A 72,089-nucleotide genomic window follows, 5' to 3' on the forward strand; every position below is an offset into this window, starting at 1 on the left:
ATAAACTATTCAACACTGGTGGGACGCGAACAAGGGGACACAGGTGGAAACTGAGTACCCACATGAGCCACAGAGACGTTAGAAGGAACTTTTTCAGTGTCAGAGTAGTTAACGGATAGAATGCATTAGGCAGTGATGTGGTGGAGGCTGACTCCATACACAGTTTTAAATATAGATATGATAGAGCCCAGTAGGCTCAGGAATCTGTACACCAGTTGATTGACAGTTGAGAGGCGGGACCAAAGAGCCAAAGCTCAACCCCCGCAAGCACAAATAGGTGAGTACACACACACACACACACACACACACACACACACACACACACAACCCACACAACACACACAACACACACACACATATATATATATATACATATACCTTGTTGAGAAGTTTCCTCAGATTGCCGGTAGCTTTATATTTAGTTAGAATGTTTATTTCAATTGCCAATAAATAAATGAGAATCAAAAACAAACTTTATACTTCATTCTTTGGTGATTTCTTTATTAATAAGATAGATATAATAAACTAAATCTCAGTTAGATATCCAAAATTACCCCCCCCCCCCACGTCCCATGATTCAAATACCTACATAAAGGGTATATATATTTTCCCTTTTACCAAAATACCTATATAAAGGGTAAATAAATAAAGGGGGGTAGAAATAGCCTAAGTTACTTTATCCCTTTGAGATGTATTTTTTCTTATCTCAATAAACATACTTGAACTTGAATACCTACAACTAGCTTCAGAAGCTTGTCACTTGTTTAGCTGGACGAACTATGGGGTCCAGATCCTGACCCCCATTATGTGCCTCTGTAACCCTTTCCACCACCGCCCCTGACCCCATTATGTGCCTCTGTAACCCTTTCCACCACCGCCCACGGGATGGGTATGAGGTGCATAGTAAAGAAAGAACTGAATTTGGCGCTGGACCGAACACTGGTGTAGGCTGCAGCTCTCACGATGAGTATTGGTGTGAACAATAAACTAGTCGTCTCCGGCTGCATCATTCAATCGTTCCCAATCCTTATGTAGTCGTCCTGGACCCTTATCAAGTCGTCCTGGAACCTTATCAAGTCGTCCTGGACCCTTATCAAGTCCTGGACCCTTATCAAGTCGTCCTGTACCCTTATCAAGTCGTCCTGGACCCTTATTAAGTCGTTCTGGACCCTTATCAAGTCGTCCTGGACCCTTATCAAGTCGTCCTGGACCCTTATCAAGTCCTGGACCCTTATCAAGTCGTCCTGTACCATTATCAAGTCGTCCTGGACCCTTATTAAGTCGTTCTGGACCCTTATCAAGTCGTCCTGGACCCTTATCAAGTCCTGGACCCTTATCAAGTCGTCCTGGACCCTTATCAAGTCCTGGACCCTTATTAAGTCGTTCTGGACCCTTATCAAGTCGTCCTGGACCCTTATCAAGTCGTCCTGGACCCTTATCAAGTCGTCCTGGACCCTTATCAAGTCCTGGACCCTTATCAAGTCGTCCTGTTACCCTTATCAAGTCGTCCTGGACCCTTATCAAGTCGTCCTGGACCCTTATCAAGTCGTCCTGGACCCTTATCAAGTCCTGGACCCTTATCAAGTCGTCCTGGACCCCTTATCAAGTCGTCCTGGACCCCTTATTAAGTCGATCTGGATCCTTATCAAGTCGTCCTGGACCCTTATCAAGTCCTGGACCCTTATCAAGTCGTCCTGGACCCCTTATCAAGTCATCCTGGACCCTTATTAAGGACGTCCTGGACCCTTATCAAGTCGTCCTGGACTCTTATCAAGTCCTGGACCCTTATCAAGTCGTCCTGGACCCTTATCAAGTCCCGGACCCTTATCAAGTGGTCCCGGACCCTTATCAAGTCGTCCTGGACCCTTATTAAGACGTCCTGGACCCTTATCAAGTCGTCCTGGACCCTTATTCAAGTCCTGGACCCTTATCAAGTCGTCCTGGACCCTTATCAAGTCCTGGACCCTTATCAAGTCGTCCTGGACCCTTATCAAGTCGTCCTGAACCCTTATTAAGACGTCCTGGACCGTTATCAAGTCGTCCTGGACCCTTATTAAGACGTCCTGGACCCTTATGAAGTCGTCCTGGACCATTATCAAGTCCTGGACCCTTATTAAGACGTCCTGGACCCTTATTCAAGTCGTCCTGGACCCCTTTATTAAGACGTCCGGACCCTTATCAAGTCGTCCTGGACCCTTATTAAGACGTCCTGGACCCTTATCAAGTCGTCCTGGACCCTTATAAGACGTCCTGGACCCTTATCAAGTCGTCCTGGACCCTTATCAAGTCCTGGACCCTTATCAAGTCGTCCTGGACCCTTATCAAGTCGTCCTGGACCCTCTTATTAAGACGTCCTGGACCCTTATCAAGTCGTCCTGGACCCTTATCAAGTCCTGGACCTTTATCAAGTCGTCTGGACCCTTATCAAGTCCTGGACCCTTATCAAGTCGTCCTGGACCCTTATCAAGTCGTCCTGAACCCTTATTAAGACGTCCTGGACCTCTTATCAAGTCGTCCTGGACCCTTATTAAGACGTCCTGGACTCTTATCAAGTCGTCCTGGACCATTATCAAGTCCTGGACCCTTATTAAGACGTCCTGGACCCTTATCAAGTCGTCCTGGACCCTTATTAAGACGTTCCTGGACCCTTATCAAGTCGTCCTGGACCCTTATTAAGACGTCCTGGACCCTTATCAAGTCGTCCTGGACCATTATCAAGTCCAGGAAGAACCGAGACGTCGTTACTCTCTTCTCGTGAGTCTATTGAGAATAACATATTACTTAATTATTTTCTGGAATTGCTGCAGTATTACTGGGAGACTTGACGATGTGCGGCAGCAGCGTCTTAGCATTCGCACTGTAGACGTCTGCCTCTTGAAGGAATGATCGTGCCTTGGCGTGAGAGACTTTGGTATTCATAACAGGATAAGAGATTCGTCTACATGATAAGACGTACCTGTATTAGTTTTCCCTGGAGTACAGTTCCCCCAATCGGTTTACAACCACATTACCTAATTACTGCTTGGGATTACAGGGACGAGCGGTTTAAAGGTCAGGTGCCCAGTCGATCCTCCCCTGGCCAGGACTCGAAACCCAAACGAAAATGCTGGTAATTATTATTCAGTAATCTTGCCTTTCGCTGATGGTGTCCATACACCTGGACCGGCTTGGTACCTCGATGGCCATGTGTCCTACAAGGGTCGGCGTTTCGATCCCTAATGGTCCAAGTGATTGGGCACAGTTCCTTCACCCGTCCTCGGAACTCCCTTGCAGACACACTAAACACTCATTGCCAAACGATCCCTGAAGGTGTGATCGAGGTGACGGTGTCCCGCGGCGCCAGCGCTCCCAGTCCTTCACTGTGCCCGCCAGGACCTCTCATCCCTCGGGGAAGCGTCTGTGTTTTAAATCCGCGATGGATCTCTTTATTTGTTTGTGTTGTGGGCGTATGCGACAGGTGTCGGTGTCTGGAACAGCACCTGTCCCCCGCGAGTGTCTCGCAGGCACATCTGTCATCATCTGGGTGCCGCTCTCTCGCGAATAATGATCCATCCCGCCCGGACCCATCTCTGCTTGCCAGTATGGTCCTGTAGAGTTACGGCATGGCGACTGCTTTCTGCCCTCACTTCCTGAGATACTTGCGACTGTGGCACAGCAACATGCAAAGTTGATGAACAAATCCACAAGGGCCGTGACGAGGATTCGAACCTTCGTCCGGGAGCATCCCAGACACTGCCTTAATCGACTGAGCTACGACAGGGTTCGGACGCAGGTTCGAATCCTCGTCACGGCCCTTGTGGATTTGTTCATTTGATGCATCACGTTAGTGTGATCTCTGTGTGTGATGCAAAGTTGATGTTGTCAATGCTGCATCAGGCCGCACCACCGCTGTACTGGCCTCCAATGGTACCTAGGCAGAATATGGTCTTATTCGTATATACGTCTTGTTTCAACAGCAAACTGTGCAGATGAGAATGGAGCCGAGCTATCAGAAATATCTCAAATGGTCAATTCGCATCATGATGCGACCTCGTGGAGGTAGGGGACTTTAACGACCATTTTTCTCGATAAGACGCCTACTTAAATCTGCTTAATGCGTTCAAGGAGGTTGAAATTTAGTAAATAATATATAAATTTAATTTTATATTGACTTTAGCTTTTTGTCTTGGGATGGGAGACGAAGGCCTCCTGCTGATCATTTTCTCCTTGATGGTGATCTAACTTGTCACATGTGTGGGAACACCTCCCCTGGTGTACCCAAGCCAGCCCCTGGTGTAACAAGCTAGCCCCTGTTGTAACAAGCCCACCCCTGGTGTAACAAGCCCACCCCTGGTGTAACAAGCCCACCCTTGGTGTAACAAGCCCACCCCTGGTGTAACAAGCCCACCCCTGGTGTAACAAGCCCACCCCTGGTGTAACAAGCCCACCCCTGGTGTAACAAGCCAGCCCCTGGTGAACCGAAGCCAGCCCCTGGTGTAACAAGCCCACCCCTGGTGTAACAAGCCAGCCACTGGTGTAACAAGCCAGCCCCTGTGTAACAAGCCAGCCCCTGGTTGTTACAAGGCCCACCCCTGGTGTAACAAGCCAGCCCCTGGTGTAACAAGCCCACCCCTGGTGTAACAAGCCCACCCCTGGTGTAACAAGCCAGCCCCCTGGTGTAACAAGCCCACCCCTGGTTGTAACCAAGCCCACCCCTGGTGTAACACAAGCCAGCCCCTGGTGAACCGAAGCCAGGCCCCTGGTGTAACAAGCCCCACCCCTGGTGTAACAAGCCAGCCACTGGTGTAACAAGCCAGCCCTGGTGTAACAAGCCAGCCCCTGGTGTTACAAGCCCACCCCTGGTGTAACAAGCCAGCCCCTGGTGTAACAAGCCAGCCCCTGGTGTAACAAGCCCACCCCTGGTGTAACAAGCCAGCCCCTGGTGTAACAAGCCAGCCCCTGGTGTAACAAGCCCACCCCTGGTGTAACAAGCCCACCCCTGGTGTAACAAGCCCACCCCTGGTGTAACAAGCCCACCCCTGGTGAACCGAAGCCAGCCCCTGGTGTAACAAGCCCACCCCTGGTGTAACAAGCCAGCCACTGGTGTAACAAGCCAGCCCCTGGTGTTACAAGCCCACCCCTGGTGTAACAAGCCAGCCCCTGGTGTAACAAGCCCACCCCTGGTGTAACAAGCCCACCCCTGGTGTAACAAGCCAGCCCCTGGTGTAACAAGCCCACCCCTGGTGTAACAAGCCCACCCCTGGTGTAACAAGCCAGCCCCTGGTGAACCGAAGCCAGCCCCTGGTGTAACAAGCCCACCCCTGGTGTAACAAGCCAGCCACTGGTGTAACAAGCCAGCCCCTGTGTAACAAGCAGCCCCTGGTGTTACAAGCCCACCCCTGGGGTAACAAGCCAGCCCTGGTGTAACAAGCCCAGCCCCTGGTGTAACAAGCCCATCCCTGGTGTAACAAGCAGCCCCTGGTGTAACAAGCCAGCCCCTGGTGTAAACAAGCCCACCCCTGGTGTAAAAACAAAGCCCACCCCTGGTGGTAACAAAGCCAGCCCCCTGGTGAACCCGAAAGCCCAGCCCCTGGGTAACAAGCCCACCCCTGGGTGTAACAAGCCAGCCCACTGGTGTAAACAAAGCCAGCCCCCTGGTGTAAAACAAGCCAGGCCCCCTGGTGTTTGTACAAGCCCACCCCTGGGTGTAAAAGAAGCCAGCCCCCTGGTGGAAACAAGCCAGCCCCCTGGTTGTAACAAAGGCCCACCTCTGGTGTAAAAAAGCCAGCCCCCTGGTTGTTAACAAGCCAGCCCCTGGGGTACAAAGCCAGCCCCTGGTGTAACAAGCCAGCCCCTGGTGTAACAAGCCCACCCCTGGTGAACCTAAGCCAGCCCCTGGTGTAACAAGCCCACCCCTGGTGTAACAAGCCCACCCCTGGTGTAACAAGCCCACCCCTGGTGTAACAAGCCAGCCCCTGGTGTAACAAGCCCACCCCTGGTGTAACAAGCCCACCCCTGGTGTACTAACGAGGCGTTTTTGTCCATGCCGTCGTGTTTCTTATGCCCTTCTTCCCCTGCACACCCAGGTTCCTTTTCAAGTCGCCGCCCGAGGGCCCCGCCCACCAAGCCTTGTCTAGCAGCCCGTGTTTCCCAGCCCTGCACTCCCCAGCCCTGCACCCCAGCCCTGCACTCCCCAGCCCTGCACTCCCCAGCCCTGCACTCCCCAGCCCTGCACTCCCCAGCCCTGCCGAGCCCTCCCGTCCCTGTCTATCCTGCCTATTCAGTCGATCTTTAAATTTCTAGGTTATTTTGGATTTCAATAGCAATAGATTTTCAATAGTTGAAGATATCCTCACAGTGTACCCAAAATTTGCCAGTGCCGGCTACTAAACACATGACTCTGTATGACTAACCATCCTGCGAGATGGGGACTTGTATTACCACTGCTACCTTATTCACTCTTGTGTTAATGATATCCTCAAAAGGCTTCCGGAGTCTGCCAGTGCAGACTGCCCATCACATGCCTCTGTATGACTAACCATCCTGTGTGATGGGGATTTTTTAGCATCACCTAGTTAGCTTTTTTGACACACTGTACTCCACTTCATATAGTCTAGGGCAGCTGCACTAATGCAGATGTACCTAATGTATTAATAAAAAAAAATCAATATTTTTGATTTTCAAAATCCAAAGAAGCCTCTTCGTAGGCTACTCTCACCTCCTAAGACAACTTTGCCGAGCGGAGCTACTTTGAAAATCTGGATTACTTTGATCTTAACAGCTTTGAGAGGTCCACGGTTCTTCACTCTCGTCTCAACAAATATAAGAATTATTGCTGGACCAAAAGATGGGTGACTGGGCTTGCGGGCCGCTCCAAGCAACAACAGCCTTGTTGGTCAAGTTACCACAAGATAAGCCTGGCCCCAGGCCGGGCTTGGGGGAGAAAAACTACTCTCGGAATCGACCACAGGTAAACTCCAGGTAAAGCTCCGTCCCAAGACGTGTTATTAAGCACACAGGGTCGGACCCCTCCTCCCCCACCACCACCACCCTTCCCTACACCCTTGTGTTCCTCTAATTTACCCGGACCAAATGACTTCCCAGAACCCGATGAGGTCGGCAGATGAGGCGGGTGAGGGCTTGGAGGAGGGGGTGAGGGCTTGGAGGGGGGGGTGAGGGCTCGGGGAGGGGTGGTGAGGGCTTGGAGGAAGGGGGTGAGGGCTTGGAGCAGGGGGTGATGAGGGCTTGGAGGAGCAGTGAGGGCTTGGAGGAGCAGTGAGGGCTTGGAGGAGGGGGTGAGGGTTTGGAGGCGGGAGGTGAGGGCCATCAACGTCATCATGCACATAACAGTGTCAGCGGAGGTCACTCGCAACACTGCAGGAAAGTTGTCATCTTAAACTGAGGGGGGAAACAGGAGGGAGATGTCTTCGCTCACCTCCCCCCTGGTCACAGCAGCTTGGCAAGTGCTGACGGCTGAGTACCGGCGTCAGCGTGATTGTCAGCTTCTTCCTCAGCTGCTGACCCTCCTGCCTCTCCCTCCCACAGATTCATCAGCAGCGGTCACTCCTCCCATAGCACCTACACTTGCCAGCTGACACTAGCAGTATATCACTGCCTGTAGTGGGCCCACGCTAGCCTGTCCCTCTGGTCAGGCGGGGAACTATTGGTCGCTCGGCCCTGCTAGCACATCTAGCTGACACACACACACACACACACACACACACACACACACACACACACACACACACACACACACACACACACACACACACACACACACACACACACACGCACACACACACACACACACACACACACACACACACACACACACCACACACCAACACACACACACACACACACACACACACACACACACCACACACCAACACACACACACACACACACACACACACACACACACACACACACACACACACACACACACACACACACACACACACACACACACACTACACACACACACACACACACACACACACACACACACCACACACACACACACACACACACACACACACCACACACACACACACACACACACACACACACACCACACACACACACACACACACATTTTGAGATACATTAGGGCCGCTAGAGCAGGAAACGTGTTGCAACTCAGCCGCCCCAAAGCAAATGTCGTATTTTCAAGAAAGGAGATAGGGAGGAGGCACTTAACTACAGACCCGTATCACTGACAAGCATCCCCTGCAAAATACTTGAAAGAATAATTAGTCTATGGCTGGTTACACGCCTGGAGAACATTAGGCTTGTAAACAAACACCAACATGGGTTCTGGACAGGGAAATCATGACAAACCTTTTGGAATTCTATGACAAAATGACAAGGATAAGGCAGGACAGAGAAGGCTGGGCAGACTGCATATTTCTGGACTGCCAAAAAACCTTTGATACAGTACCGCTCATGAGACTGTTATTCAAACTTGAGAGGCAGGCAAGAGTAAGCGGATAGGCCCAAGCATGGGTAAGGAACTACCTAACAGGAAGGAGTCAGAAAGTAACGATAAGGGGCGAGAAGTCGGACTGGCCAACAGTAACGAGTGGAGTACCTCAAGGATCGTTGCTGGGACCAATTCTATTTCTAACATACGTAAATGACATGTTTACAGAAGTAGAATCCTTCACGTCGATGTTCGCGGATGACGCAAAATTAATAAGGAGTAGTGACAGATGAGGATTGTAGGATCCTCAAAGAGAACTTGAACGGGTTGCAGAGATGGTCAGAGAAATGGCTACTGGAGTTGAACACGAGAAAATGTAAAGTTATGGAAATTGGATCAAGTGATAGGAGACCAAAGAGACAGTACACATTGAAGGGGAACAGCCTACCTGTGACGATTCGAGAAAGAGACCTGGGAGTGGACGTAACACCTAATCTATCTCCTGAGGCACATATAAATAGGTTAACGACAGCAGCGTACTCTACACTGGCAAAAGTTAGAACATCATTCAGAAACGTAAGTGAGGAGGCTTTTATGGCGCTTTACACTGCCGACGTGAGGCCAGTCTTAGAGTTTTGATTGTTGCCGCCGAAGGCGGCTAGTTTATTGTGCACCCCATACTCATCCTGTGAGCGGTAGCGCAAAAGCATTACAGAGGGCACAAAAGGTCTTTATCAGACCCTCATCTTAGATTATTACATAAACAATATCTTCTGTCTTAGAGTATGCCGCGCCATCCTGGAGTCCCCACCTGAAGAAATAGATAAAGAAACTGGAAAAGGTTCAGGAGTTTGCGACGAGGCTCGTCCCAGAGTTACGAGAGATGGAATATGAAGAGCGCCTGAAGGAACTGAATCTAACGACCCTAGAAAAAGAAGGGAGAGGGGGGGATATGATAGGGACATATAAAATACTCAGGGGAATTGACAAAGTGAAAATAGATGAAATGTTCACACGTAATATTAACAGAACGAGGGGACATGGGTGGAAGCTGGAAACTCAGATGAGTCACAGAGATGTTAGGAAGTTTTCTTTTAGCGTGAGAGTAGTGGAAAAATGGAATGCACTGAAGAGACAGGTTGTGGAAGCAAACTCTATTCATAATTTTAAAACTAGATATGATAGGGAAATGGAACAGGAGTCATTGCTGTAAACAACCGATGGCTAGAAAGGCGGGATCCAAGAATCAATGCTCGATCCTGCAGGCACAAATAGGTGAGTTCAAATAGGTGAGTACACACACACTCACAAGCTGGAGAGTGTATTTCGAATTCACTCTCACTCATACTCTCACTCACACTCTCATACTCTCACTCACACTCACTCTGGAAGCTCATAATCTGTGTACTGTGTAACAGCCGAAGACCGAGTAACAGCCTGCCGATCCTAGATGGTTCAAAGCAAGTACCAGTCACACTCGCAACTGTGGACTGGTGATTGGCCAGGAGAGTAACACTCATACGTTTTCCACAATGACCTACAATTATGGGGTCGAGAGAGGTTCCCAACCAGGTATTGGTGGCCATCAGAGGGCGCGGTGGTCAGCTCTAAGCAACCAATTACACAGACGGCGAGGCTATTTTTTTGTTGTTGGTCAGGAATGCCACTCACTTATGGGGTAATATACTGAGATATGATCCAGCACTGTGAGATACCGACCGGTGCGTCGGGAGGCAGCCGTCCTCATAAACAATGGGCGAATGCGCGTTAATCCAGCCGCCAAACCCTCTGTTTATGAAAGAGAAACAAAGTTATACCCCACGACTCACAGCTTGATGACGTTCGAACACTTCTCGATTAGTGCTTCGATTACATCCTCTGTTCGAAATCGCGTCTCTATAAATGCGTCACCCTAGTTCTGTAAACACAAATAATTACCAACTGAAGCTAAACATCTAACCTAAGCCTAACTAAACACCAAATTCCAATATATAACTGATAATTCAATTTAAATGATAATAAAATGCCGATTTCGAGCACACCAGTGATTGTTGGGGGGTCGGCCGCTGGATGGACCAGCACAGCCTGAAGACGGGGTCCAGACGCTGGAGGAGAGGTTCAGACACCTATAAGCTGTGTCTCCGCCGATTGGTAACACTTCCCCCGCCACTTTAAGGTCAGCTGAGACGACCACTGTAACGCTTGAAGGAATACATTGTACTCACCAGATGGTATCACCCGCCTCCGACGGCCCGTGATGCCAGGCACTCTCTCACCGGGCACTCTCACCAAGCACTCTTTCACCAGGCACTCTCTCACTTGCACTCTCTCACTGGGCACTCTCTCACCAGGCACTCTCTCACCGGGCACTCTCACCGGGCACTCTCTCACCAGGCACTCTCTCACCGGGCACTCTCTCACTGGGCACTCTCTCACCGGGCACTCTCATTGGGTACTCTCTCACCGGGCACTCTCTCACCAGGCACTCTCTCACCAGGCACTCTCTCACCGGGCACTCTCACTGGGTACTCTCTCACCGGGCACTCTCTCACCAGGCACTCTCTCACCAGGCACTCTCTCACCAGGCACTCTCACTGGGCACTCTCTCACCGGGCACTTTCTCACCGGGCACTCTCTCATCGGGCACTCTCTCACCGGGCACTCTCTCACCAAGCACTCTCACCGGGCACTCTCTCACCGGGCACTCACTCACCGGGCACTCTCTCACCGGGCACTCTCTCACCGGGCACTCTCTCTCACCGGGCACTCTCTCACCGGGCACTCTCTCACCGGGCACTCTCTCTCACCGGGCACTCTCTCACCGGGCACTCTCTCACCGGGCACTCTCTCTCACCGGGCACTCTCTCACCGGGCACTCTCTCACCGGGCACTCTCTCTCACCGGGCACTCTCTCACCGGGCACTCTCTCATCAGGCACTCTCTCACCGGGCACTCTCTCACCGGGCACTCTCTCTTACCGGGCACTCTCTCACCGGGCACTCTCTCACCAGGCACTCTCACCAGGCACTCTCTCACCGGGCACTCTCTCACCGGGCACTCATTCACCGGGCACTCTCTCACCGGGCACTCTCTCACCGGGCACTCTCTCTCACCGGGCACTCTCTCACCGGGCACTCTCTCACCAGGCACTCTCTCACCAGGCACTCTCTCATCAGGCACTCTCTCACCGGGCACTCTCTCTCACCGGGCACTCTCTCACCAGGCACTCTCTCACCAGGCACTCTCTCATCAGGCACTCTCTCACCGGGCACTCTCTCTCACCGGGCACTCTCTCACCAGGCACTCTCTCATCAGGCACTCTCTCACCGGGCACTCTCTCTCGCCGGGCACTCTCTCATCAGGCACTCTCACCACTCCGTCTCCAGAAACACAGTTGACTCTAAACAAGTTTTTTGTTAATACTTTATTTTCTTCCATAGAGGTGGCAGTGTATTAATACAATGCTAAACAATATGTATACATTTCCTTGTGTTCTACGTAGACAGGGTTAGAGAGCTGCTACAGTACACAGACAGGGTTAGAGAGCTGCTACAGTACACAGACAGGGTTAGAGAGCTGCTACTGTACACAGACAGGGTTAGAGAGCTGCTACAGTACACAGACAGGGTTAGAGAGCTGCTACAGTACACAGACAGGGTTAGAGAGCTGCTACAGTACACAGACAGGGTTAGAGAGCTGCTACTGTACACAGACAGGGTTAGAGAGCTGCTACAGTACACAGACAGGGTTAGAGAGCTGCTACAGTACACAGACAGGGTTAGAGAGCTGCTACAGTACACAGACAGGGTTAGAGAGCTGCTACAGTACACAGACAGGGTTAGAGAGCTGCTACAGTACACAGACAGGGTTAGAGAGCTGCTACAGTACACAGACAAGGTTAGAGAGCTGCTACAGTACACAGACAGGGTTAGAGAGCTGCTACAGTACACAGACAGGGTTAGAGAGCTGCTACAGTACACAGACAGGGTTAGAGAGCTGCTACAGTACACAGACAGGGTTAGAGAGCTGCTACTGTACACAGACAGGGTTAGAGAGCTGCTACTGTACACAGACAGGGTTAGAGAGCTGCTACAGTACACAGACAGGGTTAGAGAGCTGCTACTGTACACAGACAGGGTTAGAGAGCTGCTACTGTACACAGACAGGGTTAGAGAGCTGCTACTGTACACAGACAGGGTTAGAGAGCTGCTACAGTACACAGACAGGGTTAGAGAGCTGCTACTGTACACAGACAGGGTTAGAGAGCTGCTACAGTACACAGACAGGGTTAGAGAGCTGCTACTGTACACAGACAGGGTTAGAGAGCTGCTACTGTACACAGACAGGGTTAGAGAGCTGCTACAGTACACAGACAGGGTTAGAGAGCTGCTACAGTACACAGACAGGGTTAGAGAGCTGCTACTGTACACAGACAGGGTTAGAGAGCTGCTACTGTACACAGACAGGGTTAGAGAGCTGCTACTGTACACAGACAGGGTTAGAGAGCTGCTACAGTACACAGACAGGGTTAGAGAGCTGCTACAGTACACAGACAGGGTTAGAGAGCTGCTACTGTACACAGACAGGGTTAGAGAGCTGCTACAGTACACAGACAGGGTTAGAGAGCTGCTACTGTACACAGACAGGGTTAGAGAGCTGCTACTGTACACAGACAGGGTACTATGAGAGAGCTGCTACAGTACACAGACAGGGTTAGAGAGCTGCTACTGTACACAGACAGGGTTAGAGAGCTGCTACTGTACACAGACAGGGTTAGAGAGCTGCTACTGTACACAGACAGGGTTAGAGAGCTGCTACAGTACACAGACAGGGTTAGAGAGCTGCTACTGTACACAGACAGGGTTAGAGAGCTGCTACTGTACACAGACAGGGTTAGAGAGCTGCTACAGTACACAGACAGGGTACTATGAGAGAGCTGCTACAGTACACAGACAGGGTACTATGAGAGAGCTGCTACAGTACACAGACAGGGTACTATGAGAGAGCTGCTACAGTACACAGACAAGGTACTACGAGAGAGCTGCTACAGTACACAGACAGGGTTAGAGAGCTGCTACAGTAAACAGACAGGGTACTATGAGAGAGCTGCTACAGTACACAGACAGGGTACTATGAGAGAGCTGCTACAGTACACAGACAAGGTACTATGAGAGAGCTGCTACTGTACACAGACAGGGTACTATGAGAGAGCTGCTACAGTACACAGACAGGGTACTATGAGAGAGCTGCTACAGTACACAGACAGGGTACTATGAGAGAGCTGCTACAGTAAACAGACAGGGTACTATGAGAGAGCTGCTACAGTAAACAGACAGGGTACTATGAGAGAGCTGCTACAGTAAACAGACAGGGTACTATGAGAGAGCTGCTACAGTACACAGACAAGGTACTACGAGAGAGCTGCTACAGTACACAGACAGGGTACTATGAGAGAGCTGCTACAGTACACAGACAGGGTACTATGAGAGAGCTGCTACAGTACACAGACAGGGTACTATGAGAGAGCTGCTACAGTACACAGACAAGGTACTATGAGAGAGCTGCTACAGTACACAGACAGGGTTAGAGAGCTGCTACAGTACACAGACAGGGTTAGAGAGCTGCTACAGTACACAGACAGGGTACTATGAGAGAGCTGCTACAGTACACAGACAGGGTACTATGAGAGAGCTGCTACAGTACACAGACAGGGTACTATGAGAGAGCTGCTACAGTACACAGACAAGGTACTACGAGAGAGCTGCTACAGTATACAGACAGGGTACTATAAGAGAGCTGCTACAGTACACAGACAGGTACTATGAGAGAGCTGCTACAGTACACAGACAGGGTTAGAGAGCTGCTACAGTACACAGACAGGGTTAGAGAGCTGCTACAGTACACAGACAGGGTACTATGAGAGAGCTACTACAGTACACAGACAGGGTACTATGAGAGAGCTGCTACAGTACACAAACAGGGTACTATGAGAGAGCTGTTACCAACCTGAAGGTGTAGCTGAAAATGACACATTAGCTTTTACAATGCTAACAAGCATATAATGAAAGCTTTACTCGAGCGCTCATGAGCATCACCTCTCATTATGCTCTGAAACACATGGGGAAGGTCTCTCGTGTCATGCTGAGCAGGACAGCATTCTCCAGCCCATCTTGGGGTCTCTCTAATGTATAATAAATTTCGTTATCCGTAATAAATTCTATACATTGGGGTTTTTATAAAGGTGATGCTGTATTTTTTTCCTTAACACACACACCCATTGCTCTTACCAACGAGTCTCTAATACACACACACACACACAAGGGGTGTGTGTGTGTGTGCTATTTAACACAAGGGGCACACGCACAAGGGGACACAGGTGGAAACTGAGTGCCCAAATGAGCCACAGAGATATTAGAAAGAACTTTTTTAGTGTCAGAGTGGTTGACAAATGGAATGCACTAGGAAGTGATGTGGTGGAGGCTGACTCCATACACAATTTCAAGTGTAAATATGATAGAGCCCAATAGGCTCAGGAATCTGTACACCTGTTGATTGACGGTTGAGAGGCGGGACCAAAGAGCCAGAGCTCATCCCCCGCAAACACAACTAGGTGAGTACACACACACACACCCACACACACACACACACACACACACACACACACACACACACACATGAGCCCAAATGAGTGGTTGACAAATGGAATGCATTAGGCAGTGATGTGGTGGAGGCTGACTCCATACACAGTTTCAAGTGTAGTGTTCAAGATAGAGCCCAGTAGGTTCAGGAACCTGTACAGCAGTTGATTGACAGTTGAGAGGCGTGACCAAAGAGCCAGAGCTCAACCCCCGCAAACACAGGATAGGAGAGCTCGGGGAGACATGATCACTACCTACAAAGTTCTAAGAGGAATCGACACGGTAGATAGAGATAAATTGTTTAACAAGGGGACACAGGTGGAAACTAAGTACCCAAATAAGAAACAGAGACATTAAAAAGAACTGTTTAGTGTCAGGGGAGTTAATAGATGGAATGCATTAAGCAGTCATGTGGTGGAGGCTGACTCCATACACATTTTCAAATGTAAATATGATAAAGCATAATAGGATCAGGAATCTGTACACCAGTTGATTGACCATTGAAAGGTGGGACCAAAGAGCCGAAGCTCAACCCTCGCAAGCACAACTAGGTGAGTACATAAGGGCAGAAAAACAGACGCAGTAAATAAAGAAAATTACCAATAGTAATTATGTATCAACCAAAGCAGAAATATATTTTCTATCTCCATAATAGTCAATAAAACCAAACTGTTTGAATTTGGCGAAGGTTGTACAGAAATAAACCAGGTAGAATATTTTAAACCCCAGCCATGGTGTCGTGACAATGGAGGCCGGGTTTAATAAACTTGCCTCTTGTCTGGATTTGCCACGCAATGGATTTTATTTTATATATGCACAAAATTCAAAATCAAATAACAAAAAACCATATACAAAATCCATAAATATATACAATGTATATTGAATGTTTCAAGTGATATATACAACTTACCTGTGTGTGTGTGGAGTGACTATGTGTGTATGTATGTATGTATGTATGTATGTATGTATGTATGTATGTATGTATGTATGTATGTATGTATGTATGTATGTATGAATTATACAGGGATTCGAAGCTGTGAATTTTTATTGCGTACACTTACTGTAAACTTCTACCTTCAGCCCGTCCTCCAAACAAAGATCCAAAAGTGATTCCATCCACCCGCCAAACCCCCTGTTTATGAATGAAAAGCGGTTTACACACGACTCACAACTGCTGATGTTCGAACATATCCGGAACAAGTGCTTCACTGAGGAATTTTGTTCGAATCACAACGCTATAAATGCTTCACCCACGTACTACAAATTCAAATAATCGCCAACAGAACCTAAACACCTAACCTAACCTAACCATGTCTATTTATGCACAATATGCTAATATATTATAATATTAATTTATATTTAAGAAAATTTCCGTTTTGAGTAAACAGCATGTAAAAATTTATGAATGCGTCTGTGGGGTCAACCGCTGGATGTAATGGACTTGAGTCGAGGACGGGTTGCCCACTTAACAAGGCGTTCAACCCATCCTCGACTCAAGTCCATTACGTCCAGCGGTCAACCCCACAGACGCATTCATAAATTTTAACATGCTGTTCATTCAAAACGGGAATTTTCTCAAGTATAAATTAATATTATAATATATTAGCATATTGTGTATTAATAGGCATAGGTTAGGTTAGGTGTTTAGATTCTGTTGGCGATTATTTGTATTTGTAGTACGTGGGTGAAGCATTTACAACGTTGTGGTTCGAACAAAATTCGTCAGTGAAGCACTTGTTCCGGATATGTTCGAATGTCAGCAGTTGTGAGTCGTGTGTAAACCGCTTTTCATTCATAAACAGGGGGTTTGGCGGGTGAATGGAATCACTTTTGGATCTTTGTTTGGAGGATGGGCTGAACAAGGCGTCCGCCAGCCTTCCCTGCATCGAGCATAATCTTGTGACTCGAAGCTTCATTAATGTCGCATGTGGAAATGCTGTCTAATTACCAGCCCGCCCACGTAAACAATGGTCAAATTACTAGTTAATAATTCAGCTGCCTCACCCAAGTTTTGGCTTATTGTGCACAAGACATATAAGCCAATGCTCAGGGGTATATGTGCTCATGCAGGCGGCGGCCGACACCAGTCAGTCCTCAGGCCATATGCTCACTGCTCAGTCCTAGCGCTGGACTGCGTCCCCAAAGACGCATCCGTCAAATTTGACGCACTGGGTAACCCTAAACTAGCTTCTCGAACATAGATACATATATAAGTCATGTGTGTATATCACGAAAATAAACACGTGATTAAGAATGTGACAATGTCAGACCACGGAGGAAAAATGAAACAGGAAATTTCCTTAAGTACTTTCGTATATTAAATACATCTTCAGAAGGTCACCTTCTGAAGATGTATTTAATATACGAAAGTACTTAAGGAAATTTCCTGTTTCATTTTTCCTCCGTGGTCTGACATTGTCATATATAAGTCATGAGTTTGGGTATAATTAGACCTATTTTAGTTTTGGGGTCAGGTGTATTGGTTCTGTTGGCAATTACTCGTATTTGCAGTACGTGGGGGAGAGTACGTGAGTGACGCATTGTCATACGTGAGTGACGCATTGTCATACGTGAGTGACGCATTGACATACGTGAGTGACGCATTGACATACGTGAGTGACGCATTGTCAAACGTGAGTGACGCATTGACATACGTGAGTGACGCATTGACATACGTGAGTGACGCATTGACATACGTGAGTGGCAGACGAAGACTGGAAGATTTACCCGCGTTCAAGAAAAGTTTGAACGAATGTTCAGTTTGGAGAATAGTTTCCTCACTGAGAACTTATGGTTCAACTTACAGTTAGGCCATTGTTCATGCAGCCCGTCCTCCAAAGGTTTCCCAACGTCAGGAAACTGTCGTACTAAAATGCGACGTTGTAGTAATAATTATACCACCGCAATATTGACGTTAGCCACGCATTGGTCTCGATAGGTTAGGTGGGTTGCTTGGGTCTGTACGTATCTGTCTGGGGGAAACAGTTGCATTTGTTACGGAGTGAGAGGAAGGTATATTGTACCTGCCTCAGGTGTTCCTCCCTTCCTTTAAATGTGCAGCCCGTCCTCGCCCAACGTCAAGGAAACTGTTGTACTAAAGTGCCCTTCTCCTAACCTACCAGAGGATCCAAAACAGAAAACGGAACAATTTCACGAGCTGCATCTATTTTCTAGTACGACAATTTTGTGGCCTTAGGTAGAGTATACGTCAAAATTCGACGCTCTATTATGAGGACAGGCAACTCACAACTGATTACGTTCAAACGTTCGAACTTTTCTCCAACAGTGCTTCACTCGTTTCCTGTGTTCGAATTGCCCGTTCCTAAATGCCTTCCCTCCCCCCTTTCCCCCCCCCCCCCCTTCCACGTGTGGTTCGCCAAAAGAGCCAAAACGCTTAACTTAACCTAACCTATACTTGGCCTAATTAAGTATAGTTTATCACACAATTTTATTAAATTACATTTGAGAAAATGTGGTCTTTTCATTATAGTTAAAAATATATAAATGCATCTTTTGGGCGGAGCGCCGCTCGGACAAGCATAGGAGGGTTGGACTGTGGCTTGACCGAGCCTTGCCTGAGGCTCCTAATTAGAGCTGGTAAAATCTTCCTGGCCATTTTACACTAATTTTGTTATCTTTAGCCTTGCAACACACTGAAAATTAAGTTTGTACCAAAAAATACAGAAAAATTGTGTTCTCTGCAACCTGCACATGTTGCAATAACCGGGTTTAATTAAAAAACTTTGAGACATTGACCGAGGAGAGTATTGGCAGCGTGCCAGCCTGTCCCGTAAGAAAAGTCAGCGACAAACACAACAACCACACTGTCTTTGTCACTTGGGCTGGACGGTAGAGCGACGGTCTCGCTTCATGCAGGTCGGCGTTCAATCCCCGACCGTCCAAGTGGTTGGGCCACCATTCCTCCCCCTCCTCCCCCCCCACCGTCCCATCGTAAATCCTTATCCTTCCAAACGCTATATAGTCATTGTGGCTTGGCGACTTTCCCTGATAGTTCCCTCCTCTTGCCTGTCTGTCAGAGCAGTGATAAGAAAAACCGCTGTTCTACACACGTATTGCACCGCTTAATGCACATTTAGCTAAATGAATTGTGGTGTTCAGTCCCTGAGCCCATTATGTGCCTCTGTAACAATCTCCACTACCGCCCACAAGATGGGTATGGGGTGCATAATAAATGAACTAAACTAAAACTAACTAATGCACCGCTATTTTTACGCTATCAAGTAACGCTTCAAAATCCCGGTATTTCAGAGACTTGCTGATGGCGGCCAAGGGCGGCGGCTGGCGGCCAGGGGCGGCGGCTGGAGGCCAGGGGCGGCGGCTGGAGGCCAGGGGCGGCGGCTGGAGGCCAGGGGCGGCGGCTGGCGGCCAGGGGCGGCGGCTGGCGGCCAGGGGCGGCGGCTGGCGGCCAGGGGCGGCGGCTGGCGGCCAGGGGCGGCGGCTGGCGGCCAGGGGCGGCGGCTGGCGGCCAGGGGCGGAGGCTGGCGGCCAGGGGCGGTGGCTGGCGGCCAGGGGCGGCGGCTGGTGGCCAGGGGCGGCGGCTGGCGGCCAGGGGCGGCGGCTGGCGGCCAGGGGCGGCGGCTGGCGGCCAGGGGCGGCAGCTGGCGGCCAGGGGCGGCGGCTGGCGGCCAGGGGCGGCGGCTGGCGGTCAGGGGCGGAGGCTGGCGGCCAGGGGCGGCGGCTGGCGGTCAGGGGCGGTGGCTGGCGGCCAGGGGCGGCGGCTGGCGGCCAGGGGCGGCGGCTGGCGGCCAGGGGCGGCGGCTGGCGGGGGCTGGCGGCCAGGGGCGGCGGCTGGCGGCCAGGGGCGGTGGCTGGCGGCCAGGGGCGGCGGCTGGTGGCCAGGGGCGGCGGCTGGCGGCCAGGGGCGGCGGCTGGCGGCCAGGGGCGGCGGCTGGCGGCCAGGGGCGGCAGCTGGCGGCCAGGGGCGGCGGCTGGCGGTCAGGGGCGGAGGCTGGCGGCCAGGGGCGGCGGCTGGCGGTCAGGGGCGGTGGCTGGCGGCCAGGGGCGGCGGCTGGCGGCCAGGGGCGGCGGCTGGCGGCCAGGGGCGGCGGCTGGCGGGGGCTGGCGGCCAGGGGCGGCGGCTGGCGGCCAGGGGCGGCGGCTGGCGGCCAGGGGCGGCGGCTGGCGGCCAGGGGCGGCGGCTGGCGGCCAGGCACGGCGGCTGGCGGCCAGGGGCGGCGGCTGGCGGCCAGGGGCGGCGGCTGGCGGCCAGGGGCTGTGGCTGGCGGCCAGGGGCGGCGGCTGGCGGCCAGGGGCGGCGGCTGGCGGCCAGGGGCGGCGGCTGGCGGCCAGGGGCGGTGGCTGGCGGCCAGGGGCGGCGGCTGGCGGCCAGGGGCGGCGGCTGGCGGCCAGGGGCGGCGGCTGGCGGCCAGGGGCGGCGGCTGGCGGCCAGGGGCGGCGGCTGGCGGCCAGGGGCGGCGGCTGGCGGCCAGGGGCGGCGGCTGGCGGCCAGGGGCGGCGGCTGGCGGCCAGGGGCGGCGGCTGGCGGCCAGGGGCGGCGGCTGGCGGCCAGGGGCGGCGGCCAGGGGCGGCGGCTGGCGGCCAGGGGCGGTGGCTGGCGGCCAGGGGCGGCGGCTGGTGGCCAGGGGCGGCGGCTGGCGGCCAGGGGCGGCGGCTGGCGGCCAGGGCGGCGGCTGGCGGCCAGGGGCGGCAGCTGGCGGCCAGGGGCGGCGGCTGGCGGCCAGGGGCGGCGGCTGGCGGTCAGGGGCGGAGGCTGGCGGCCAGGGGCGGCGGCTGGCGGTCAGGGGCGGTGGCTGGCGGCCAGGGGCGGCGGCTGGCGGCCAGGGGCGGCGGCTGGCGGCTGGCGGCCAGGGGCGGCGGCTGGCGGCCAGGGGCGGTGGCTGGCGGCCAGGGGCGGCGGCTGGCGGCCAGGGGCGGCGGCTGGCGGCCAGGGGCGGCGGCTGGCGGCCAGGGGCGGCGGCTGGCGGCCAGGGGCGGCGGCTGGCGGCCAGGGGCGGCGGCTGGCGGCCAGGGGCGGCGGCTGGCGGCCAGGGGCGGCGGCCAGGGGCGGCGGCCAGGGGCGGCGGCCAGGGGCGGCGGCTGGCGGCGGCTGGCGGCCAGGGGCGGTGGCTGGCGGCCAGGGGCGGCGGCTGGTGGCCAGGGGCGGCGGCTGGCGGCCAGGGGCGGCGGCTGGCGGCCAGGGGCGGCGGCTGGCGGCCAGGGGCGGCAGCTGGCGGCCAGGGGCGGCGGCTGGCGGCCAGGGGCGGCGGCTGGCGGTCAGGGGCGGAGGCTGGCGGCCAGGGGCGGCGGCTGGCGGTCAGGGGCGGTGGCTGGCGGCCAGGGGCGGCGGCTGGCGGCCAGGGGCGGCGGCTGGCGGCTGGCGGCCAGGGGCGGCGGCTGGCGGCCAGGGGCGGTGGCTGGCGGCCAGGGGCGGCGGCTGGCGGCCAGGGGCGGCGGCTGGCGGCCAGGGGCGGCGGCTGGCGGCCAGGGGCGGCGGCTGGCGGCCAGGGGCGGCGGCTGGCGGCCAGGGGCGGCGGCTGGCGGCCAGGGGCGGCGGCTGGCGGCCAGGGGCGGCGGCTGGCGGCCAGGGGCTGTGGCTGGCGGCCAGGGGCGGCGGCTGGCGGCCAGGGGCGGCGGCTGGCGGCCAGGGGCGGCGGCTGGCGGCCAGGGGCGGCGGCTGGCGGCCAGGGGCGGTGGCTGGCGGCCAGGGGCGGCGGCTGGCGGCCAGGGGCGGCGGCTGGCGGCCAGGGGCGGCGGCTGGCGGCCAGGGGCGGCGGCTGGCGGCCAGGGGCGGCGGCTGGCGGCCAGGGGCGGCGGCTGGCGGCCAGGGGCGGTGGCTGGCGGCCAGGGGCGGCGGCTGGCGGCCAGGGGCGGCGGCTGGCGGCCAGGGGCGGCGGCTGGCGGCCAGGGGCGGCGGCTGGTGGCCAGGGGCGGCGGCTGGCGGCCAGGGGCGGCGGCTGGCGGCCAGGGGCGGCGGCTGGCGGCCAGGGGCGGTGGCTGGCGGCCAGGGGCGGCGGCTGGCGGCCAGGGGCGGCGGCTGGCGGCCAGGGGCGGCGGCTGGCGGCCAGGGGCGGCGGCTGGCGGCCAGGGGCGGTGGCTGGCGGCCAGGGGCGGCGGCTGGCGGCCAGGGGCGGCGGCTGGCAGCCAGGGGCGGCGGCTGGCGGCCAGGGGCGGCGGCGGGCGGCCAGGGGCGGCCAAGGGCGGCCAAGGGCGGCGGCGGGCGGCCAGGGGCGGCGGCGGGTGGCCAAGGGCGGCGGCTGGCGGCCAGGGGCGGCGGCGGACGGCCAGGGGCGGTGGCTGGCGGCCAGGGGCGGCGGCGGGCGGCCAGGGGCGGCGGCTGGCGGCCAAGGGCGGCGGCTGGCGGCCAGGGGCGGCGGCGGGCGGCCAAGGGCGGCGGCTGGCGGCCAGGGGCGGCGGCGGGCGGCCAAGGGCGGCTGCTGGCGGCCAGGGGCGGCCAGGGGCGGCGACTGGCAGCTAGGGGTGGCGGCTGGCGGCCAGGAGTGGCGGCTGGAGGCGACGGGCGGCGGCTGGCGGCCATGGGCGGCGGCTGGCGGCCAGGGGCAGCGGCTGGCGGCCAGGGGCGGCGGCTGGCGGCCAGGGGCGGCGGCTGGCGGCCAGGGGCGGCGGCTGGCGGCCAGGGGCGGCGGCTGGCGGCCAGGGGCGGCGGCTGGCGGCCAGGGGCGGCGGCTGGCGGCCAGGGGCGGCGGCCAGGGGCGGCGGCTGGCGGCCAGGGGCGGCGGCTGGCGGCCAGGGCAGCGGCTGGTGGCCAGGGGCGGCGGCTGGCGGCCAGGGGCGGCGGCTGGCGGCCAGGGGCGGCGGCTGGCCGCCAGGGGCGGCGGCTGGCGGCCAGGGGCAGCGGCTGGCGGCCAGGGACGGCGGCTGGCAGCCAGGGGCGGCGGCTGGCGGTCAGGGGCGGCGACTGGCAGCCAGGGGCGGCGGCGGGCGGTCAGGGGCGGCGGCTGGCGGCCAGGGGCGGCAGCGGCTGGCTGTCAGGGGCTGCGGCTGGCGTCCAGGGGCGGCGGCTGACGGCCAGGGGCGGCGGCTGGCGGCGGCCAGGGGTGGCGGCTGGCGGCCAGGGCGTGGTTCAAGGCTGTCAAGCGATGGGTTTACTGCAAGTAAATTATAATTTGCCAGTCAATGGCGCGGGTGCTGGACCCAATTTTACCACAAGGAAAAAATTACATTTGCATATACCTCTGCAGGCGTGAAGGTGAGGAGGGGGAGGTGTGGAGGGGAGAGGGGTGAGGGAGGGGGGGGAGGTGAGGAGGGGTGAGGGAGGGAGAGGTTGTTGTTGTTTAAGATTAGGCTACTGGGAACAAAACGTTCCAAATAACACGGGCTATGGTGAGCCCGTAGTGGACTTACCTGGCACAGGAGCGGGGCTGTAACTCCTGGCTGAGGGAGAGGTGAGGGAGGGAGAGGTGAGGGAGGGAGAGAGAGGTGAGGGAGGGGAGAGGTGAGGGAGGGAGAGGTGAGGGAGGGAGAGGTGAGGGAGAGAGAGGTGAGGGAGGGAGAGGTGAGGGAGGAGAGGTGTGGGAAGGGAATCCAGGTGAGAGATGAGGAAGAAGCGAGAGGCGAGAGAACAGGAGAGGGGGGCAAGGCACGCGACAGATAAAGAAGACACAGAGACCTGAGGTAGATGGGACGGAGAAGGTAGAAAGTAGATGGGGTAGAAAGTAGATGAGGGTAGTGAGGAGAAAAGAAAATAAGGTGTGGGAGAGAGGTACAGTTACAGATATATTAAGAGTGGAAGCTAACTGGTGGAGGCTGAGTAGGTGTGGGCGGTGGGTGGGGGGGGGGGACGGTTGTGTGGGGGGAGGCGGACAGTTGTTGAGGGGGGGATATGGGCAGGCAAAGACGAGTCCCACAAATCAGCTTAGCTTAGCTGCCAACACCCACACATCGGGTCAGCAAGGCGGACAGCCCGCCTGCTTTCATACCTCTCACTGTATTTCCCACTTCTATACTTCCCTTCACCTATGCCTCTCCTTCCTCTTTACTCCAAAAAAATAAAAATCAGATGGAACCACCACCACCACCAGGCCCCTGAGGGGACCCACCACCACCAGGCCCCTGAGGGGACCCACCACCCCCACCAGGCCCCTGAGGGGACCCACCACCACCACCAGGCCCCTGAGGGGACCCACCCCCACCAGGCCCCTGAGGGGACCCACCACCCCCACCAGGCCCCTGAGGGGACCCACCCCCACCAGGCCCCTGAGGGGACCCACCACCATCAGGCCCCTGAGGGGACCCACCACCACCACCAGGCCCCTGAGGGGACCCACCACCACCAGGCCCCTGAGGGGACCCACCACCACCACCAGGCCCCTGAGGGGACTCACCACCACCAGGCCCCTGAGGGGACCCACCACCACCACCTGGCCCCTGAAGGGACCCACCACCACCAGGCCCCTGAGGGGACCCACCACCACCACCAGGCCCCTGTGGGGACCCACCACCACCAGGCCCCTGAGGGGACCCATCCCCACCAGGCCCCTGAGGGGACCCACCACCCCCACCAGGCCCCTGAGGGGACCCAACCCCACCAGGCCCCTGAGGGGACCCACCACCATCAGGCCCCTGAGGGGACCCACCACCACCACCAGGCCCCTGAGGGGACCCACCACCACCAGGCCCCTGAGGGGACCCACCACCACCACCAGGCCCCTGAGGGGACTCACCACCACCAGGCCCCTGAGGGGACCCACCACCACCAGGCCCCTGAGGGGACCCACCACCACCACCAGGCCCCTGAAGGGACCCACCACCACCAGGCCCCTGAGGGGACCCACCACCACCACCAGGCCCCTGTGGGGACCCACCACCACCAAGCCCCTGAGGGGACCCACCCCCACCAGGCCCCTGAGGGGACCCACCACCACCACCAGGCCCCTGAGGGAACCCACCCCCACCAGGCCCCTGAGGGGACCCACCACCCCCACCAGGCCCCTGAGGGGACCCACCCCCACCAGGCCCCTGAGGGGACCCACCGCGACCAGGCCCCTGAGGGGACCCACCACCACCACCAGGCCCCTGAGGGGACCCACCACCCCCACCAGGCAACTGAGGGGACCCACTACCACCACCAGGCCCCTGAGGGGACCCACCACCCCCACCAGGCCCCTGAGGGGACCCACCACCACCAGGCCCCTGAGGGGACCCACCACCAGGACCCTGAAGGGACCCACCACCACCACCAGGCCCCTGAGGGGACCCACCACCACCACCAGGCCCCTGAGGGGACCCACCCCCACCAGGCTCCTGAGGGGACCCACCACCACCAGGCCCCTGACGGGACCCACCACCACCACCAGGCCCCTGAGGGGACCCACCACCACCAGGCCCCTGACGGGACCCACCACCACCACCAGGCCCCTGAGGGGACCCACCACCACCAGGCCCCTGACGGGACCCACCACCACCACCAGGCCCCTGAGGGGACCCACCACCACCAGGCCCCTGACGGGACCCACCACCACCACCAGGCCCCTGAGGGGACCCACCACCACCAGGCCCCTGAGGGGACCCACCACCACCAGGCCCCTGACGGGACCCACCACCACCACCAGGCCCCTGAGGGGACCCACCACCACCACCAGGCCCCTGACGGGACCCACCACCACCACCAGGCCCCTGAGGGGACCCACCACCACCAGGCCCCTGACGGGACCCACCACCACCACCAGGCCCCTGAGGGGACCCACCACCACCAGGCCCCTGAGGGGACCCACCACCACCAGGCCCCTGACGGGACCCACCACCACCACCAGGCCCCTGACGGGACCCACCACCACCACCAGGCCCCTGAGGGGACCCACCACCACCACCAGGCCCCTGACGGGACCCACCACCACCACCAGGCCCCTGACGGGACCCACCACCACCACCAGGCCCCTGAGGGGACCCACCACCACCAGGCCCCTGAGGGGACCCACCACCACCACCAGGCCCCTGAGGGGACCCACCACCACCAGGCCCCTGAGGGGACCCACCACCACCAGGCCCCTGAGGGGACCCACCACCACCACCAGGCCCCTGAGGGGACCCACCACCACCACCAGGCCCCTGAGGGGACCCACCACCACCAGGCCCCTGACGGGACCCACCACCACCACCAGGCCCCTGACGGGACCCACCACCACCACCAGGCCCCTGAGGGGACCCACCACCACCAGGCCCCTGACGGGACCCACCACATCAGTTTAAATGATTTTTTTTACATTTTCATTTTCAGAAATTGTATAACATATTCCCACAAACACTTTCGTTATATGCAGAATAGATAATTATATCTTTGTCGCTAAATAAAAGATATATGCAAAGTATCTGCGAGGCATACATTATCATAGCCAATCAGAATCATTATTTTGGCTCTTCTCCTATTGGCTCTTCTCCTATTGGCTCTTCTCCTATTGGCTCTTCTCCTATTGGCTCTTCTGCCTGTTCTTACGATTTACCACTGCGTAAAAAATGCAACGGTTTCGCCCAACCAGAAACGCCAGAAATCTAACGGTTTTACCTACTCAGAAACGTAATAACCCAAGCAACCCCACCTAACCCATCAAGACCGATACATAGAAAACGGCAACAATGGCCGATTCCGTTAAAAATGCGACGTAGGAGCACCAAATTTTAGCAAACGTTCAACAATCGTAAACATTAATATGAAAAATAAATTCCATATTAAAAAAAAAATGAATAACTTGCTTCAGTGTGAATGACAATCTAATAATTTATGCAAAAAAGAAAAACGGCAATTAAAATTATCAGATCAACCCTTAACAAGCTGGTTTGGCTCGGTGGAAGGGTGAAGAAATATATGAATTAGAGGAAAGCTTTATATTTATGCTTGACGAAGCTGATAGGAAGCTTAATTGGTGAGAGGGGAAGAACAATTTATTTTAGTGAAGTGATGTGCTTGATGAATAAAGTGATGATTGATGAATGCAACCAACCACGGTTGGCTAACTCCCACTTGGTGCCTAATTCATTGGACTGGACTCATGTTCAGTCCGGGACTTTGGGACTGGACTCATGTTCAGTCCGGGACTTTGGGACTGGACTCATGTTCAGTCCGGGACTTTGGGACTGGACTCATGTTCAGTCCGGGACTTTGGGACTGGACTCATGTTCCTCGATTGTGAGCCGAGGACGTCAATATCTGTGCCAAAGGAACTATCCCAGGACCCAAATCATTATATATATATATATATATATATATATATATATATATATATATATATATATATATATATATATATATATATATATATATATATATATATATATAATATATATATTTAGCAACGACTTATTAAAATGGGATAATGCACATTAACAAATATATTTGTGTAATGTAATTAAGTTAAGGGGGTTTTTCAGTCATATTTCGTTCTCTACACTTGCTTCACAAACAGAAAGAGCAGGAGAGGGGGGCGGAGCTGACAGTTCGGGCCAAGAATATGTAAATGTTTTCGTGAATGCAGATGATCTACAGCCTCTGTGTCCACCAAAGGGCCGGGAAATTAATGTTTCACAAGTGGGATGAATGTGGAGCTAAATATAATTAAAATTTTGACTCTAGTATATATCATTAATATTTTTTTTTATCTCAGCTGTCAGTCAAGGAGCTCTTCAAAGTTCACTTAATACTCATAATAGGCACTTCCAGGTACCTATTTACTGCTTGGTAGAGGCATCAAGTTAACGTGTCTAACTTTGTTCTTTTCTCCCGGCTGGGGATCGAATTTGGAATCTTCGGTTGTGAGTCGAGGACGTAGACCACTATCATAGGACCCAATGTGCGTACTGGTGCTGTTCGGTCCACCTTGGTCCAGGCACCGAGGCCCCGGTTCGCCTTGGTCCAGGCACCGAGGCCCCGGTTCGCCTTGGTCCAGGCACCGAGGCCCCGGTTCGCCTTGGTCCAGGCACCGAGGCCCCGGTCCACCTTGGTCCAGGCATCGAGGCCCCGGTCCACCTTGGTAGAGGCACCGAGGCCCCTGTCCACCTTGGTCCAGGCACCGAGGGCCCCGGTCCAGCTTGATCCAGACACCGAGGGCCCCGGTCCACCTTGGTCCAGGCACCGAGGCCCCGGTCCACCTTGGTCCAGGCACCGAGGCCCCGGTCCACCTTGGTCCAGGCACCGAGGCCCCGGTCCACCTTGGTTCAGGCACCGAGGCCCCGGTCCACCTTGGTCCAGGCACCGAGGCCCCGGTCAGAGAGAAAGGCTCGACCCCTCACACTTGACCTTCCGCGCCCTGATGCTTGTCTGCCAACATGTATGATACGTGGAGCCACATTATCGTGTATCAGGGAGGATATATCGCTCAAAGTGACCGCCTGGCAGATGACCTCATGCACATTCCAGGTTCACTGACCCTTAATTATAATAACTGAATATATAAGATTGACAAACTTAAATTAATTAAAAATTGTAAATAATAATAATAATAATAATAATAATAATAATAATAATAATAATAATAATAATAATAATAATAATAATAATAATAATAATAATAAAAAGAATCGCAATAAATTCACAATGACGTGATAATAAAATCACAATCTGGCGAATCGCAGACGCCAACCTTAATAACAGGCGTTATTAAGGCAGGCGTTATTAATTGCCTTAATAACAAGCGTCTGAGAATCAGCAGATCGCGAGGTCAAGTCATTCCATTGCCTCAAAATGTTTTTCAATAATAATATCAGTTACTGTTATCTGCTTAGGATAGAGGATTGGTCTATGCATGGGATAGGATGAGGGGGGATTGGTCTGTGTTTAAGATAGGGGGACTGGTTTATGTATGGAATGGGGGAACAGATCCGTGTGAAACTGGCGACTGGTCAACCAGAGAATGGGCATATTTATCCTAACTATAATTGACCAATTTTTCATTCCCATAACACGCAGGCGGTGAAAGGTTTACTCAAGGCTTGAGGAGCCGAGGACGCCGGATGGAGGAGCCTCGTCCCGTTAACTCCTTATCAAAGCTTTGTTTTTACCAGCTTAGAAGAACGTGAAGTTTTTTTTTGCAGGAAACCAGATTGCTTTGTGTTGTCTATCTTAAGGTGCCGCGCGTCTCTCTCAAGGAACTGAATTTTCTTGGCGATAATCCTGTCGCCTGTCGAACAACCACAGTAAATGGAAATAGATTTAATATGAAATACATTGTGAGCTGAGATAGGAGGACAAGGAACTGGGATATGAGGAGAAGGAGCTAGGATATGAGGACAAGGAGCTAGGAAATGAGGACAAGGAGCTAGGATATGAGGACAAAGAGAAGGTACGTGAGGACAAGGGGGGCTGGAATATGAGGACAAGAAACCGGAATATGATAACCAAGAGCTGGGATATGAGGCCAAGGAACTTGGATATAAGGAACGTGTTTTTTTTTCTACCACAGACGTGGCCACACATTTACAATGCTAACCAGCATATATACATTTTCTTCTGTCCTCCATGGACAGGGTTAGAGATGTGTTAAACATATAGTTCAGGGATTTATTGAACAATCAACCACAGAAGGTGATTCGGTGCTTTTAAAATGCTAAGCTAACCTACATACGTAAATACATAGATACACAGATTTACGTATGCCCTACATAAAGTGTTCGATGTGTCTTTTACATAGTGTCATTAATGTGCATTTACAAATGTGAAATGTAATTCTGATCAGCTTCCATATATACTTTATACACATTACATACACACACACATATACATATATACATACGTATATACACACACATGCATTCACATTTGTCTCTTTTACTCTGACAGGGTGAGATAGCTGATAGAGAAACTAGAGTGCAATTAAGCACTTAATCACTGAAGGTGATTAAGGTGCTTTTACAAGCTCAGGTTATATAGTTACATCACATACATACATCGTATAATTGATACATTACATGGTTAACCTTAGGTACAAGTCCAATATATCATCAAGTGTTCCAGTACTCATATAGTAATTACACAGTTCAGCATACCTTAGCCCAGGAGGACGAAAGTCAGTCAATATAGGACATTCTACAATATAATGTTCAAGAGAGTGCATGTTTTCTCTTTCACAAAGTTGACACATTGTGTACTCGACATTTGGGTTTTGAGAAAGCTACCAGATACATCTATATCCCAGGCGTATTCTGGCCACTATAACATCACATTGCCAGGTTCTTGTTCTATTAGTCCCATATGTGAATGTCTCCTCACGATATCTATCATAATATTTAATGCTACAACTTTCAGGTCTTTGAGAATTTGTTAGGTCGGTGAGATCTTCATTAGATATTTGTTTAAGTATGCTCTTTGTCACTGCTAATGAAACACCCATATCAATTTCTGCCACTGGTTTTCTGCAGGCTGACTTAGCAAGCATATCAACAGTGTCATGCCTTCAGATGCCAACATGTGATGGTATCCATAGGAATTTAATTTCAAATCTGTTTTCTTTAGCAGCTAAAACATTCATTCGAATATCACTGACTATTTTCTGGGTGTCACTATTATGTGCGTTCAATACCAGGAGTGCATTCTGCGAGTCACAGTATATAAGTCCCCTGCCTTTGTCTTTTAAAAATTCAGTGGCAAGGTATATACCTTGCAAGTTCGGTTTGAGTTGTACTTGCCCAGTCATTGACGCGCTTCATTGCTGTATGTACGAGAGAAGATTGTTCAAATATATTACATGCACATCCGGTACATCGTCCACCTTTTTCTACAGAGCCGTCGGTATAGCACTGATACACATCATTACCCATACTCTGAGTACTTTCAGTGATGCTTTTCAGTGTTAACTGTTTTAATAATGTAGCGTGCACACTATCTTTCTTGGGCGCTTTTACAAAATCAACTGATAGATCCCAGTTATCCCATAACTGGTTGATTGATTGGAACGTGGTAAAAGGTTGAATGGGATTAGGACAAGAAGCTTGCATAATGTTCATCTTGGAGGTCCACCTTGGAGTTGACCTCCACCCAGTGCAGTGATGTTATCAACGCGAGAAGTATAACATTACCCAATGGTTGCGAAGTGACTCCCTTGGATTAGTCACGGCCTAGCCACATACCAAACCATTATACAGATGGATAATTCGAACCATAACCTCATTAAGTCCAACCATTTACAGCTTCACAAGCAAATATTATTTGGTAATGTTTGATGGCCGTGTACATTTAATTAAACTTTATTTACCGTGCAGGAATACGCATCGTTAATTAAAATGTAAATGAACTGTAAATGGTTATGAAGGCAATATTCTTAATGAATAGCAGTAATACATTACGGTGAACTGTGAAGGCTCAGTGTTGCACTCTACCTCATGCCAGTTGTTCTTGATTAGAATAACTTTACAAAGCACATTTCTTTTAACGCTGCTACTTTTGTCATTACTAGGCCTACCACTGTTACTCTTGCTGCTAATGTTGTCATTACTAGGCCTACCACTGTTACTCTTGCTGCTAATGTTGTCATTACTAGGCCTACCACTGTTACTCTTGCTGCTAATGTTGTCATTACTAGGCCTACCACTGTTACTCTTGCTGCTAATGTTGTCATTACTAGGCCTACCACTGTTACTATTGCTGCTAATGTTGTCATTACTAGGCCTACCACTGTTACTATTGCTGCTAATGTTGTCATTACTAGTTACACGCAAGTTCACTACGGGCTCACCATAGCCCGTGCTACTAGGAACTTTTTGTTCCAAGTAGCTGTATCTAAACAACATAGTTACGTAGAATTTCACCAATACACACTATCACTCGAACTATAAGTAATTTTTTTTAATGTTTAAAAATGTAAGGCGCATGTACACTGCTGTAACGATTAGAACAAGTTGTCACGAGAGAGGTTGCTAATTCTAACTAGAACATTAACCAAGATGTTCATCAACACATTCCATTGATTCTAAAGCCGCAAAATCTTTCCATATGATGTCGGGTGCCGAATGTGTTCAGTCTTTTCTAAGGTGATTATCAAAAGAAATCCCAAAGGCTAACATGACTACATATAGCAATTGGAAGGGATATGAAACAGACTAATAACTGGGACATGTGGACAAGTAGCCGGGATATAGAGAGAAAGAAGTAAAGGAAGATATCTAGAGGTCTGCATAAAACGTTGGAAGCGGATCTTGGCCTGATATGGAATGTTTACAAGTCCCATAACGTTTATTAACTAAATATTAATTAAACGTTTCTCTGTTACAAAACAAAAATTGTTAAGAACGTTGTGGTGCCTGTGGTGGCGGTTTATGTGACGTGTGGTGTTATATGATGCTGAAAGTGAGAGGGGAGATCTTGCGTGCGTGCTGGCTATTATGTTCTCTCTCTCGCTGGCTCACTGTCTCTGTGTCTTTATCTGTGGCTCACTGCGTGGTACAATGCGTCTCTCTGTATTACTATGAATCATTCTCACTGTATAAATCTGTGTCTGTCTCACTCTTTGTCTCTCTGGCCTGTAAATAATGCATTAGATCATCTCCGTCAACTTCTAACTCAAGATATATATCAGCCCGTCCTCCAAAAATGGGGTGGTAAATGTAAGAAGACAATTAAGTGCAATTATGTACTATTCATAGCAGTTAGGAATTGTACTTATTTTCACTTAGTATTAAATCGTACTGTCAAATATATTGTGAATATTTGAGTTTACCTGAAAAACTGAATAGAAAACCACAACCTCACCTAACCGTCTTAGTTTTTGAAGATAATAATTTTATTGCTTCCTAATTACAATTAGTACTTAACTTATAGCTATATTGATATTACAGTTTTATAAAACTAATAAAACAAAACTAAAATATATCAATAAATTGTAAATTAACTCAGGATATTTTAAAATTTTGCATAAAATCTATGTTGTTTAATAAACCTGAAAAAGAAATTCCTGATATTTAAAACTTGTGTATTGCAAATCGAAATTGAAAACGTCATCCTAAAATTCTGAGTCACTTAACAGAAAACGAGAATAATTAAAGCGGGGGAGGGAGTTGGGTCAATGTAACAGCCCCGTAAGTGCAATTATGCACTGCTTATTACAGTAAGAAAGTGTACTTATTACACTTAGTATTAAATCGTACTGTCAATTCGGAGGATGGGTTGCATATATATATATATATATATATATATATATATATATATATATATATATATATATATATATATGTCGTACCTAGTAGCCAGAACGCACTTCTCAGCCTACTATGCAAGGCCCGATTTGCCTAATAAGCCAAGTTTTCCTGAATTAATATATTTTCTCTAATTTTTTTCTTATGAAATGATAAAGCTACCCATTTCATTATGTATGAGATCAATTTTTTTTATTGGAGTTAAAATTAACGTAGATATATGACTGAACCTAACCAACCCTACCTAACCTAACCTATCTTTATAGGTTAGGTTAGGTTAGGTACCCGAAAAAGTTTGGTTAGGTTAGGTTAGGTAGGTTAGGTTAGGTTAGGTTAGGTTAGGTTAGGTTAGGTTAGGTAGGTTAGGTTAGGTAGGTTAGGTTAGGTTAGGTTAGGTAGTCGAAAAACAATTAATTCATGTGTTCCTCACATGTGCTGAAGGAGAGACCGAGCGAGTCGTAGAGACGCTGCAAGTACAATTTATTATTATTAATTATTATTTTCGACAAGCACAATTAAGAGACCACTTTATGATCACTAGAGATACATTGTTTTCAATATCCAACCAACAATAGCTAGAAAGATTCCCCGGAACAAGTGGTGGACGTGTTCAAGAAGAACTTGGCCCAAGTTCCTGCAAGACTTGCCAAAACCTTCCTGGTTGTCTCTACCCACGGCGGGCCCTTGAGGTGTTGAAGAACTCCCAGAACCTGATTCAGGTATACTCCAGATATTTATTTATTTATTTATTTATTTCTACCACAGATGTGGCCACACATTTACACTGCTAACCATTATATATATATATATTTTCTTCTGTCCTCCATGGACAGGGTTAGAGATCTGTTAAACATATAGTACCGTGTTTTATTGAACAGTCAAGCACAGAAGGTGATTGCAGTGCTTATCAAATGCTAATCTAACCTGCATACAGAAATACACAGATCTACGTCTGTCCTACATAAACAATGTTCGATGTGTCTTTTTACATAGTCATTAATGTTCGTTTACAAAGGTGAAATGCATTTCTGACCAGCTTCCACATATCCTGTATACACATTTATATATACAAATATACACACATATACATTTATGTCTCTCCTACTGTGACAGGGTAAGGTAGCTGCTATATAAACTAGTGTGTTATTAAGCACCTAACCAGTGAAGGTGATTAGGGTGCTTTTACAAGCTCACGTTACAGTTACATCACAAACATTGTATAACTGATGCATTAAATAGTCAATCTTGGGTACAAGTCCAATATATCATCAAGTGTTCCAGTATTCATATTGTATTTACAGAGTTCAGTATACCTCAGCCCAAGAGGGCGAAAGTCAGTTAATATGGGACATTCTACAATATAATGTTCAAGGGAGTGTATGTTTTCTCTTCCACAAAGTTGACACATGGTGTATTCGACACTTTAAAGTTGACACATTGTGTATTCGACACTTTCACGAAGTTGACACATGGTGTATTCGACACTTCCACAAAGTTGACACAAGATGCATTCGACACTTTCACAAAAGTTGACACATGGTGTATTCGACACTTTCACGGAGTTGACATATGGTGTATTCGAGACTGTCACAAAAATTGACACATAGTGTATTCGACACTTTCACAAAAGTTGACACATCGTATATTCGACACTTTCACAAAAGTTGACACATGGTATATTCGACACTTTCACAAAAGTTGACACATGGTGTATACGACAATTAGGTTTTGAGAGAGCTGCCAGATACGTCTATATCCCAGGTATACCAGTGGCAAACTTGGCCAGTACACCTGAGGGGACAGAAAGCAAAGGTAAGACGGTCTCGGTCATAAATCACCACCCACACTATAACGCCGCTTTTACACACCTTCATAAAACTGCGTTACACCCCTCAACCCACAGCTTCGACCTAAACAGGTGTTAAACCACTTACAGCTCCCCTCATAAACCGTTGTTGTACCACCTGCACCTCATAAACTTGGTGTTGTACCACCTACACCTCATAAACCCGTGTTGTTCCACCTCATAAACCGGTGTTGTACCACCTACACCTCATAAACCCGTGTTGTACCACCTACACCTCATAAACCCGTGTTGTACCACCTCATAAACCCGTGTTGTACCACCTCATAAACCCGTGTTGTACCACCTACCCCTCATAAACTTGATGTTATACCACCTACACCTCATAAACTTGGTGTTATACCACCTACACCTCATAAACTTGGTGTTGTGCCACCTACACCTAATAAACCCATGTTGAACCACCTCATAAACCCGTGTTACACCACCTACGCCCCATAAACTTGCCTTAACCCCTCCCCCCTCAACACCTGCACTTAAATGAGGCACTCTGCTCCCTCACCACTCACACAATCCACCGTGAAAGTGTATGGGCAAAGTTGCAATAAGTGGATGAGCCGCAAGGGTTAATCTTAGTTTGATTAAGTTGCTGAAAAGATATCGATAGCAAGTTCTACTGTTCAGTATCACATCAATACCAAGTTATGTTCTAGAATACAAGATCGATAACAATTTATGATTTTCAATATCATATCGATAACAGCTTATAATATTTAGTATGATATTGGAAACGAGTTATAATGTGGAAGAATTTATCAAGTTCTCTTTTGAACACTCGCGAAGATACCGTAAATTTGTGTATGTTCAGCACGTGTTATTAGTGAATGTTCAATAGGAATTATGAACAGTTTATTAAAGCTAAGTGAAGAACATTACGCTCGACGTCGTTCACGAGAGAATGAAATGACTTAACAGAAACTAAACTATAAAAGATGAAACACAAATTCCTCGTGAATTACTAATTCTTCATGAAAACCCACTTCCTCATGAAACTAATTCCTCATAAACATCAATTCCTCATGAGAGTAATTCCTCACGAAACACTAGACATTTAAAAAAAAGTAATGGAAATTTTGAATGGAAAAGCGCTATGTCAGGATGACTATATAGTACATGGAAAGAACATGAGGATAGGATAGGTTCCGTCCCTTAACGGTGCCTAACTATATGGACCGTAGGGGCTCGAACGCCGACCTGCAGGAAGTGGGGCCGCCGCAATACCGACCTGTCCAAGTGGAACCTGTTTGAATATCTTCCCGGGAAATGCGATACAAAAAATGATAAAAAAAACTCCAACTATGAATTTAAAAGATATGCAAATGACGTCGATCTTTTGGAGCAGCACGGTGGACTTCAACACGTGTGCCGGGTCACCGTAGACGCCCGCACCACCCAGCGGTAACTGGGCACCTGGTTGTAAGCCGACTGGCGGGTCGTGTTCCAGGGGAAGCTAATAAGATAAGTCTTACCATGAGCTGTGGAAAGGGAAAGATCTAAGCCTGTTATTAACAGGACTCTGAGGTCGTCTGCTCCAATACCATCCTGTGAAACAAAAAAACAAGTAAAGAAAAAGAGAAACACAGCCTGAAGATTGCCCAAACGTACAACAAGTTTGGAGGCACCGAGCTATTGTGATTTTCATTGTGCATATGTAAATGGACATCGCCGTATTAGTCAGACCTGGAAACCTTCCCCCCATCTGAACAAGAACATCCTTGTGCTCCTCACAATGGGTAGACGATGAGGCAGATAAGTGTAGACTCTCCCTGCGTCCGCTAGATCACCCCTCCAGCCCCCTCACAAATTTTTTTTTTAAATTTTGCCCCGAGGGGCGAGTTTATTGGGCAGCGCCACTCATCTTGTGAGTGAACATACCGCCATAGCAGAATGTACAACACTCCCCAATAGGAAGAAAACCCGCTGGGTTGTTCATCCTGTCACTTGTACCCAGACACAGCTGGGACTTGCTTAACTGTCTCAAGTGAACAGCTCCTCAAACAAGAAGATTAACATTTATCAACCCTTAAAAGCTTACGTTATCTTGCGGGTGCAAAATGGGGGAATCTTTTAAGAACAGTATCAATATTTGACAAATAGTGTTTTCCTAACTCAAACAATGTGGGGTTTATTATTCTACAGTTCCCCCTCACAAGTACCCCGGCGACCCGATACCATTGGTACTTCCGGGTCTGAAAATATTCGGTACTTCGAGATTCGATATTACAGGCCTATCGGAGACCGATATTACTGGTACTTCGAGATTTGATTGACGCACTACGTCAAATTTACGTGGTATTGACTGACCAGAAGCGTACGAAAAATCGTCAGCGTTACACGTTAGGCGGGACCAAAGAGTCAAAGCTCAACCCCCGCAATCACAATTAGGTGAGTACAGCTTCTAATGTCTCGAAAAAAATTGACGCTGTGATCCATAGTGTAAAAGAATTGTAGTGCATAAAGTGTGAGGACAGGTTGGTGTCTCCCCCCCCCCTCCCCCCAATCCAGACGCCGTTGTAACGGCCTCGATCAATCCGTTAAAAAATCCGACGCAATAGTTCAAATTAAAACACCGTAATATTGACGTTTTCTATGCATTGGCCTCGATAGGTTTGGTGGGTTGCTTGGGTTCGTGCGTTTTAGGCTAGGCAAAACGACTATTTGTTATGGTTCAAGTTGGCAAAACAGTTACATTTTTTACGCAGTGGCAAGTCCAAAAGAACAGTTTGGAGTTACACATACTCTGACGTCAGTGACGTCACACACTATTAAACCTATTATTTGAATTAGGGTTGGTTAGGATCGGTTAGGTTAGGTTAGGCTCGGTCATGCAGGGTTACGTTGGGATAGGTTAGGATGGGATAGTCTTGGTTAAGCTAAGCTGGGTTAGCTTCTCTGTAGAGCAGCAATGACGTCAACAGGTCTACCTTTTGTCAAGTCTCGGACCCTGAAGACGTATCCGGTTGGTACGTCTTCCCCTGCGGCCTCTCCCCACTTCCCGCGCCCCTCCCGGCCTCGCCTGGCCTCGCCTCGCCTGGCCTGGCCTCGCCTCGCCTGGCCTGGCCTCGCCTCGCCTGGCCTGGCCTCGCCTCGCCTCGCCTCGCCTGGCCTCGCCTCGCCTCGCCTCGCCTCGCCTCGCCTCGAGGCAAACCTCCAATTAGATGTAGATCAGGTCTTTCTGTGGGTTACAGAAAAGAATATGGTGTTTAACGAAGATAAGTTCCAGCTCTTGTGCTGCGGAAAAGATGAAAATATAACAAGAGAAACCACGTACAAAGCGCAGGCAAATCATAACATAAAATGAAATAGCAAAGTAAAGGACCTGGGTGTGCTCATGTGGGAAGACCTTACCTTTAAAGAACACAATAAAGTAGCCGTCACAACTGCAAGAAAATGACAGGTTGGATAACAAGAACTTTTCAAACTAGAAATGCTATACCGATGATGATACTTTTCAAAACGCTAGTGCTCTCTAGAGTGGAGTACTGCTGCACAATGACAGCCCCTTTCAAAGTTAGAGAAATTGCTGACCTGGAGAGCGTGCAGAGATCCTTTACTGCTAGAATCCACTCAGTAAAACATCTAAACTACTGGGACCGACTAAAATGCATAAATCTGTATTCTCTTCAGCGCAGGCGGGAAGATACATAATAATTTACACGTGGAAAATAGTAGAGGGGCTGGTCCCAAACCTGCACACAGAAATACCATCACATGAGACCAGAAGACATGGCAGGATGTGCAGAATACCCCCCATTGAAAAGCAGAGGTGCAACAGGTACTCTGAGAGAGAACTCCATCAACATCAGAGGCCCGAGACTGTTCAACCCGCTTCCACTACACATAAGGGGCACAACTGGCCGACCCCTCACAGTGTTCAAGAGATGAACTGGATTAACACCTCCAAAGTCAAGCTGATTGACCAAACTGTGACTCATATTTCAGGCTGCGAGCAGCCGCGTCCAGCAGCCTGGTTGACCAGTCCAGCAACGAGGAGGGTTGGACCGGGCCGCGGGGACGCTAAGCCCCGAAATCATCTCAAGGTAAGGCCGCCACGCCACAGAGCACCAGCCCGTCCTACGCCTCCTCCAGCTCCTCGGAGCTCCTGTGGCAGATAAGGCGAAGGATGACTGGTGCCTTCAGACTAACCAGCACCGGCCCGTATCCTCGATTTGCAACTCCGTAAAAAATGCGACAGTTTTGCCAAACCAGAAACGTACAATATACAACTGTTTTGCCTAACCAGAACGTAGGTATCCAAAGCAGTCCATTTAACTTAACGAGACCGATGCATAGAAAACGTCATTATTACGGGACTTTAAATTGTCTAATACGTCGCTTTCTTAACGGAGTGGTCGATTCCGTAACAAATGTGACGTAAAGTAAGGACGGAGAGTCCCAGAGGGAGACGAGACGACGGTATTGTTTATTTATTTATTTATTTGTTTATTTATATATATACAAGAAGGTACATGAAGGAGAAGGTTGTTGTTGATGAATGGTCCTGTACAGGAGTATGGGTTGATGAATGGTCCTGTACAGGAGTATGGGTTGATGAATGGTCCTGTACAGGAGTATGGGTTGAAGAATGGTCCTGTACAGGAGTATGGGTTGATGAATGGTCCTGTACAGGAGTATGGGTTGATGAATGGTCCTGTACAGGAGTATGGGTTGATGAATGGTCCTGTACAGGAGTATGGGTTGATGAATGGTCCTGTACAGGAGTATGGGTTGATGAATGGTCCTGTACAGGAGTATGGGTTGATGAATGGTCCTGTACAGGAGTATGGGTTGAAGAATGGTCCTGTACAGGAGTATGGGTTGATGAATGGTCCTGTACAGGAGTATGGGTTGATGAATGGTCCTGTACAGGAGTATGGGTTGAAGAATGGTCCTGTACAGGAGTATGGGTTGATGAATGGTCCTGTACAGGAGTATGGGTTGATGAATGGTCCTGTACAGGAGTATGGGTTGATGAATGGTCCTGTACAGGAGTATGGGTTGATGAATGGTCCTGTACAGGAGTATGGGTTGATGAATGGTCCTGTACAGGAGTATGGGTTGATGAATGGTCCTGTACAGGAGTATGGGTTGATGAATGGTCCTGTACAGGAGTATGGGTTGATGAATGGTCCTGTACAGGAGTATGGGTTGATGAATGGTCCTGTACAGGAGTATGGGTTGATGAATGGTCCTGTACAGGAGTATGGGTTGATGAATGGTCCTGTACAGGAGTATGGGTTGATGAATGGTCCTGTACAGGAGTATGGGTTGATGAATGGTCCTGTACAGGAGTATGGGTTGATGAATGGTCCTGTACAGGAGTATGGGTTGATGAATGGTCCTGTACAGGAGTATGGGTTGATGAATGGTCCTGTACAGGAGTATGGGTTGATGAATGGTCCTGTACAGGAGTATGGGTTGATGAATGGTCCTGTACAGGAGTATGGGTTGATGAATGGTCCTGTACAGGAGTATGGGTTGATGAATGGTCCTGTACAGGAGTATGGGTTGATGAATGGTCCTGTACAGGAGTATGGGTTGATGAATGGTCCTGTACAGGAGTATGGGTTGATGAATGGTCCTGTACAGGAGTATGGGTTGATGAATGGTCCTGTACAGGAGTATGGGTTGATGAATGGTCCTGTACAGGAGTATGGGTTGATGAATGGTCCTGTACAGGTGTATGGGTTGATGAAGAGCCCGTGTTGAATTGCCACAACGGGCAAAATAAGGGCTACTAAAAGGCGTGAACCCAAGCTACCCACCTAACCCAGATGACCCACGCATAGAAAACGTAAATGTTTTGCGAGCTGCTACTTCTCATAGTTCCCCCTTAGTTCGTCCGTTTAGGGGGCTTACAACACTAAAATACTAAGGATTCACAGAGAGTAATGATACTATCGTGACTGTGCACCAATTAGAAAGCTATATTCACCTAGTTGTGCTTGCCGGGGGGGGGGGGGGTTGAGTTCTGCTCTCTCGGCCCGCCTCTCAACTGTCAATCAATCAACTGTTACTAACTACTAATTTTTTTAATTTTTTTCCACACTGTTCTGTGTAGTAGTAGCTGTGATGAGGGATCGAACCTATGCGGTGGGAGTTGCCACTCACCCTCTAGACGACTAGAACGCGACATGGTATAGGGACATCAACCTGGAGTTCTACTGAAAACTCGAGGGTTTCCCCGAGGCTTCCACTGAAGCCACACACCAGGATTTTCACACAATTCCCCCCCCCCCCGTGTACTCTGGCTCCGTCACGTGAGGCTTCAGTGGAACCCCAAGGAAAACCCTCGAATGTTCAGTAGAACTCCAGGTGGCACTCCATATAACAAGTCGTGACCTGATAGTCTGGGGCGTGTGGGGGGCACCCGAAGCGTAGGTTCGAACCCTCCTACGGATTTTCTCATACTAAGGATTATTAGAGAGGACAGGATGTCCCACGAAACACACACATACACACACAAACACACATACATACACACAAACACACACACACGGCGACCCGGACGGTGAAGGGGTCAATACACTTTCCTGGGCTCTTGTGCTCCTCACACACAAACAGGAAACATCTTCAACTGGTGGTTAATACTATCAACAGGTGGAGGAGCTGGCAGGTCATTTACCTGAGTATGATTAATGACGCGGCCAGGGATTGGTAGGGGAGGGGGAGGGGGCTGGGGCAGGATATATATAGTGTTGGGAAATGGGAATATTCGAGCGTCAGAAAATTAGAAGATGAGGGTGAGATTGTGTTAGAATATTCGAGAAAGAAAAATGTAACGATTGAGTCTGACAAATAAACACAGAGATATTTAAAAATAGGGACAGACACACTAACTTCCCTAAACGATTGAAAATAGGCCCAATAAGATTATTTTCTCCCCCCCCCCATGGCAGAGAACATAATTGCATTGCTGGAAACCAATTCCAGTAAAGATTAAAAGAATCTCAAGTGTATTTTTTTTCGTAAGGTAGGAATCCTATTCTTACATTCATCCTATTCTTATCTACTCCTCACCTCACTATCTTACCTTATATTTGCCTGTACCTTCCTCTCTTCTTTCACATCGTCGTCCTTTCTTATCTTTGTGATGCGTGGTTTGATCATCACAAAGAATATCCTCATAATACAAGCTCCTCATGTTGAGGATTGCCTATTAGCTGTCCCTAATTCGTCCCCGGGGACCCGCCTCGGCCGTCGGGCTCAAGATTTGGTGTTGCTCTTCGCCTTGCAGCTCCTAACTCCACCGAACATAACACCAATAGTAACTGCAGAAGGCCTATTGGCCCATACGAGGCAGCTCCTATTTATAACCACCCAATCCCACTCATATAAATGTCCAACCCACGTTTGAAACAATCGAGGGACCCCACCTCCACCACGTTACGCGGTAATTGGTTTCACAAATCAACAACCCCTGTTACCGAACCAGTATTTACCCAAGTCTTTCCTAAATCTAAACTATACTCTGGTGTATAAATCTAAACTGATCTCTGGTGCATCTGCAGCACTGCATCAGTGGACCAATATGGCTACCTTGGTCTCGTCTGGTCCAAGTCAGAAGCAAAAATCACAAGACACGAAGCAGTTAATGAGGCCAAGAGCAGTCTAGCTAAAGTAACGTGTCCAACACGAAGGGCGTCCCAAGTGTGCCGACATGCGTGCGGGCAGACAGAAGCGTACACGCGGAGACAGCAGCCACGGAAGGATGATAACAGGTTGTGTGGGACTACACGTGGACATCCACATTGGCCTATACACTCCAGTGCACATCAAGGCTGAACAGACAGCCCTATACCCTATTGAATGTAGTAATCAGTGTGCTTTAAAGTCTGTGTTTAAGAAACCGATCGAACATATCATATGCTATGCTGATGATATATTGATATATACAACTAGGTATACTAACACCTATCTTGAGGTTATCTTGAGATGATTTCGGGGCTTAGCGTCCCCGCAGCCCGGTCTTCGACCAGGCCTCCTTTTTGTTACACCCCCTCCCCCCAAGAAGCAGCCCGTAGCAGCTGTCTAACTCCCAGGTACCTATTTACTGCTAAGTAACAGAGGCATCAGGGTGTAAGAAACATTTTGCCCTTTTGTCCCCGCCTCCACCGGGGATCGAACCCGGAACCTCAGGACTACGAATCCGAAGCGCTGTCCACTCAGCTTTCAGGTGCCTTTTGAATAGCGCCTAGAATAGGCTCAACTCATATTAGATATATGTTAAGATCTAAGCTTAGTCAACTCAAGCTGAGAAAACCAAGATCCTGAATCGGTGCCCATCCAAACTGGGAGAATGTGTTCAGAAGCTGCTGTAATATGAGTCTCAGCTTCACAGTCTGTAACAAGATTCAACCACCTCGGTCTGTACGCTCCGCTGCACGGCTACTGCAGTGCCAGACTAAGTCGTCGACGTGAAGTGAGGCTCACGGCTCTCAAGGCTGTTATTTTTTTATTATTATTATTTTCTACCACAAACGTGGCCAGACATTTACAATGCTAACCAGCATATATACATTTTCTTCTGTCCTCCATGGACAGATTTTCTTCTGTCCTCCATGGACAGATTTTCTTCTGTCCTCCATGGACAGTCTCAAGGCTGTGGCAGGCTAGTCACCCCAGTGATGGCGCAAAAAAATGATATACCTTACCTTGCTGTTACCTGGCGTTCATTTCGGGGATCACCGTCCACGCGGCCCGATCTCTGACCAGGTCTCCCGGTTCCTTGAGTGGTGGTCAACTAGGCTGTTGGAGGTGGCTGCTTGAAGCCTGACGTATGTATCACAGCCCCGGTTCATCCTTGCATATATTAGAATATTAATAAGATTATGTCACAAACCTACATGCTTTAGTGGCTGAAAAATTGCTTGGATGGCTGGAAAACATGCACAATGAATGGTTTAATTAATTCTTCAATTGACATAAAGATGCTTAGGTTAACCCACCTCAATCTACCCACAGAAGTTCTCCCAGGATTCTTTAGCTTCCCGAGATGTAAGTGTAACATGCTGGTGTTTGAAGGTACAGATATAAACAAATAAGCAATGTTTGAGACTGAGTTTCTCGCCTCATGGATCCCCCTCTCATAATGACTTCCGAATGCATTTTTATTGAACTTATGAGTTATCCAGAGTATATGCTCTCAGAGTTGATCTGAACTGGAAAAACAGTAATAGACCTGAGGCGCAGTGGTAACACACTCGCCCCCGCAATTCGCCAGCGATTCGACAAAGTTTTGTATCCTGGACGGGGAGGATTGACTAGCCGCCAACCCTTAACTGTACGCCTCTGTTCACCCAGCAGTGATTGGGTACCTGGTTGTTAAAGGATTGGCGGGTCGTATTCCAGGGAAACTAGTGGGTAAGGCTTACCATGAGCTAAGGGAAGGGAAAACTCTCAATCTGCTAGCAGGAGTCAGCAGTCGTTTGTCCTTCTTCCCACCTGGGTAAAAAAGTGAAGTTATTACTAACTATGCCATCTATCATCATTACTACTATGCTGAAAGAGGAATTTATATATATATATATATATATATATATATATATATATATATATATATATATATGTATATATATATATATATATATATATATATACAGGATATATATATATATATATATTCATCCTCACAGGATGAACACTGGGACCCACTATATATATATATATATATATATATATATATATATATATATATATATATATATATATATATATATATATATATATATATATATATATATATATGAGAGACTATAGGTCATTCAATAGTGTCAGTAGACTTCTAGACGTTACTACTGCTAGGCTTATACTCTGCTTCTGCTAGGCCTAGACCTAGTTTGCACCGCCTACTGAAGTAGATCTGATCAACTGTTGTTAACAGAACAATTCACATATAATTATATAGTGACGCAAGGCATGTACAGAAAAATCCAAGAGTTTGCAGACGACTCTCTCTCTCTCTCTCTCTCTCTCTCTCTCTCTCTCTCTCTCTCTCTCTCTCTCTCTCTCTCTCTCTCTCTCTCTCTCTCTCTCTCTCTCTCTCTCTCTCCCCCTCTTCCTCTCTCTCTCTCTCTCTCTCTCTCTCTCTCTCTCTCTCTCTCTCTCTCTCTCTCTCTCTCTCTCTCTCTCTCTCTCTCTCTCTCTCTCTCTCTCTCATGTTTAAGAAAAAACCATATATATATTATCCAGGATGTCATATTACCCAAAATCCTAACCAGGTATCCCAAGTTTTACAACTGTATAGCACTTGGAAGGAGTATGAGGATAAAGATTTATGCTAGAAAGAGAAAAGGAATGATGCCCAACCACTTAAAACTGGACGGTAAAGCAACAGTCTCACTTCTTGCAGGTCGGCGTTCAATCCCCGACCAAGTGGTTGAAGCACCATTCCTTCGTCCTATCCTAAATTGTTATCCTCATATCCCGTCCAAGTAATGCCATGTGGTCGTACTGGGTTAGTGTTTTCTTCTCAATGCTTTAAGGAGAAAGTATTGACATAAAAAACACTTCTTTTGTTATAGTTCCCTTCTCCTTCTGAGACAGTAGCCACACTAATCTTGTACTGCCTGCAAGACAGTACGACGTACTTGCCTTACTTGCCTGGCCACTTGCCTGGCCACTTGCCTGGCCACTTGCCTGGCCACCTGCCGTAATGTAACTTGATCGTCACTCACGAATTTGATCACAAATGTGAGGCAATAAAAGCAGAAACATTGTTCACCACACATATAAATTGCTTAATTTATGTAACATTGGGACTCACTACCTCCCACAGTATGAGAACTGGGACCCACTACCCCTCACAGGATGGACACGGGGACCCACTACCCCTCACAGGATGGGCACGGGGACCCACTACCCCTCACAGGATGGGCACGGGGACCCACTACCCCTCACAGGATGGACACGGGGACCCACTACCCCTCACAGGATGGGCACGGGGACCCACTACCCCTCACAGGATGAACACTGGGACCCACTACCCCTCACAGGATGGGCACGGGGACCCACTACCCCTCACAGGATGGACACGGGGACCCACTACCCCTCACAGGATGGACACGGGGACCCACTACCCCTCACAGGATGGACACGGGGACTCACTACCCCTCACAGGATGGACACGGAGACCCACTACCCCTCACAGGATGGGCACGGGGATCCACTACCCCTCACAGGATGAACACTGGGACCCACTACCCCTCACAGGATGGGTAAGGGGGCCCCTCCACCACCACCCACACGAAGGGTATGGCTTGCATAATAAATGAACTAAACAGAAAAGAACAGACATTGTAGCCCTACACACTGCCCCCCCGCCCCCCCCCCGCCCCCCCCCCCGCCCCCCCCCCCCCCCCCCCCGCCCCCCCCCCCTCCCAGCCGCCGCCGCCTCTCCTTCCTGTTTTCCTTCCTGATAATTATGCAAATTAGCCCCATCAAAGGAATGTCGGTGAGCGTCTTTTCACGCGGCGTCGACTTATAATTACTCGTGTGTTTTTTTCTTCAGATAGTTCGCTTTACGTTCAATCTCTCGCTCACGTTTTCTGGCCTTCTCGATTTCCGGGTATAAAAAAAGGTACGAAAAAAAAGGGACTATTTTAGTTATACTGAATGTGCTACACAATGTTTTTTTAGCATAAAAGAATATATTGTGTATGGTAGGTTAATTATGATCAGAAATACGTGGTTAAAGAAATCAAATAATAATTTGGAATGAGGTTTTATAATGTATTGAACTTTGGTCACTAAACCTTGGTGCTGGTCCTGTGACTAAACCTTGGTGCTGGTCCTGTGACTAAACCTTGGTGCTGGTCCAGTGACTAAACCTTGGTGCTGGTCCAGTGACTAAACCTTGGTGCTGGTCCAGTGACTAAACCTTGGTGCTGGTCCTGTGACTAAACCTTGGTGCTGGTCCAGTGACTAAACCTTGGTGCTGGTCCTGTGACTAAACCTTGGTGCTGGTCCTGTGACTAAACCTTGGTGCTGGTCCTGTGACTAAACCATGGTGCTGGTCCTGTGACTAAACCATGGTGCTGGTCCTGTGACTAAACCTTGGTGCTGGTCCTGTGACTAAACCTTGGTGCTGGTCCTGTGACTAAACCTTGGTGCTGGTCCTGTGACTAAACCTTGGTGCTGGTCCTGTGACTAAACCTTGGTGGTGGTCCTGTGACTAAACCTTGGTGCTGGTCCTGTGACTAAACCATGGTGCTGGTCCTGTGACTAAACCATGGTGGTGGTCCTGTGACTAAACCATGGTGCTGGTCCTGTGACTAAATCTTGGTGCTGGTCCTGTGACTAAACCATGGTGGTGGTCCTGTGACTAAACCATGGTGCTGGTCCTGTGACTAAACCTTGGTGCTGGTCCTGTGACTAAACCACGGAGCTGGTCCTGTGACTAAACCATGGTGCTGGTCCTGTGACTAAACCTTGGTGCTGGTCCTGTGACTAAACCTTGGTGCTGGTCCTGTGACTAAACCATGGTGCTGGTCCTGTGACTAAACCTTGGTGCTGGTCCTGTGACTAAACCATGGTGCTGGTCCTGTGACTAAACCACGGAGCTGGTCCTGTGACTAAACCATGGTGCTGGTCCTGTGACTAAACCTTGGTGCTGGTCCTGTGACTAAACCTTGGTGCTGGTCCTGTGACTAAACCATGGTGCTGGTCCTGTGACTAAACCATGGTGCTGGTCCTGTGACTAAACCTTGGTGCTGGTCCTGTGACTAAACCTTGGTGCTGGTCCTGTGACTAAACCATGGTGGTGGTCCTGTGACTAAACCATGGTGGTGGTCTTGTGACTAAACCATGGTGCTGGTCCTGTGACTAAATCTTGGTGCTGGTCCTGTGACTAAACCATGGTGCTGGTCCTGTGACTAAACCATGGTGCTGGTCCTGTGACTAAACCTTGGTGCTGGTCCTGTGACTAAACCACGGAGCTGGTCCTGTGACTAAACCATGGTGCTGGTCCTGTGACTAAACCTTGGTGCTGGTCCTGTGACTAAACCTTGGTGCTGGTCCTGTGACTAAACCATGGTGCTGGTCCTGTGACTAAACCTTGGTGCTGGTCCTGTGACTAAACCATGGTGCTGGTCCTGTGACTAAACCACGGAGCTGGTCCTGTGACTAAACCATGGTGCTGGTCCTGTGACTAAACCTTGGTGCTGGTCCTGTGACTAAACCTTGGTGCTGGTCCTGTGACTAAACCATGGTGCTGGTCCTGTGACTAAACCTTGGTGCTGGTCCTGTGACTAAACCTTGGTGCTGGTCCTGTGACTAAACCTTGGTGCTGGTCCTGTGACTAAACCATGGTGCTGGTCCTGTGACTAAACCATGGTGCTGGTCCTGTGACTAAACCTTGGTGCTGGTCCTGTGACTAAACCATGGTGCTGGTCCTGTGACTAAACCATGGTGCTGGTCCTGTGACTAAACCTTGGTGCTGGTCCTGTGACTAAACCATGGTGCTGGTCCTGTGACTAAACCATGGTGGTGGTCCTGTGACTAAACCATGGTGCTGGTCCTGTGACTAAACCATGGTGCTGGCCCTGTGACTAAACCTTGGTGCTGGTCCTGTGACTAAACCATGGTGCTGGTCCTGTGACTAAACCACGGAGCTGGTCCTGTGACTAAACCATGGTGCTGGTCCTGTGACTAAACCTTGGTGCTGGTCCTGTGACTAAACCATGGTGCTGGTCTTGTGACTAAACCTTGGTGGTGGTCCTGTGACTAAACCATGGTGGTGGTCCTGTGACTAAACCATGGTGGTGGTCCTGTGACTAAACCATGGTGCTGGTCCTGTGACTAAATCTTGGTGCTGGTCCTGTGACTAAACCATGGTGCTGGTCCTGTGACTAAACCATGGTGCTGGTCCTGTGACTAAACCATGGTGCTGGTCCTGTGACTAAACCTTGGTGCTGGTCCTGTGACTAAACCATGGTGCTGGTCCTGTGACTAAACGATGGTGCTGGTCCTGTGACTAAACCATGGTGCTGGTCCTGTGACTAAACCATGGTGCTGGTCCTGTGACTAAACCTTGGTGCTGGTCCTGTGACTAAACCTTGGTGCTGGTCCTGTGACTAAACCTTGGTGCTGGTCCTGTGACTAAACCTTGGTGCTGGTCCTGTGACTAAACCATGGTGCTGGTCCTGTGACTAAACCTTGGTGCTGGTCCTGTGACTAAACCTTGGTGCTGGTCCTGTGACTAAACCTTGGTGCTGGTCCTGTGACTAAACCTTGGTGCTGGTCCTGTGACTAAACGATGGTGCTGGTCCTGTGACTAAACCATGGTGCTGGTCCTGTGACTAAACCTTGGTGCTGGTCCTGTGACTAAACCTTGGTGCTGGTCCTGTGACTAAACCATGGTGCTGGTCCTGTGACTAAACCTTGGTGCTGGTCCTGTGACTAAACCTTGGTGCTGGTCCTGTGACTAAACCTTGGTGCTGGTCCTGTGACTAAACCTTGGTGCTGGTCCTGTGACTAAACCTTGGTGCTGGTCCTGTGACTAAACCTTGGTGCTGGTCCTGTGACTAAACCTTGGTGCTGGTCCTGTGACTAAACCGTTGTGGTTTATTGTCTGCTGAGGTCAACTTCTTTATTATCACCCCCCCCCTCTCCCACCGTACAAGGTACGATAGTGGGGGGGGGTATACCCCCCACATTTCTTCAACTAATTAGCGCTTTCAGCTTCCACTTAGGTTCTCTCTTTGTACTTTCTCTCACTTTAACCAAAGTGTTCTTGCCCACCTTGTCAGTTTCCCGCAGCATCTTGTATGTTGCGATTATGTCCCCTCTATTTCTTCTCTCACCAGAGTTGTGAGGTTTATTTCCATTTACCTATTCTCATAGTTTAGTCCTCTTAGCTCTGGAACCAGTCTTATTGCAAACCTCTGTACTTTCTCTGTTTTGGGTTTGTTTCACAAGTCGGTCCTGCATACTCTAGCATTGGTCTAACAAAGGCTGCATAGATTGCCTTGATAGACCCATGGTTTGTGTTTCTAAACAAAGTGCTAATGCTTGCCAACGTCTCATATGCTGCCGATGTTATACTGTTTGTATGTGCCACTGGAAAGTGTGTTGTAATCATATCCTCTCGCAAATTCTTTCCTCTCTGTCTCCGTAGTTGTCATTCCCTTATGACGTAAATAACTCTTGGTCTTAGTTTTATCTTCCACATTTTCATTACCTTACACTTGTTGCAGATGAATTCTAACATCCATTTTGTGTTCACACCTGAAGTTTGTGAAGGTCACCGTGTAAGTTTCTGCAGAGTTCCTCGGGTTTTACACTGCTCGTTAACTTGACGTCGTCCTGAAGCTTGATGTGTACGAGCTCACTCCCTTGAGTAGGCCATTCACATTAATTAGAAATACTAGGAGTCCCAGGCCCGACCCTTGGGGTACCCCACTTGTTATTTTCTCCAACTCGATACCTCTTCTGACTGACCTAGTTACCTGCCCTTCAGGAAGTCTCTTATCTAATGTCTTCCAAGTTATTCATTCACTTCCCTTCTAACTCCATGCTTCTCTTTCATTACAAAGTTTATTCTCTCAGATGTTCAGTTATTCTCAAGCTGATTACTCTTTCCAGCACTCACTCCCATCTACTTGAATTGGATCGTACAGAACGGCCTCGCTTCTTGAAGGTCTGCGTTCGATCCCCGATTGTCCAAGTGGTTGGGCATCCACCCCTTCACTCCTTCCACCTATCCCAGTTCCTATCCTGTCCTTGTATCCCTCCCATGTGCAATATAGTCGTCCTGGCTTAGCACGTTTTCCTCATAACTTCATTTTTTTCAGCACTTAAGGCATACCCGCCAGTGACACTGTACCTTAGTGTCTCCAGTCTGTCCCTTTATTTGATTACTGGAACTATGTTTGCCTTTTTTCCCAGTATTCATGAAGGTTTCCAGTTAGCGAGTGTCCAAGTACCTCTACAACCACTTCTCTAACAACCATGATATTAATGCGTCTGGGTTGATTTCCTTGCATCTAATTCCTCAAGGTGCATGTTTAACCTCCTCTACAGTGACTGCTACGTTATCCAGGGCCTTTGATCTTGCATACCTGGTCTCCACGCTGGTTCTTTTGAAGACACCTCCTGAAATTTCTTGTCGAGCATCTCTGGCATTTTCCATTAGAATTTCGTCTTGTCTCTTCAACTTAATTCCATGATCTCTTCCTGTTGTTTTCCTCATTATGGGGCTATACAACAGCTTTGGCTCATGTTTAGCTATTGCCGCAATGGCGTTCTCAAACTGCCTCTCTCGCCTTCCTCTCCTGACTCCAGTGTCTTCATCTCCGACTCTCTCCAGTGCCTCTCTATTAACCCCCATTCCTAATTGTCTGTCTTTTTCTATGCTTTTCCGGTTCTCTCTGCTTCCCTTCAGTGCCTCTTGAACCCGGGTCTGTCTTTGCTGTGGTCGTCCACCTCCTCCTGGAGTGGGATGAAGAGCTCACGTCTGTACTCTCTTTTCTTCCTCATCTTGGTCTAACCGCCTCCTTTACCTCCAATATGTACTCAAGTATGATAGAGCAGCGGTCGCTAGCTCCTCGCGGTGGTAACTTATTCAGTTAAGGGGGAGAACACACATTTTATGTCGATTGGTTAATTTACTATGCACCCCATTACCGTCCTGTGAAGTGTTTTGGACTCCATACCCATACTGGGAGGGGTTATGAACTCCATACCCATAATGTGAAGGGTTTTGGACTCCATATCCATACTGTGAGGTGCTATGAACTCCATACCAATACTGTGAGGTGCCATGGATTCCATACCCATACTGTGAGATTTTTTTTTATATTTGTTCTATTAATCTTGAGTCCCAGTATTCTGCCTACATCCACATATTGGCTCTGGCGGTAGTCAAGGATAATGGAGGTCTGGGTTTGTTTTGGCGGTAGTCAAGGATAATGGAGGTCTGGGTTTGTTTTGGCGGTAGTCAAGGATAATGGAGGTCTGGGTTTGTTTTGGCGGTAGTCAAGGATAATGGAGGTCTGGGTTTGTTTTGGCGGTAGTCAAGGATAATGGAGGTCTGGGTTTGTTTTGGCGGTAGTCAAGGATAATGGAGGTCTGGGTTTGTTTTGGCGGTAGTCAAGGATAATGGAGGTCTGGGTTTGTTTTGGCGGTAGTCAAGGATAATGGAGGTCTGGGTTTGTTTTGGCGGTAGTCAAGGATAATGGAGGTCTGGGTTTGTTTTGGCGGTAGTCAAGGATAATGGAGGTCTGGGTTTGTTTTTGCAACGTGTATTATCTGCAACTTTTGTTTACGTGTGCTTATTTTCCACTGTTTTTCAAATTTGTTTATAAATGCAACTGCTGCCTTGGTCTTGTTAGTAGTGGGTGTGATGATCCTGGTTGGGATATTATTTGAGTGGCATTGTCAGCGTTATTGACCTACAGTGTGCTACCCCTGGGGTTATCTATGACCCTCTCACCCCCCCGGGGTTATCTATGACCCTCTCACCCCCCGGGGTTATCTATGACCCCTCTCAACCCCTGGGGGTTACCTATGACCGACCCACCCTCAAAGATTACCTATGACCTACCCGTTCGGAGTTACCCATCACCCTCACACCCTCGGGGTTACATATGCCCCATCCCTGTGGTTGGCCACCTCCCACCCCCAGGGGTACCTACGGCCTATACCTGCCCAGTCCGTCCATACAGCAGATTGCAGGCGGGTTCTCACCTCCATTATGGGGCAAGGGACCTGTGCCTCAGGCGAGACCTCATACTTGCACTCTACGCACTCGTCAATCCTCTCTCTCGATGCCCTCGTATGAGTGTCTTCACTCGATGCACTCGCTCTCACCTAGTTGTACTCACCTAGTTGTGCTTGCGGGGGTTGAGCTCTGTATCTTTGCGCCCGCCTCTTAACTGTCAATCAATCAACCGGTTTCCCCCCCCCCCCCCCCCACCACACACACACACACCCAGGAAGCAGCCGCAGCAGCTGTGTAACTCTCACATACCTACTTACTGCTTGGTGAACAGGTGCATCAGGGTGAAAGGAACTCTGCTTATTTATTTCTGCCTGCGCCGGGGATAGATCCCTGGACCCTAGGACTACGAATCCCGAGCGCTGTACACTCAGCCGTCAGATTTGTTTGTACAAGGGTCTGTCTTCACTCGATGCACTCATACAAGAGTCTTCACTCAATGCACTCGTACAAGGATCTTCACTCTATGCACTCATACAAAGATCTTCACTCGACGCACTCGTACAAGGATCTTCACTCGACGCACTCATACAAAGATCTTCACTCGACGCACTCATACAAAGATCTTCACTCGACGCACTCGTACAAAGATCTTCACTCGACACACTCGTACAAGGATCTTCACTCGACACACTCATACAAGGATCTTCACTCGACACACTCATACAAGGATCTTCACTCGACGCACTCATACAAAGATCTTCACTCGACGCACTCATACAAAGATCTTCACTCGACACACTCATACAAGGATCTTCACTCGACACACTCATACAAGGATCTTCACTCGACACACTCATACAAGGATCTTCACTCGACACACTCATACAAGGATCTTCACTCGACGCACTCATACAAGGATCTTCACTCGACACACTCATACAAGGATCTTCACTCGACACACTCATACAAGGATCTTCACTCGACACACTCATACAAGGATCTTCACTCGACACACTCATACAAGGATCTTCACTCGACACACTCATACAAGGATCTTCACTCGACACACTCATACAAAGATCTTCACTCAATGCACTCATTCAGAGATCTTCACGCGACGCACGCATACAGAGATCTTCACTCGACGCACTCATACAAAGATCTTCACTCGACGCACTCATACAAGGGTCTTCACTCGACGCACTCGTGACCACCAAGTCGTACCGGCCAAGAGGCTCATTGTCCCAAGTATCTGACCAAAGATGAACGTCACTGCCTAATCCATCACCAACCACCAACGTTTACTAAATCAATTCAGCCCCCAAATGTCCAGTAATAAACATGCAATAAATCGTGTGGGCGTGTGATTTACGAAGCTGTGCTGGAGAGTATGGGGCATGATTCAGGCTGTATATACATAAGACCATTCAACAGAGGTCTTTGGCTGATTGCTGGGCCCCGTGTATATAAGGTTAGGTTAGGTTGTATGGCAGTGCACAACAGAAAGTTGTATTTATATATTCGTACATTGAAACGTGTATACAGTCTAATGTAGTTGATTGTAATCATGATATATATGTGTGCTTCAGCCTACAGTTTAGACCTGTGGTCTTGTGTAATGACCCTCTGTCCTGTGTGACAGTGAATACCAGCATTATATTCTCACTTTAATAAGACCTAATTGAATTCCTCAGATTAGGCAAAATTGTAATTCATTTTTGTCAATAAAGATGTTAATAATAATAGGTTGTTAGGTTGTATTAGCTTAGGTAGGCTGTGTTAGGTCTGGTTAGTTGCGTTTGGGTTAGGTTAAGTGAGTTTGGGGTTAGGTTAGGTTATGTGGGATTGTGTTGGTTTGGGTTAGGTTAGATGTGGTTGGTTAGGGTATTTTAGGTTGGGTTGGGTGGGTTTGTGTTGTGTAGGGTTGGGTTAGGTGAGTTCTGGCTAGGCTAGGTTAGATGGGTATGGGTCAGGTTAAGTGAGTTTAGATAGATTTGGGCGAGATTATGTGGGTTGGGTTGGGTTTCAAAATTGTTTGGCGAAGTGTATTGTGGCGGAGGTGACTTGTAGCGGCGAGGGTGCTACCCCTGGGCCACGGAGGTGAGGTTGGAGGCGCCCGGTATCCTCCTTAATGAATCTTTGGGTGACTTACTGGGAGGCGAGATGAGGTGTAGTGGTGATTGGTGCTTGAGATTGGGGAGGGAAGGGAAGGGAGAGGGAAGGGAAGGGAGAGGGAAGGAGGGGAGGGAAGGAGGGGAGGGAGGGAGGAAGAGGGAGAGAGAGGGAGGTGCTCAAACGTGCGCGCACTTATGTCCTCACCTAGTTGTGCTTGCGGGGGTTGAGCTCTGGCTCTTTGGTCCCGCCTCTCAACTGTCAATCAACTGGTGTACAGATTCCTGAGTCTACTGGGCTCTATCATATCTACATTTGAAAATGTGTATGGAGTCACCCTCCACCACATCACTGCGTAATGCATTCCACCTGTTAACTACTCTGACACTGAAACAAATCTTTCTAACGTCCCTGTGGCTCATTTGGGTACTCAGTTTCCACCTGTGTCCCCTTGTTCGCGTACCAACCCGTGCTAAATTGTTTATCTTTATCTACCCTGTCAATTCCCCTGAGAATTTTATAGGTGGTGAGCATGTCTTCCCTAACTCTTGTGTCTTCCAGCATCGTGAGCTTTGGTTCCTGTAATCTTTTCTCATAGCTCATACCTCTCAGCTCGGGGACTAGCCTGGTGGCATACCTCTAAACCTTTTCTAATTTCATTTTTTGTTTGACTAGATGTAGCCGCATACTCCAGTATTGGTATGTGTATTAACCCGTGGTATTACCTTATGTGCGGACGGGCGTGTGCGGGTAGGCTTGAGCGGGCGGGCGTGTGCGGGCGAGCGTGTGCGGGCGGGCGTGTGTAGGTGTGCGTGTGTAGGTGGGCGTGTGCGGGTGGGCTTGAGCGGGCGGGCGGGCGTGGGCATTATTTAGTTAACTTTGCTACGCTCAGGCCCGTGAGACATTCACAACAACAGACCGCAGGGAAATCTATGGCCATCCTGTGGTTGGTAGAGGACCTCATACCCATCCTATGAGTGGTAGAGGACCCCATACCCATCCTATGAGTGGTAGAGGACCCCATACCCATCCTGTGGGTGGTAGAGGACCCCATACCCATCCTGTGGGTAGTAGTGAAAAAGGTTACAAAGGCACATAATGGGCTTAGAAACTGAACCCCAAAATTCCTTTAACTAAGCAAGTTACAGTCTTGATAAGCTAATTACACAGTTTAATGTGTAAACAAAGACTAGACCATGAAAGACAGGTGAAACTGGATATATGCTAATTATCAGTATATAAGTACATGACCACACTGCACGAAAATAACCCGCAACACCCCCCAAAAAGTTATTGTTTTCCTGTATATATTTCGTCTCTCTATTCTCTATGTCGTTCCATTATCAGCCTCCTTCTCTGTTTCCAGCTGGGCTCACAAAAGGGGTTGGGGACTGGTCCAAGGATCTATGGGGCCACGTAACTTACTGGTACAAGTAATTATCGAGCAATTGACTGGCATGAAGTAAATAACTGCTCCAGTCTCCCGATTTGCCACTCCGTGAAAAATTCAACTTTTTCGGCTAACCAGAAACGTAAAAAATGAAATTGTTTTCTTAAGCAGAAACATTCGAACCCAAACAACTTATCGAGGCCGAGGAATAGAAAACGTCAGTATTGCGGTGCTTTTTATACTAATGCGTCGCATTGTGAACGTATCGATCGATTCCGTAATAAATGCGACGTATTAGGCGAGAGAACGGGCCGCTCTGCTTGAAACTGATAAATGAGCAGACGGCAGAGTTGACCCGGGCATAAACAATGTATTTGTTTGTCCTGCAAGCCTTGCTCATCGGGACCCGAGGTGAGTTTATTTGTTGTGGCGAGATTATCTGGTCTTCTTCATGCCCCTTGGCTGGGTAAGTTGGGTGAGTGATGGGGTGGAGGGGAGTGATGGGGTGGAGGGGAGTGATGGGGTGGAGGGGAGTGATGGGGTGGAGGGGAGTGATGGGGTGGAGGGGTGTGATGGGGTGGAGGGGAGTGATGGGGGAGGTGAGTAATGGGGGGAGGGGGAGAGAGAGTGAGTTTTATTATTATTATTTCCTACCACAGACGTGGCCACACATTTACAATGCTAACCAGCATATATACATTTTCTTCTGTCCTCCATGGACAGGGTTAGAGATCTGTTAAACATATAGTTCAGGAATTTATTGAACAATCAACCACAGATGGTGATTGTAGTGCTTTTAAAATGCTAATCTAACCTACAAACATAATTACATTATATACATACATAAAATATTTATATATTTATACTTTGACAGGGTAAGATAGCCGCTGTAGAAACCAAGGTGTTATTAAGCCCTTAACAACTGAAGGTGATTGAGATGCTTTTTACAAGCTCAGGTTATAGTTACATCACAAACATTGTATAATAGATGTATTACATAGTCAATCTTGGGTACAAGTCCAATATATCATCAAGTGTTCCAGTATTCATATAGTATTTACAGAGTTCAGCATACCTCAGCCCAGGAGGTCGAAAGTCAGTCAATATGGGACATTCTACAATATAATGATCAAGACAGTGCATGTTTTCTCTTTCACAAAGTTGACAAATGGTGTATTCGACACTTTCACAAAGTTGACACGTGGTGTATTCGACACTTTCACAAAGTTGACACGTGGTGTATTCGACACTTTCACAAAGTTGACACGTGGTGTATTCGACATCTTCACAAAGTTGACACATGGTGTATTCGACACCTTCACAAAGTTGACACATGGCGTATTCGACACCTTCACAAAGTTGACACATTGTATTCGACTCCTTCACAAAGTTGACACATTGTGTATTCGACAAGTGGGTTTTGAGAAAGCTGCCAGATACGTCTATATCCCAGGCGTATTCTGGCCACTATAACATCAAGTAAAAATCGGGCAGAAAATCTTGTAATAATCGCTGAAATTAAGAGAGCTGTGAGAGTACTTACCAATCAGGAGAGAGTCATCAAGTTTCTGTGGATCCCCTCCCATGTTGGAATATGTGGGAATGAACGAGCAGATGTGCTGGCTGCTGAAAGCGCTGAAGGAGACCATATTGAATACTTTATACCCAAGACTCTACTACAAATTTAAGGTATTGTCAGGCAACATCACCGTGACAAGGTAACTGAGAAAAGGAGGTTAGAAGCACAAACCAGTGAATCTATACGATGGTACAACATGGTTGCAGTTGGCAATCCCAATCATTATGGCCGAAGAGGAGGAGGACGAGGGAGAGAATCAGTAATAGCAAGAATCCGTCTTGGATACAAATATCCATGGAGATATGGAATGGAAACAACAGTTGATCAGCGAAGTTGCAGAATCTGTGGTGAGAGTGATGGACACCGCCTTGACCACTATCTACGTGAATGTTAACACCTGAGAGAAATCAGAAATATGTGTAGAATAATAAACCCCACATTGTTTGAGTTAGGAAAACACTTTTTGTCAAATATTGATGCTGTTCTTAAAAGATTTCCAAATTTTGCACCCCGCAAGATAACGTAAGCTTTTAAGGGTTGATATATGTTAATCTTCTTGTTTGAGGAGCTGTTCACTTGAGACAGTTAAGCAAGTCCCAGCTGTGTCTGGGTACAAGTGACAGGATGAACAACCCAGCGGGTTTTCTTCCTATTGGGGAGTGTTGTACATGCTGCTATGGCGGTGTGTCCACTCACAAGATGAGTGGCGCTGCCCAATACTGTCACTATGGCGGTGCGTCCACTCACAAGATGAGTGGCGCTGCCCAATACTGTCACTATGGCGGTGCGTCCACTCACAAGATGAGTGGCGCTGCCCAATACTGTCACTATGGCGGTGCGTCCACTCACAAGATGAGTGGCGCTGCCCAATACTGTCACTATGGCGGTGCGTCCACTCACAAGATGAGTGGCGCTGCCCAATAAACTCGCCCCTCGGGGCAAAATTTAAAAAAAAATTAAATTTAAAATTTAAATGACATTGCCAAGTTCTTGATTTATTAGTTCCATATGTGAATGTCTCCGCACGATATTTATCATAATGTTTAATGCTGCAACTTTCAGGTCTTTCTGAATTTGTTAAGTTAGTAAGATTTTCATTAGATATTTGTTGAGAGGTGTGAGTGATGGGGGAGGAAGGGGAGATTGGGGGAGGGGGGAGGGGAGAGAGTAGAATTGCAATCCCTGTGGCACAGTGGTGACTCACTCGAACTGCGATTCGTGAGCGATTTGGTCCAGCATCATATCCTGGCCGGGAAGGATTGACTAGGCGCCAATCCTTAATTGTACGCCATTCTTCAGCCAGCAGTGATTGGGTCCCTGGTTGTTAAACATCTGGAGGGTATACCTGGCCACCCTAGTGACCTCTCCTGGCCACACCTAGTGACCTCTCCTGGCCACACCTAGTGACCTCTCCTGGCCACACCTAGTGACCTCTCCTGCCCACACTAGTGACCTCTCCTGGCCACACTAGTGACCTCTCCTGGCCACACTAGTGACCTCTCCTGGCCACACTAGTGACCTCTCCTGGCCACACCTAGTGACCTCTCCTGGCCACACCTAGTGACCTCTCCTGCCCACACTAGTGACCTCTCCTGCCCATACTAGTGACCTGGCCACACTAGTGACCTCTCCTGGCCACACCTAGTGACCTCTCCTGGCCACACCTAGTGACCTCTCCTGGCCACACCTAGTGACCTCTCCTGCCCACACTAGTGACCTCTCCTGCCCACACTAGTGACCTGGCCACACTAGTGACCTCTCCTAGCCACACCTAGTGACCTCTCCTGGCCACACCTAGTGACCTCTCCTGCCCACACTAGTGACCTCTCCTGGCCACACTAGTGACCTCTCCTGGCCACACTAGTGACCTCTCCTGGCCACACTAGTGACCTGGCCACACTAGTGACCTGGCCACACTAGTGACCTGGCCACACTAGTGACCTGGCCACACTAGTGACCTGGCCACACCTAGTGACCTGGCCACACCTAGTGACCTCTCCTAGCCACATCTAGTGACCTCTCCTGGCCACACTAGTGACCTCTCCTGGCCACACTAGTGACCTCTCCTGGCCACACTAGTGACCTGGCCACACTAGTGACCTGGCCACACCTAGTGACCTGGCCACACCTAGTGACCTGGCCACACCTAGTGACCTGGCCACACCTAGTGACCTCTCCTAGCCACATCTAGTGACCTCTCCTGGCCACACCTAGTGACCTCTCCTGGCCACACCTAGTGACCTCTCCTGGCCACACCTAGTGACCTGCTCGCAAACCATAAAAACTTCATACGCCCCAAATTACATACAAAAATTACATAATCAAGCTGATTATGTAATTTTATGTAAATTTCAGAGCGTATTAAATATTAACAGGAAAGTGAATAAAATCACCCTTAAGAGGCTATATTAACCTATAAACCCACAGTAATTTCAAAATTATATAGATTTAGAATTCCATAGAAGAACACATTACGCTTTTCTTCCGTGTGGGTTTATTCCCTAATATTTTAATTATTATATTTTATTAATTATTAATTAATTTTATTAATTATTATATATTTTAATTTTAATTATTCAGTGTATGGAGAAGGTTCAGAATTCAATTTCTTTCTTTATTATGCACCCCATACCCATCCCGTGCGCGGTGGTGTAAAGGATTACAGAGGCACATAATTGGTTCAGGAACTGAACCCTCTAGTTCGTTTAGCTAAGTAAATATTTTTTGACGCTAGTTACAAAATTATTAATGTTATTTATACATGTACACATTCTCATTCATACATGTACATATATATATACGTACACAGGTTCAGAAGAGAAGCAGATATGTTGATCTATACGATGATACGAAGCAGGTGGTAATTTAATCTTACCTTCATTTTCAGGGCGCCTGACAGCTGGGTGGACAGCGCTTCGGATTTATAGTCCTGAGGTTCTGGGTTCGATCCCCGGTGCAGTTGGAGACAAATGGGCAAAAATGTTTCTTTCACCCCTGATACCCCTGTTACCGAGCAGTAAAATTGGTACCTGAGAGTTAGACAGCTGCTACGGACTGCTTCCTGGGGGGAGGAGGGTGTATATAAAAATTAGGCCTGGTCGAGGACCGGGCCGAGGGGACGCTAAGCCCCGAAAATATCTCAATATAACCTCAAGAAGATTACTTAGCGTAACCTAATCTCTCCTAGCCAAATCTAACCTTACCTAACCTCACTTAATCTCATCTCAACCAACCTAATGTAAGAAGCTAACCTAATTTCGTCTAACCTAATTTAATATCACTTAACCTCATCTCACCAAACGTAATCAAACCCAACCACATGTAACAGTAGCGGAATTTTCTTCTCCTCCCTCAACCCCTCCCCCCCCCCTTCCCGCTCTCCTTACTAGTCGAGTCGGGATCAACGTTTGCAACAACACCTTATCAGCCGATCCTCCGCCAAAATCATAAACAAATTGCAGCGCCACCAGTCGCGGAGGCGGGAGTCCAGCTGTTGCCCAGATGACTCGTAGGACAGTAAACATTCTCTCTCTCTCTCTCTCTCTCTCTCTCTCTCTCTCTCTCTCTCTCTCTCTCTCTCTCTCTCTCTCTCTCTCTCTCTCTCTCTCTCTCTCTCTCTCTCTCTCTCCCATACTTCTGATTCCTTTACCTTCTCTCCTACTTCTCTAGTCCCCTGGTTCGGTAAACAGTCAAGGTGCCAGGAGCCAGACCTTGCCATGTAAACAGGTGTAAGTGAAATTCCCATAGAACGCCGAGTGAGCCTGGAACCATAATGGAAGTGGATAAAGGGGGCATTGCAGGGGTAATAGTCTCCTCCAAGAAGCTCTCTAGCCACTTCAAGTTGGCTGATCTTTTTTTACAAGCTGCTGACCAACTTCAAGTTGTCAACATGCTTACAAGCCATTCAGAGGGCCTGTGGTGTGAGACGCGTGCCGGTTGTTGACATTGGAGTTGTTAATAGGAAGTCACTGGCATGCTGCTATATTATATATATATATATATATATATATATATATATATATATATATATATATATATATATATATACATATATATAGATAGATATACATGGGTTGTATCAACCCATGTATATCTTGTAACCATCAAATACATAATAAAGTACAAAAAATAAAAAAGGAAGGGGGTGGTAGGAGAAAAGCACACAGAAACTGTATTGGAGGGGATCTAAACATTCCCTCTAATGCGTTATGCGTGGTTTCCTCCGAGGCTTTGGGTCCCCCTTCTTCCAGCTAGAGGTGGTACTCCCTTCCATATTTTAATTATTATATATATATATATATATATATATATATATATATATATATATATATATATATATATATATATATATATATATATATATATATATATATATATATATATATGTATGTATATATATCTTCAGAAGGCCATCTTCAGAAGGCCTTTGACCTTCTGAAGATGTATTTAATATACGAAAGTACTTAAGGAAATTTCCTGTTTCATTTTTCCTCCGTGGTCTGACATTGTCACATTCTTAATCACGTGTTTATTTTCGTGATATACACACACACATATATATATATATATATATATATATATATATATATATATATATATATATATATATATATATATATATATATATATATATATATATATATATATAATATAACTGAAAACTCACACCCCAGAAGTGACTCGAACCCATACTCCCAGGAGCAACGCAACTGGTATGTACAAGACGCCTTAATCCACTTGACCATCACGACCGGACATAATGAGGTGATAGCCGAGGCTATTTGAACCACCCCACCGCCGGCACTCGGATAGTAATCTTGGGCATAGCATTTTACCAAATCACCTCATTCTTTGGGGCACACGTGAGGAACACAAATGCGAACAAGCCTGAATGGTCCCCAGGACAATATGCAACTGAAAACTCACACCCCAGAAGTGACTCGAACCCATACTCCCAGGAGCAACGCAACTGGTATGTACAAGACGCCTTAATCCACTTGACCATCACGACCGGACATAATGAGGTGATAGCCTAGGCTATTTGAACCACCCCACCGCCGGCACTCGGATAGTAATCTTGGGCATAGCATTTTACCAAATCACCTCATTCTTTGGGGCACACGTGAGGAACACAAATGCGAACAAGCCTGAATGGTCCCCAGGACAATATGCAACTGAAAACTCACACCCTAGAAGTGACTCGAACCCATACTCCCAGGAGCAACGCAACTGGTATGTACAAGACGCCTTAATCCACTTGACCATCACGACCGGACATAATGAGGTGATAGCCGAGGCTATTTGAACCACCCCACCGCCGGCACTCGGATAGTAATCTTGGGCATAGCATTTTACCAAATCACCTCATTCTTTGGGGCACACGTGAGAAACACAAATGCGAACAAGCCTGAATGGTCCCCAGGACAATATGCAACTGAAAACTCACACCCCAGAAGTGACTCGAACCCATACTCCCAGGAGCAACGCAACTGGTATGTACAAGACGCCTTAATCCACTTGACCATCACGACCGGACATAATGAGGTGATAGCCGAGGCTATTTGAACCACCCCACCGCCGGCATTCGGATAGTAATCTTGGGCATAGCATTTTACCAAATCACATCATTCTTTGGGGCACACGTGAGGGACCATTCAGGCTTGTTCGCATTTGTGTTCCTCACGTGTGCCCCAAAGAATGAGGTGATTTGGTAAAATGATATGCCCAAGATTACTATCCGAGTGCCGGCGGTGGGGTGGTTCAAATAGCCTCGGCTATCACCTCATTATGTCCGGTCGTGATGGTCAAGTGGATTAAGGCGTCTTGTACATACCAGTTGCGTTGCTCCTGGGAGTATGGGTTCGAGTCACTTCTGGGGTGTGAGTTTTCAGTTGCATATTGTCCTGGGGACCATTCAGGCTTGTTCGCATATATATATATATATATATATATATATATATATATATATATATATATATATATATATATATATATATATATATATGTCGTACCTAGTAGCCAGAACGCACTTCTCAGCCTACTATGCAAGGCCAAATTTGCCTAATAAGCCAAGTTTTCCTGAATTAATATATTTTCTCTAATTTTTTTCTTATGAAATGATAAAGCTGCCCATTTCATTATGTATGAGGTCAATTTTTTTCATTGGAGTTAGAATTAACGTAGATATATGACCGAACCTAACCAACCCTACCTAACGTAACCTAACCTATCTTTATAGGCTAGGTTAGGTTAGGTAGCCGAAAAAGTTAGGTTAGGTTAGGTTAGGTAGGTTAGGTAGTCGAAAAACAATTAATTCATGAAAACTTGGCTTATTAGGCAAATCGGGCCTTGCATAGTAGGCTGAGAAGTGCGTTCTGGCTACTAGGTACGATATATATATATATATATATATATATATATATATATATATATATATATATATATATATATATATATATATATATATATATATATATATATATATATATATATATATATATATATATGTGTGTGTGTGTGTGTGTGTAACTGAGAACTCAACACCCCAGAAGGATTCAAACCCATACAGCCAGGAGCACTATGGACACGGCGAACCCGGTTCCTTAACCACTCGACCAACCGTGACTGTTCAAAAGATAGACATTGGTAGCCAATGTCCAACACCGTTGTCCAACACCGCTGTCATATTAGGACAAATATGCAGGTGTATAAAGTCTAACATGGGTCTGAGTACATGACACACAACTCCACCAACCTCATCTGGGGAGCATCTCGAATGTGAGACAATACGTACGCCAAATTTACAAAGTAATTCCAGAACTCAGCAGGTGGGCTCTTTCTCGTCATCACTGAATGGCTCCACCGCGACAATAATCCACCGTGACCACTAGGATCTCACCACCACTACAGCGGGAGTCGATTACCACATACCAACCGGAATTTTACAGAATTCAATATTACGGGACGACCTTTGCCCCCCCCCCCCTGGCTCTGCAGAGTAGATAGAGCGTCATGTCTCTACAGATGGGATGTCCACACCAAGAATGATCCTGGTGTGAGGAGATGAGCTCGTGCCTCGCAATTCGTTACCACGGGACCTCTACATTGAACACCAATAGAAATGCAGCTACTACCTTAACTCAACACATGATTGGCTCAATCATAGGTCCCTCTGACGTAACTGAGAGCATGCAGAGCTCGTAGCCAGCTCGACAGTTGGGATTCAGGTGAACCTCTCACCTGACTCCAGCCTCCTTCCACCACCACAGGTTATAGCAACCATGGTCATGGTTGCTATATCATGGTCAGAATCTGATGGTCATGATTCACCCATGTCTGTATGTCAACTACATCATCTTGTCTAACCAGACGTCGTATGCCCTCACTCTTATTCTGATTTACAAATGAGATTACCTATGCAGGGACACCTAACACAAGGGTACTCCAACCTGGCACAAGGGAACTCGTACTGCACAGCACAGTACACAGTACTGCATAGTCGTTTGCAACCCCAGGTGTGCAAGTCGAGTCCAGAAATTACCTTTCTCTTACAATGGGTTTATGCTGAAGACAGGCGATGGGAACGGTACAGTTGGGTTACGCTACAAACAGACGCCAGACACGGTACGATTGCAGTCCGCTGTAGAAACCCAATATTATGTTATGACAAGAGTATAGAAAAGTAATATATATTATCTATTAAGAATAAAGGAAGCTGCAAGAGGCCTATTGTCCCATATGAGACAGCTCATATTAACCCATACAAAGCAGCTTCTCTTGGTTCAATTGAACACCCTATTTCCATCCACCTGAATTCATTAATGCATGTGTCTAAACTACTCTTGAAACAATCCAGTGATTCCCCCCATCCTTTATGTTACCCGAGAAGATTGTCCCACAACTATGTTTCTAAACCAATATTTACCCAGGTCTTTTCTAAACTTTTCCGATCTATGTCTATTGTTTCGAGTCGAGTTTGATGTTGACGTGGTTCGGATAGCTTGCAGTGTAGAGAGACAATAAGCTTGACTGTGATGCCTTGAGCTGAGCGGACGACCCAGAAAAACCTTTGTCTCAAATATTCAAGCTCGTAGGCATTTTCAAGTCACATAAACAAGGATGGGAAGGCGTCGACTCGTAAACCTGGGGAGTCGACGCCCCCCTCACCGGGTTAACAGTGAGTAGACGGAGTGATTCCTTGGTGGTGGACGGAGTGATTCCTTGGAGGTGGACGGAGTGATTCCTTGGAGGTGGACGGAGTGATTCCTTGGTGGTGGACGGAGTGATTCCTTGGTGGTGGACGGAGTGATTCCTTGGAGGTGGACGGAGTGATTCCTTGGTGGTGGACGGAGTGATTCCTTGGTGGTGGACGGAGTGATTCCTTGGAGGTGGACGGAGTGATTCCTTGGTGGTGGACGGAGTGATTCCTTGGTGGTGGACGGAGTGATTCCTTGGTGATGGACGGAGTGATTCCTTGGTGATGGACGGAGTGATTCCTTGGTGATGGACGGAGTGATTCCTTGGTGGTGGACGGAGTGATTCCTTGGAGGTGGACGGAGTGATTCCTTGGTGGTGGACGGAGTGACCCTCTGTCCTGAGTGACAGAGAATACCAGCATTATCCTCACTCTAATAAGATCTAATTGAATTCCTCAGATTAGATAAAATTGTATTTAATTGTTGTCAGTAAAGACGTTAATTAAATAGTGTTTCCAATACCATGGAATCATTCCATCTTCTTATCCCAACTCCAGTCCTATGCTCTTAACTCTGCTTTTATCCTGTCCTCGTATCCCAGCCCTTATCCTGTCCTCGTATCCCAAATACTTTCCTTCATATCCCTTCAATGTGGTGTAACACCCTGGACCTCCCCCCCCCCCCTTAGAGTTCACACCCAGGGAAGCCTTCTTTAAGAGGTCAGCCCAGATGACCTCCGGTTTATCTTGTATATTGATTAAAAATTCCTGGGTTAGTCTAAGTCAGCATAGTTTCAAGTATGTAATATTTCATGAAAGGAAATTAAACTCCAGATTCTTATGTGTAAACATCCCTGGATCTCCCCCTTTTGGCCAGGTCAGAGGTCAGTCACACACGTAATTAATAACTCCTCTCTTGAAGAGTGTATGGTGAATGTCAAACAAGCTTATTGAAATATTTCTTGAGTGTTTGTACACTCTTGGTGGGTAGCAACAGCAGATCTCCCCCTCCCCCCTGTGGGGGTTGTATATAGAGGGCCTGTAGGAACATAGGAAGGGCAGAGGGTGGTACACCGGGATCGAGAGCGGGGCTGTGAAGAACATCTCAGCCAGGGAGAGACAGATAGCTTAAGGTAATGTGTGTGATCTCTGAGTTTTTGTTCCATGTCCAAATTTCTTAACTTTTTGCCAGTGTTAGGGTAGGATTTATAATTAGTGATTGACATAATTTTGGTCTCAATAAACTCATGTTAAATTTCCCGTCTGTGTCAATTGTTGAATCCTCTTAGCCTTTTGGATATAGTGGCTGACAACCGTTTTCATAATTAATGACAGTCATAGAAAGTACTCTCCTAGTCAAGCAATGTTTCTTGCCTCGTTGCTTGATATAGTTTCAATGGTCAAAGGCAGATGGTGGCAGCGTATTTAATCCTTGTGTTAGCATTTCCTTATTGGCAGTGTACCTTTGGTTCCGGTGTAACCATCATATGTCAGCTCATAACAGTGTTATCAAGTGCAACCGATGAGGAAGTGTTACTCAGGATAAGTAGTGTTCCATTATAGTGGTGTTCCATTATAGTGGTACATTTTAGGGTGGTGTTACAATAGGGCGGTGTTACAGTGGTATATGGTGGCCAGTGGCACTATAGCAGCAAGCTGTGAGGAGGAAAGTCTTGTCTGGCACTGTTACTGGCACTGTAACGCGTCTTTGGGGTCGGCCGCTGGATGGACAAGCACTGCCTGAAGACGGGGTTGGTTCTAACAAGTCTTGGAACTGACCACCTGTTCATTCGCAACTTCCGCAATTGACAGTGTTGTTGTTGTTGTTGTTTAAGATTCGCTACCTGGAACAAAAGTTCCAGGTAGCACGGGCTATGGTGAGCCCGTAGTTAATTGACGGTGAATTGTGGATCCTCATTATGCTTGCAAACCCCTTGTTTACTCTGAGTTTCCTAGGGCTCATATATGCCATCACACTGAAATTGTAAATATGAAGATGTTATGTAAACCAAGTGCTGTAGTTTTGTACACTTGGTAGAGGTCTCAGGACCCACAGGTGACAGGTGCTGTAGTTTCTTGTGTGAAAAGCGCTCTCTCTCTCTCTCTCTCTCTCTCTCTCTCTCTCTCTCTCTCTCTCTCTCTCTCTCTCTCTCTCTCTCTCTTTCTCTCTCTCTCTCTCTCTCTCTCTCTCTCTCTCTCTCTCTCTCTCTCTCTCTCTCTCTCTCTCTCTCTCTCTCTCTCTCTCTCTCTTTCTCTCTCTTTCTCTCTCTCTCTCTCTCTCTCTCTCTCTCTCTCTCTCTCTCTCTCTCTCTCTCTCTCTCTCTCTCTCTCTCTCTCTCTCTCTCTCTCTCTCTCTCTCTCTCTCTCTCTCTCTCTCTCTCTCTCTCTCTCTCTCTCTCTCTCTCTCTCTCTCTCTCTCTCTCTCTCTCTCTCTCTCTCTCTCTCTCTCTCTCTCTCTCTCTCCCCTCTCTCTCTCTCTCTCTCTCTCTCTCTCTCTCTCTCTCTCTCTCTCTCTCTCTCTCTCTCTCTCTCTCTCAGCAGCAGCAGCAGATTTTTGGTGCAAGAGGAAGCAACAGGTGACAGATGTGGTAATATTGTGGCAGTAAAACTTGACCACGTGTGAGTTGGACATAGAGTTGGTCATCTACCACAGATGCCAGTCAGGTGTAGGGGGCTACAGCAGGTGTGGGGTCATCACCCAGAGGGTATAATATGGCATGTGTGTGTTGTAGACGGGGGCAGGTGGGGACTGTAGGCGGGGCAGGTGGTGGGGGGGGGGGGAAGTTAATGGTGGGGAGCAGGAGGCTGCAGAAGGTGTTGGGGTTCGGTGTGGAGTAGGGGGGGGGGGTTGTAGGATGAGGAACCCTAATCTTCCTTTTAAGTTGAGTGTGCTGACGCCCCCCTCCCTCACTTACCTAAACTAGCACTCAGTGTGCATTTCCTCTTTCTGAGCTGTGTGTGTGTGCGTGTTTGTGCGAGTGTCGCGGGTGTGTATGCACCTGCGTGTGTTCCTAATTGTGCTTGCGGGGTGGGGGTGGGGGGGTTGAGCTTCGGCTCCTTGCTCCAGCTTCTCAACTGTTAACTAGTGTACAGGTTCCTGAGCCTATTGGGCTCTTATCACATCTACATTTGAAATCAAGTACGGATTCCACCACCTCATCTTTGTGTGGATGTGTGAGCGTATATGTGTGTGTGTATTTACTACTTATTCTTGCAGGATCGCAGTATTAGTTCTTGGGCCCCGCCTTTCTATCCGTCTGTTGTCTAATGTTCGGACTCCCGACCTATTTTTCTTCTATCATCTTGAGATGATTTCGGGTCTTAGCGTCCCCGCGGCCCGGTCCTCGACCAGGCCTTCTTTTTGTTACACACCCCCAGGATGCAGTCTGTAGCAGCTGTCTATCTCCCAGGTACCTATTTACTGCTAGGTGAACAGGGGCATCAGGGTGTAAGAAACTCTGCCCATTTGTTTCCACCTCCACCGGGGATAGAACCCGGAACCTCAGGACTGCGAATCCCGAGCGCTGTCCACTTAGCTGCCAGGTCCCCTATCATATCTACAACATATTTCTTTCTCTTTCACACACACACACACACACACACACACACACACACACACACACACACACACACACACACACACACACACATACATCCCCAGCATAGAGCCCAAAGCAACTGTGACTCCCAGGTGCCTATTTATTGCTGGGTGAACAGCAGCATCAGGTAAAAGCAACTCCGTCTATTTGATTCTGACGCGCCGGGAATCGCCTGAAAAAACTACAGGGAGATATTAATAATGTCTTCGATTGGTCAACTGAAAATAACATGATGTTTAACTGTGATAAGTACCAGGTACTTATTTATGGTGGACACGAGGAACTTTAACGAAACACAGTGAACAGGACACAATCGTAGAAGGAAAGCATCATGTAAAAGATCTGGGACCAGATTCACGAAAGCACTTACGCAAACACTTACGAACCTATACATCTTTTCTCAATCTTTGGCGGCTTTGTTTCCAATTATTAAACAGTTAATGAGCTCCAAAGCACCAGGGAGCTGTTTATAACAATAACAACAGTTGATTGGGAAGTTTTCATGCTTGTAAACTGTTTAATAAATGTAACCAAAGCCGTCAAAGATTGAGGAAAGATGTACACGTTCGTAAGTGCTTGCGTAAGTGCTTTCGTGAATCTGGCCCCTGGGAATTGTGATGTCTGACGACCTGACATTTAGTGAAACATAAGAGAGCAAATATAGCGGCGGCCAGGAAAATGATAGGATGGATTATGAGAACGTTCTCATAATCCATAAGCTGACTACCTGCTGGATACCTATTTACTGCTAGGGGGAACAGAACCATTAGGTGACAGGAAACGTGCCCAACCATTTTCGTTCCGCCCGGGATTCGAACCCAGAATTCCCGAGTATGAGTCGATAACGAACCCGATTGTACCACCGGAACGCCTCACGCCATCCAAATTAAAATATTTTGGTGTTATATGTGAGTATTTTAATACAATTGAAATTATATTGTAATTGTTTTGTGATTTATCTATAACAATAAAAAAATTATGTTTCTTGATATTTGTAGTGGAGAGCATAATCGGTCGAAAACCGGTTTCGTTTCGGACTGATTACTGTTGCTGGATAGAAGTATTTCGATACGTTGTTTTGCACCTGATGCCTCTGTTCCGACCCGTCCTTAGACCAAAACCCAGCCCGTCCTCCAAACAAAGACCCAAAAGTGATTCCATGCACCCGCCAATCCCACATGTTTATGAATGAAAAACGGTTTACACACGACTCACAACTGATGACGTTCGAACACTTCCGGAACAAGTGCTTCACTGACGAATTTTGTTCGAACCACAACGCTATAAATGCTACACCCACGTACTACAAATGCAAATAATCGCCAACCGAACCTAAACACCTAACCTAACCTATCCTATGCCTATATATGCACAATATGCTAATATATTATATTATTAATATATATTTGAGAAAATTCCTGTTATGAATGAACAACATATAAAAATTATGAATGCGTCTGTGGGGTCGACCGCTGGATGTAATGGACTCGAGTCGAGGACGGGTTGTGCAGCCCGTCCTCCAAACAAAGATCCAAAAGTGATTCCATCCACCCGCCAAACCCCCTGTTTATGAATGAAAAGCGGTTTACACACGACTCACAACTGATTTCGTTCGAACACTTCCGGAACAAGTGCTTCACTGACGAGTTTTGTTCGAACCACAACGCTATAAATGCTACACCCACGTACTACAAATGCAAATAATCGCCAACCGAACCTAAACACCTAACCTAACCTAACCTATGCCTATATATGTACAATATGCTAATATATTATAATACTAATTTATATTTGAGAAAATTCTTGTTTTGAATGAACAGCAAGTTAAAATTTATGACTGCGTCTGTGGGGGCGACCGCTGGATGTAATGGACTTGAGTCGAGGACGGGTTGGGTTGTGAGAGTCGTGTGTAAACCGTTTCTCATTCATATACACCGGGGGTGTTTGGCGGGTGCATAGAATGGACTTTGGCCTTTGTTTATAAGGACCGGCTGCTCTGTTGTTCACCTTGCAGTAAATATGTACCATGAAGTTAGTATGACAAAATCACTGAGGCATTAGAGGACAAACATAATACAGATGTCGTATACACAGATTTTGCAAAGGCATTCAACAAATGTGACCATGAAGTGATTGCACACAAAATGAGGTCAATGGGTATAACTGGTAAAGTAGGACGCTGGATACTCAATTTCCTGTCGAACAGAACACAAAGAGTAACAGTCAATCAAGTAAAATCGAGTCCGAGCGCAGTTAAAAGCTCTGCACCTTAGGGTACAGTCTTTGCACCACTGCTGTTCCTTATTCTCATATCCGACATAGACAAAAACACAAGTCACAGCTTCGTGTCATCCTTTGCAGATGATACAAAAATCAGCATGAAAATTACCTCTGCTGAAGACATTGATAAACTACATGCAGATATTAACAAAGTTTTCGATTGGGCAGCAGAAAATAACATGATGTTTAACGGTAATAAATTCCAGGTACTCAGATACGGCAAAAATGAGGATCTTAAACATAATACAGGGTACAAAACACAATCGAATCTGCCCAT

General features: G+C 48.8%; 2 protein-coding genes across 2 annotated transcripts; both read right to left on the reverse strand.

Moving 5' to 3' along the window:
- Window positions 1-987: 987 nt before the first annotated feature.
- On the reverse strand, window positions 988-31,734 carry LOC138367499 (polysialoglycoprotein-like). Its single transcript, XM_069329173.1, has 2 exons — window positions 31,291-31,734; window positions 988-1,530 (listed from the first exon to the last, which is right to left on the reverse strand). Exons 1-2 carry the CDS (start codon window positions 31,732-31,734, stop codon window positions 988-990), a joined length of 987 nt encoding a protein of 328 aa, XP_069185274.1.
- A 21,445-nt stretch (window positions 31,735-53,179) lies between these two features.
- LOC138367500 (uncharacterized) lies at window positions 53,180-53,758 on the reverse strand. The gene has a single exon (XM_069329174.1). The coding sequence runs from the start codon at window positions 53,756-53,758 to the stop codon at window positions 53,180-53,182; it is 579 nt and encodes a 192-aa protein (XP_069185275.1).
- Window positions 53,759-72,089: the final 18,331 nt, after the last annotated feature.

This window comes from Procambarus clarkii, chromosome 22, assembly GCF_040958095.1.
Source record: "Procambarus clarkii isolate CNS0578487 chromosome 22, FALCON_Pclarkii_2.0, whole genome shotgun sequence".
Classification (NCBI taxonomy): domain Eukaryota; kingdom Metazoa; phylum Arthropoda; class Malacostraca; order Decapoda; family Cambaridae; genus Procambarus; species Procambarus clarkii.

Excerpts from the sequence above, each read along its gene's own strand:
- LOC138367499 (XM_069329173.1), bottom strand. The coding sequence starts at position 31,734 with ATGTTGTTTAGATACAGCTACTTGGAACAAAAAGTTCCTAGTAGCACG. Across the intron at positions 1,531-31,290 it reads CTGAGCCTTCACAGTTCACC|GACGACTTGATAAGGGTCCA; the intron begins GTAATGTATTAC and ends ATAAGGGTCCAG.
- LOC138367500 (XM_069329174.1), bottom strand. The coding sequence starts at position 53,758 with ATGAGTGCATTGAGTGAAGATCTTTGTATGAGTGTGTCGAGTGAAGAT.